This window comes from Mytilus edulis, chromosome 7, assembly GCF_963676685.1.
Source record: "Mytilus edulis chromosome 7, xbMytEdul2.2, whole genome shotgun sequence".
NCBI lineage: Eukaryota > Metazoa > Mollusca > Bivalvia > Mytilida > Mytilidae > Mytilus > Mytilus edulis.
The window spans coordinates 68,203,677-68,275,765 of record NC_092350.1 but is presented as its reverse complement, the minus strand read 5'-3'; the positions used below and the strand labels follow the sequence as shown (position 1 = coordinate 68,275,765).

Sequence of the window (72,089 nt, the reverse complement as noted above, 5' to 3'; positions counted from 1 at the left end):
ATATGTATATATGTATATGTAATGTTAGTTCGATTTATATCAATTTAGTTTATGGCTACTCGTATATGAAACGACATTAGGTGTACCGTGAACTGTAGTGCTGTGGTATAAAATCATGAAAATCTTGTTTAAAATTGTACACAAATATCAATAGATAATTGTATGAATATATTTTCAATTACTTGTCAAGCGTTTGTATATTATATGTCGTCAAATGTTCATGTCTGTACATTTTAATAACAAATTCTGAATATTCGTATTTTTACTTTCGTTTTTTTCTGTGATACTATGTTATTTGCCAAACAAAAAATAGATATCAAAGTTGAATATAACTTTAGAAGATACTATTGAATCATTTGACATAATGCATGTAATGTTGTTGTGCCCATGATCAATCATTATCATGTATGAAGATTACGTTAAACTTCAAGCCACCATGTTCTGCATCTTGTTTTTTGAATTAACAATGTAATTTGGATAATCGTTTGAAAAATGTTGTTTTCAGCTGTTCTAGGAAAACTTCTGTTTGCAAGTAGAGAATTAATAATGGAACTGGATGTTGATTCAAAAAATATTTCGGTACTTGCTAATTATGCAGGATGTTGTGCGAATTCTTTAGACTACGATTACAAACACAAATACATATATTTTACAAGAAATGATTATTCAATGACGATTATGCGGTAAGTCTACTTGTGTACAATGATTGAATACCTAACAAAGTAATCAATAACTTAATAATTTTAATTTCATTTTTCTCATGACGCCTTAAATTATCGAAATGTCAAAAAAGAAAATTAAAAGAAAAAAAAGAGACGCGCATGGGTGCTGTTTGAATATAAAAAAGAGCAACCATGCTCAAATTAACTCAAACGATCAATATGAAGGAAGGCTAAAGAAAAGTCCACTTTGCTCTTCTAAAATGAGACAATTTCAGTATTTCTGACATGAAAAATTAATATGATTATAACAAAAACATTATGATCTTTAAGATGACAATGAATGAATAATAGTATTGAACAATATTACATCATAATACAATCCAGTTAACTGCTTATCACAGTACTACATAATACAACATAACATAATAACGGTTAGTCATTATCGTCAATGATTTAAAAATGTGTTAAATTTGAGCACCACACTATTGTAAATGCAGACAAACCAACTAAAATTTGATTTACATATTGCCAGAGCATTATAAAGTTGCTGAATATTAAACAAAATGGCTCATTACAATTTAAGATACATTTTGCTCGAAAACTGTTGGTTATGTTTGAGTTAAAATTTCGCAGAGGGTTAATAGTTATTAAAGCTACCAGGCTTATATGTCGTGAATTTGTGATAAGACCTTAATCGTGAGGTATGATATTATTAAACACTTGAACTATAAAAATCAACATTGTAAATGCATAACAGTAAATTTCATCTTCTTTTCTAGATTTACATATCCCTCACAGAACATATCATTACAAACTTTTGTGAATTCGTCGTCCTTTCCAGGAGGTGTAGCCGTTGATTCCGCAAATTATCATGTCTACTGGGTCCATGATAATGGTGACACACTTTCAAGATGCAATTTAGACGGAACGAACGTAGTTGTATTAAATAGTTCAAGTCATACTTTCTCGATACGACTAGATGTTCAAAACAGGTATCAATTATGCATATAGTTTTAACATTGTCTCTTGTAAATATCTGTTATTGATGGTATCATATCAACGCTCACTGAATGCGAATTGCAAACATGACGGATGCAACCAAGTGGGAAAACATTGCTTTCCCTTTTTAACCGCAAAAAAAATCAATCCGTTCAATTGCTGGGTTGCATTTGTTTAATGTGTAGCTTTTAACGTATTATATTTTGCTTTCTCTGCAAATTGTACTTTGTGTTAACCTATTTACTTTGATTTGATTTCAGATTTTTTACCGAAATTTTAGAAAGGTTTTTGTTAAGGAGATACTAAAAAAATAGAATAGGGATACATCAATATGCATTGTATTATAAGAACTACATATTTCGTTTATTTGACACTTTTCAATCATTCGAAATTTGACTGTAAATTTGCACTGTGAGAAGTATGCAGTACTTTTTTTCATAAAAAACAACATGTATTTCGTATTCGATTTAAGGCTTATATATATCATATTACCAATTCCACAAGAAAAAATCACCACTCACCTATTAATGAATAATAATCAAAACATGCAATACTGTAATGGAAACTTTTAATCGTTTCATCTGTTTGCAAAACTATACACTAATTGTAAAATAAGTATCATAAATCAATATTATAACAGTTTCGATGTTGAAGGCCACAACTTGCATATCACGTTATTCAACACAATTCATATAACATGTTAATTATTTATCTACAATCACCTTCTTAATTATTTTTACGGAGGACCGTGTTTTGTCTACAGTTCATCTGTATACTTTAAACAATATTATTGTATTTTCAAATTTGAGTGCATCCTATGTTAGAATAATGTACATGTATTGTAATTAACAATTAATTAGGTCTTTCCACTTTTCTGTGGAAAGACCTATTGTTTTTCTTCTGATTATTTTTTTTTCTTCCGCCAAATTTTGTTCTTACGATAAACATTTGTTTCGCAATATGTCGCTTAGATATTTGGTATATGATATCGAACAGTTTATGCGCTTTTGAAATTTACACTGCGTAACCGAATACTTTTCTTTGTAGGAGTTATCTCCCCAAACACTGTTTTCCTTGTGTCCACAACTCCTTCGCAACCGTAAAAGATTACGACGAATTTATATCCTTCGCATTATTTGTCCAATTTCGACCGAAGCAATATGAACACTCCATATGAGAGTTATTTCCCTTTTTGTATTTGAAATTTTGAAATGTATTTTAAACTGGAACACCATAAGTGATAGAGACCTAGGATCTTTTGATATGAGGTCCTTGGTCCAAAAAAATGAAAATTAGGTCAAGGTCAAAGGTCAAGGTCATATTCTAATTTTTGAATTTGTCTTATTTTCACTCATTTTCATTAACCTTATAAGATATCGACAAATTATTTTGTATACATTGTTAGTTGCAACATGTGGTAACTAAATAATTTTAGTTGAAAGGGTGCGTAAACAGTGATTGGGAGTTTTAGCCCCTATCATATCTTAAAGTGATATAACTTATTATCCATACATATTAGAGACTAGGGTCTTTTGATTTGAAATCCTCAGTTTGTGATCTTGAAATTGAGGTCAAGGTCATATGTTAATTGACGTTCTAGATTTTGACCTTACTTTAAATTCATATCTATACATCATAAAGCCATATGAACTGACATTTTAGACTGATTTTTTTATATTTTAATATCAAAATAGATATTAACTGGTGGAAAGACCTTCAATTTTTTTTTCTTCCACCTAATTTTGTTGTGGCGATAAATATTTGTTTCCTAATATGTCGCTTAGATATTTGGAATATGATATCGAACAGTTTATGCGCTTTTGAAATTTACCCCGCATAACCGAATACTTTTCCTTGTAGGAGTTATCTCCCCAAACACTGTTTTTCTTGTGTCCACTACTTCTTCCCAACCGTAAAAAATTACGACAAATTTATTTTATAAAATTGCACATTATATCCTTCGCATGATTTGTCCAATTTTGACCGAAGCAATATGAACGCTCCATATGAGAGTTATTTCCCCTTTTGTATTTGAAATTTTGAAATGTATTTTAAACAGGAAAACCATAAGTGATAGAGACCTAGGGTCTTTTGATTTGAGGTCCTTGGTCCAAAAAAATGAAAATGAGGTCAAGGTCAAAGGTCAAGGTCATATTCTTATATTTGAATTTGGCTTATTTTCACTTATTCCTAAAGACTACAAGATATCGACAAATTATTTTTACTATATTGTAAGTTGCGACATGTCGTAACAAGTACATTTTGATTGCAAGGGTACGTTGAACTAAAAAGGGAGTTTTATCCCCTCTTGTATTTAAAAATATGCGTTTGGTGATATAACTCATTAACAAAATATAATTAAGACCTATGGTGTTTTGATTTGAGGTCGTTGGTTCATGACATTGAAATTGATCTCAAGGTCATAGCTTAATTTGACATTCTAGATTTTGACCTTTGCTTTGACCTCGTATGTATACATGATAAAGCCATGATACTTTTGCCAAAAGGTATCAAACCATTTAACCTTGAAAAAAAACCTTTTGTAAACCGGAAGTAGCTATTTATTGTACCCTATTAAAATAAAAGTATATAAACCTGATCTTTTTGGAATCAGTGTCAAGTAAATAATCAAATATTATCGGAAGTAAAATTTTTCAAACCGGAAGTAACAAATTATCTCCCTTATTTAAAAAATATGGTATAAAAATAGAAACCATATATATTTTGGAATCAGCGTACAATAAACTATCATTTGACGATTGAAATGACATTTTAAACTTAATTTTACAACTTTCGTAATAAAATACATTTTTTTTTGGTGGAAAGTCCTTCAATTGTTCTCTGAACAATTGGTTTTTAATTTTACTTATGTTTGTTAAATGAAATTGTAGAGCCTTATCAGATTTTTGTCTTTTGATTTTTAGTCACGGTAATGACATAAATGAGTTTATAAATAAGTTTTTGAACAGTACTCTGTTATAAGAAAACATAGGTTCGTTAACATAAAAAACCCGAACACCGAATGCACCAAATGATGGATTCTTTACTTCTGAACATGTTTTTCTAGCTAAGCTGATATATATTAAAACAAACATTCGCTAATCAAGTTAGTACAAACAGAGCACTACTATGGGTGGCTTTTGTTGATATTTATATGCCGCTGAAAACATACAGTGTAATCTGCCCAAAAACAAAAACTAACAAAAAATGATAGATTTCACGTATATTTATTGATGTTGAGTCACTCAGGAGTATGTTGGAAACAAAACAAGGTACTCTTACATACTAAATGGAACGCACTGGAAATAATCCGAAATAAACACTGTATGTATACAAGTTGCATGGTCACTCCCTGAATTGGTTCATAGAACACACATGTATATGTGTCTCGACTTGAAGTACTAGAACCATTAGAATAGTCGCCTGACCAATTATTTCTTGTCCATTTCTTAAAATTTTATCGAGTTTGGATTTGCTACGTGAAAACTGCATGCATATCAGGAGACATGTACCCTTTCGATACAATTAATTTTATAGATTTTAAACTTTTTTGTGGATTTTTTTCGATTTCTGACTGAAATCTGTTCTGTGTTTGTTTAATAAAATACAACACGAACATGTATTCGAATTGTGTTTGCATATACCTCGGATGTTCAAATAATATATCCGTTATAGTGTATTGTTTGAACATTTGTTAGGACATTGGTTGCAATGAATTACATTGATTACCCAGTGAAATAAAAAACGATAATTTAACATGTGAAGTAGACGTGGTTATTCAACTTATATGACGTCATACAACAATAAGCGTTGCTACTTTGGTTTCATAAAAAGCCAATTGTCAATGTAATAAAAAATATAACTAATACAAAAAAAAAATATATCGAAAAACATACAATTCGTGCGACCGAACAACTGATATTTATGCACTATACGCATTCGTGAATTGATGTGTTGTTTTGTAATACGTTGAATATTATACAATTACTGTCTTTTGATGCGGTAAATGTGTTGTTGTATTGAGTACTAGGACCAATGGCCGAAATGAAAATCAGTTTTTCAAAAGTCAATTAAACTACATATTAACCTAAACAAAAGACAGTAATTTGTGTATTCCATATTCCGAGAGAATAGTATGTAATGGAAAATATTTACTAAAACCAATTGCACATCAAAGATTTTTTTGTATCACAATGAAACACGCAAAAGCACGCGACGTTTTGCGCTGTGAATACACTTTTTCTGCAGGTGAATATGCTTATTTATTCAGAATCACATTCATATAGAATACCTACTAATGTTTTAGCAATATGGAATAATTATCTCTATTTGAATTATTCGATTAGTTTATCTATAAGTATTACAGTAATTCCTGAAATTTTGATATATAAGTAATTAAATACTACACACTTTGCAGAGATGATTTGGAGGAATACAATTAGCAAATTCACAAGTTCATCTTTCTTTCATATCGGAATGTGTATATTTTTTCTATAAGTACCAAATTACGCTACATATAATCAAACGTCTGCTCTATGATCAGGTTGTTGTCTCTTTGACATATTCCTCATTTCCATTCTCAATTTTATTATAACACTCACATCAATGGTAAACCATTTTATGGATCTCAAGTATCTTTTAGATGGATGTATATAGGTTACCAATATACAGGGATATCCAAGTCAAGATTCGATTTGACTGACATTAGTATGATCGTAAACTTCACATCTAACGCCGTAGCATTTGTAAGCTGTATGGATATAGGTATGTGTCATAAATAAGTGTCGTGTATACAAATTGGTGTTCAATTACAATATTATTTAAATATTGCCCTGTCTGTGTAACACCTTGAGTGTATCAATGAATGTAAGTGCATGTCTGTAGGTATTATTGTAAGATATAATATGATTAATAATTTTTTGTTGGTTGATGTTACCTCAGCTTGTTTTATCCAAAAAAGCTAAGCAATTTGCGATGTGTTATGAAGACACCATTCTTAAACTATTTTCACCTTTTTTAATCTCATACATCAAACCAACATTATTTCATTATTGATTATATTTAAAAAATAAAACCCCTGGTCAATAAAAAATCAAAAAAAAAAAAAATGTGTTTTTTTACCATACTTTTTTTTTATAATTTGTTTGTCTTTTTTCTGTTATCGTAACAATGTTATTTCAAACAGGAACGCTGTTGATTTATGAGCTTTCTAACAAAGATGTGATCCGCTCAATTTAGTGTGGATAGTTTACATCAAATAAGTCTTAAAATGTGTGTGGAAATTGATACTCAGCAAAATTCAAGCTAAACGGTATATGCATCTGACTTTCATCGATTTATTTCAAAACAAAAATTGCAAGGATTATTGCTTTTTTTTTCTGTTTCGTCAGTTTATTAAGCATTTGAGTCTCTACAACAATATGTAATGGATGTATTGTTGTTTACACTCCTGGCATGTTATGGTTATAGCTAGCCGTTTCATTGGCATCATTTTGAAGACACAGCCTTAATCTTTAATATCAGATGTATGTTAACATCAGTTTAATCCTCTATATTTAGCTGTTTATTGATTTCAACTGTATAATATACCCTTGGTTTCAATTGAAATATCAAACATACCGAATACCGAAAGATTAAACAAATGGCAAACTCACCATCATATCAAGCAAATGAAAAACAGCTGTCATATTCCTGACTTGGTACAATATATTCCTTGTTAGTAAAAACCTCTATTTATATATTAATGTTGTGTTTAACTTTGATTATGCGAAAATAGTAGCCAGGATGAAAGACAATAGTGCACGACCCGAAGGGAAGTACACTATTGTCTCAAACCCTGGCGACTGTTTTCCACAGCCAATGTTAAGAACCCAACATTTATATCATTATTATACTGACTGTGTACTATTTTGAATAGTGACAGTAGTGTATTTCAATGTAAAAAATGCCCTTTATGTTACTCTGCATATACATATACAAAATTAGATCAATGTCAGGAAAATATAAACGTTTTCGTATAAGGCTGAGAAAATTGGGAAGAGCGAGGTTCCACCGAACCCTAGCCCAGTTTTGCGCCGAGTACAAAAAAGGTTTACACACACAGATATTGACCTAATATTGTTTTTATACTGCAACTGAAATTAATAAAATAATAACTTTTTTAATCGTACTACAAATGTCAAACTTATTTTCATCCCTTAATGGACCTCTGCTTGTGGAGAAAGTGTTCCATGAAGAATTTGACATATACAAAATATAGCTATGTTATAATATTTAGGAAATAAACACACAACTACATTGTAGTTGCAAAATAAATACATTTATATCTATGTATTAACTTTTAGTTGCAGCATCAAAACAATATGAGGTCAATATAATAAAAATATAAACTTTTTTGTATTCGGCGAAAAACTGTGGAAGGGGCTCGGTATAACCTTGCCCTTCCCCAGTTTCTCACCCTCATATAAAAAAGGCTATATTTCTCTGACATTGACCTTATGTTGTATATGTATATATGCTGTCTTATAGAGACTTGATTTTGTCTTCTTGGCTACTAGAAAGGTTTAACAAAGGAATTCATTCAATAGTATGTTTTTGAGTCGAAATGATTGATTTTAACTATGTATCTGAATATAACTGTTTTGCAGACTACAGTTTAGTCATCAAGCGACGTTAATAAGTGGTTCGTGAAATCATCATTTCAAGCGCATATATGATGAGGCTCAACCCACTTGTCAGTCAAAGCATTTACGCACCGCCTTTGCACGTCAAATCAAACAATGATTGACGTGAAAATAATTAGTCTATAACAAAAGCAATGCATATTTTTCCCATAGTGCAGTTAACGCTATATAGTTCTTTTAAAAACTATGCAAAATAGAGCAATTTTACTATAGAAGAACTTTCTTACAGGAAGTATAATAAATAGGAAATCATGTTAGGATCTACAAACTTGTCAATTTAATTCAACTTATACATATCTACTCAAAATACGGTTGCGACTGGAATGATTCTACATACAAACAGAGAAATCGCTGTAAGAAACTTATGTCATCTCTTTTATCGCAATAAAAATTATTCTCATTGTTAATTTCTAATGGTAAATAAAAACATGTTATCGATACGTGTCTTTTCCTGTTTTTAAATAATATAATTGAAAACAGACAAATGTTGGAGCTAGCCATTTCAGTTATTACATATATCGAATGAAACATCAACGGTTGTCATGATTATACATTAAAAAAAGACAATCCTGTTTGTTCATATTTTCGAACTTAACGTCAAATCAGAGGTATAAGTATAAAAGTCAGACTGATGAAACCTTTCTTTACAGTTTTTAAGAATCCAAATATGGAAGGTTTTTAAATTGTCGTCGAATTTAAAAAATGATATGTATGTTTATACTAGCTGCTTTCTTCATAAATTTTCGTTTGTTAAGTTGATTTCTTGAAAGATGTTCAACTTTTCTCGCTATGTACAATTAAGCTTCATTCACAATAAAAATACATCTAATAATCAATTTATTATTCCGAATTTTTGCAAAATGTAACTATAGTGAATCTAATAGTAGATTATTGAATTGAAGACTATATACCTATATATATACACTTATGTGCAGCATAGGTGACTTTATGGTACAATGAAAGACTAAATCTAAATTGTATTCAGTCTTGCGTTATCATGTTTTGTAAATTTTAGAAATATGTAGAAAATAGTTACGGTTGGTACATATGTGATTATCTAACTTGAAATTCATGGAATTTTGCAATTGATAAGGGGGCGCTACTTCAAGCACATGTTTCATTATCCATACTCTTTTCCAAATAGCTGCCAAAGGAAGAACACACAGAAATTTGGTGATTCAATTTTTATAAAATATTTTAATTTTTAATATTACTCAGAAGTTGATAGAAGCCAGCTTGCCAGGACCGTTATCTTAAAATTTCCAATTTGCATTTAGTTATATGAGACAGTAAAATCACAAAAATATATTAGGAAATACAATTTATGTAAATTGTTTTTTTTTTTTTATCATATGTTGGTTTGCATTAAGGAGATACACTGTTCATGCTGTATCTGTCTGTAAATTGTGTCTTTTTATCAATTGTTGACATGTGTCAAGAAGATGCATTGATAGGACACAGTGTCTGTTAATCGTGTATTTTTGGTATATTTTTGTTTTGTATCGAGTAGATACGTTGAGAGGACACAATGTCTGTAAATTGTGTCTTTTTAGGATATTTAGTTTGTATCGAGTAGATACATTGATAGGACACAGTGTCTGTAAATTGTGTCTTTCTAGGATAATTAAGTTTATATCACGTAGATATGTTGTTAGGACACAGTGTCTGTAAATTGTGTCTTTTTAAGTATACGTTGTTAGGACACAGTGTCTGTAAGTTGTGTCTTTTTAGTATACGTTGATAGAACACAGTGTCTGTAAATTGTGTCTTTTTAGTGTAAGTTGATAGGACACAATGTCTGTAAATTGTGTCTTTTCAGTACACGTTGATAGGACACAGTGTCTGTAAATATTGTCTGTTTAGTATAAGTTGATAGGACACAATGTCTGAAAATTGTGTCTTTTTAGTACACGTTGATAGGACACAGTGTCTATAAATTGTGCTTTTTTAGTATATTTTGTTTTGTATCGAGTAGATACGTTGATAGGACACAATATCTGTAAATGGTGTCTTTTTAGGATAATTTAGTTTGTATCAAGTAGATACATTGATAGGACAGAGTGTCTGTAAATTGTGTCTTTTTAGGATAATTTAGTTTGTATCAAGTGATACATTGATTGAACAGAGTGTCTGTAAATTGTGTCTTTTTAGGATAATTTAGTTTGTATCAAGTGATACATTGATAAGACACAATGTCTGTAAATGGTGTCTTTTTAGGATAATTTAGTTTGTATCAAGTAGATACATTGATAATACAATGAGAGAAGCCAGCTTGCGAGGACCGTTATCTTAAAACTTCCAATTTGCATTTAGTTATATGAGACAGTATAATCACAAAAATATATTAGGAAATACAGTTATTTGTGAAGCAATTAATGTAAATTGGTTTTTTTTTATCATATGTTGGTTTGCATTAAGGAGATACACTGTTCATGCTGTATCTGTCTGTAAATTGTGTCTTTTTATCAATTTTTGACATGTGTCAAGAAGATGCATTGATAGGACACAGTGTCTGTTAATCGTGTATTTTTGGTATATTTTTGTTTTGTATCGTGTAGATACGTTGAGAGGACACAATGTCTGTAAATTGTGTCTTTTTAGGATATTAAGTTTGTATCGAGTAGATACATTGATAGGACACAGTGTCTGTAAATTGTGTCTTTTTAGGATAATTTAGTTTCTATCAAGTATATACATTGATAGGACACAATGTCTGTAAATGGTGTCTTTATAGGATAATTTAGTTTGTATCAAGTAGATACATTGATAGGACACAATGTCTGTAAATGGTGTCTTTTTAGGATAATTTCGTTTGTATCAAGTAGATATGTTAATAGGACACAGTTTCTGTAAATTGTGTCTTTTTAGTATACGTTGATAGGACACAGTGTCTGTAAATTGTGTCTTTTTAGTATGCGTTGATAGGACACAGTGTCTGTAAATTGTGTCTTTTAAGGATAATTTAGTTTGTATCGAGTAGATATGTTGATAGGACACAGTGTCTGTAAATTGTGTCTTTTTAGTATACTTTGATAGGACACAGTGTCTGTAAATTGTGTCTTTTTAGTATACGTTGTTAGGACACAGTGTCTGTAAATTGTGTCTTTTTAGTATATTTAGTCGTATCAAGTAGAAAAATTGATTGAACACAGTGGCTATAAATTGTGTCTTTTTAGTATACGTTGATAGGACAGTGTCTGTAAATTGTGTCTTTTTAGTATACGTTGATAGGACACAGTGTCTGTAAATTGTTTCTTTTTAGTATATTTTGATTCGTATTGAGTAGATACATCGATAGGACACAGTGTTTGTAAATTGTGTCTTTTTAGTATATTTAGTTTACATAAAGTAGATCGATAGGACACAATGTCTGTAAATTGTTCCTTTTTAGTATTTTTGATTTGTATCAAGTATATTTTTTAGGATAGGACTTTCGAGGGACTCAATGTCTGTATATAGATCGTACGTTTTATCATTTGCATAAGTAGGATGATAGATGATGCAGGTTTACTTTAGGGCAGCGTGTTCAGCTCCATAAGAGCTTCATACGTCATGGCGGTATCTGCTCCCAAAAGTTGAAATGTTACACTATTATTAACAAATTTATAGTCAAGGGGAGATAACTCTAAATTGATTGACTTTTCAAAAAATTCAATTTCAATAATTGATGACATTTGTCTTTTCATTTATTACATAATATGCTCATTGGTTCAGACTGTCATGACTGTAATGATGGTATTGTATATTTAAATTCATAATTTGTACTTATAATTGTAGTGTATGCAAATTTTATACATGTATGTTTTGATATGATTGATTTTGAAACATAAACTGTCACATCTATGGCCTGCATCATCATAATATGTGTTAGTTGTTATTTTGACTTTAGCGGACCATAAATATTGTTAATTTATGAATACATTATATTTTTACATGTTTTTACACATGTAACATGTTTATCAACTATTTAAATATTTTTAGACGTGACTGAACAAAGAGTGTATTGGATGAATTACTATGGTGATTTAAAATCAGTTAATGTGGATGGTTCTGATATTAAAACAATCGTTTCAACAAATTTTCCTTCTTATGACTACCGTGCTATAGGTGTATCGGGTGATTACATTTACTATGCTGATAATAACAAGCAGTTAATTATGATGAATAAATCTCAAGGATCCACACCGACTGTTCTATTTACGGCAGACCATAGGATTGATAGTATATATGTGTTTGAATCACCAGGTATTTAATGACCACACAATACGACTTACAATTGTAATCAATATCAGAAGTTGAAAAATGCATGCCTTTTTAATCAACACTAATTGATTGTGTCACATTTGTAAAATAAAACAACCATATCAACGAGAACAATAAATGACAATGCAAACAAAAACTTGTAGTCCAAGATAGACATGCAAAACTAAAAATTAACAAAAAGAAAAGAAAAAAAAGATAAATGTTCAAATAACAGTCTTACAAAATTAGGTGCATGTGTATAAACATAGAACTACAGTGTTGAAGTCTGTAGTAAAACATTCTAATATTTCAGTTCCGGAAAGTGTAATATTTTGGATAAATGGCAATAGCAGCCACAAAAAAAACAAAGAAATTTAAACAATTGCACCAATCGCAATTTTGTTTTTATTTATCAGTGTATAAATTAGTTAATATAGGATGATACACAATTATCAAACTTATGTATGTGTTTTGATTAAGATTTAATGTGCGTTGTACTAATAGCTTTATCTTTCCTATATTAATGTTTAACTTGAGGATTGCTTGCTGCTTTGTTATTATACTCCATATGTTCACAAGCTTTTAATTATTTTTACAGTATGGGATTTTGTATTTTACTTTACCTTCCTTAGCTATTGGAATGATGACGATTTCATATTTTGCAACATCTTACACCATTGAAATTATGTATTCGTATCAAAGCACTTACCTAATATCTTTTAATAGATATAGGAAGATGTGGTATGAGTGCCAATGAGACAACTCTCCATTCTAGTAACAATTTATAAAAGTTAAACCATTCAAACGGAAAACCCAACGGTCTTATTTATTTAAAACGGAGAAACGAAAAATACGTATGAACTACATAAACAGACGACAACTACTGTACATCAAATTCCTGAGGTAACTTTATGTTAATATATTTTTTCACAGTTTGACTTCCTTATATTAGATAAATTTAATATTAATTCGAAACAAATACAACAGTATTGTGGTCGTGTTTTGATATAAGGCACCACCTTTTTGATAACGATCAGGCATCATTAAAACAGTAGAGTAAGTTAAATTACAGGTGGTCTCAATGAAAGTCAACTACATAAGTGTTTACTTCTACATTCGGTAAGTATTTTTATATTTCTCTTTATATAAGTAATCTTAACTATCACTTTTTATGACTAAAATATTAATTCTGTTGTAAAATCAAATTTCAGTTAGTAAAATATGTTTATTTTGCTTTACATCTGCTTAACATATTTTATATATTGTTGTTTTTGATGTATTTTCTGTCAAAAATTCAAGGAAAAGATACATGTAGCGCTGCCTGAAACAAATAAAAATTCAATTAACATAAGTACGTAAATAATACAATCATATATCTTATTTCAATATATATCACCAATGTATTTATGGATAGACGTTAATACACTAAAGACTCATAACCAAAATGCATAGGATTGGTAGGAAGATGAAAACTGAAAATGAGCAAATTGCGACCTCTGATACGAACAAGAATGTGATGTTATATTCGATGTTAACAGCATCCAATCTACGTTAGAAAACACTACTTCATTATTTATATGATGATTTAATTGATACATTGATGTTTTCATATAGCGTATAGAATGAATTAGTCTCAAAAGATATATCTTTCGATATGACAAATGAAATGACGCATAAATAATTTATATATGGAATATTGAAATTGCGCATGTGAAACTTGAAACAACGGAAAATAATTACAAGATTTAATGAAGAGACATGAACAAATAGATGCATTTACCATGTCTATCATAGTAGAATTTTTCAGGAGCCGATAATTTAGTTGCAGTTATTCGAGTTTTCGACACATCCGAGTTTGGCACAACGAGGTTCAACTATGAATATTCGAACAAACAAGGCTCAATAAAAGCCATCACGTAATCATCGCGATTGAATTCCAGTAACCCGGAAGAGTTACAATGAAATGCGAGTCATCCGGAATAATTTCCATAAAATTCGAGTCATCCGGAATAGTTACAATGAAATTCGAGTGATCCGGAATAGGTACAATGAAATTCAAATGCGCTTCCCTTAAAAAAATATGTAATAATCAACAATATAACATACTCACATACTGTTCGTGATATTTATAAAGATAATAATATATTCAATCGTTTCGTATTCGATCAAGATAAGCCATCGCCCAATTTACAGTAACCAATAACAATATGTCCTTTTTGTATATTTCAATAAAATACACTACAGCTGTGAACATATCACAAAAGCCATTGGTAGTTATAATATATACTCTGATTGACAGCTTGTGACATGGTTTTGTCAGTTGGCAGGTTCAGTATAACTAGGTCAAGTACGTATCAATTCTTTTAGTTAACGATAACTTTATTTGGTCTGTGCTTTTGTGTTGTTATAGGGCGTTATCAAAGACTTGATGAGATTAAAAAAAGAGGGACGAAAGATACCAAAGGGACAGTCAAACTCATAAATCTAAAACAAACTGACAAAGCCATGGCTAAAAATGAAAAAGACAAACAGAAAAACAAGAGTACACATGACACAACATAGAAAACTAAAGAATAAACAACACGAACCCCACCAAAAACTAGGGGTGATCTCAGGTGCTCCGGAAGGGTTAGACTGTCTTTAAAAACTAATGTTAATATTATGTTTGTTAATGTTATGTTTAAGTATTCAAAATTAGAATTTAATGCATTTCGTCATTTCATAAAAAAATGATGCTCTTATTGACATTTACAATGATATCGTAGTTTAAATTTTCAACATAAAGTTATTTCGTTTAATATTTGATCGACAACATTTTACTTTTAATTATTTATTGGTATTCGATGTATTTGACTTTACAATTTAATAAGCTATAATATCACCATAGTAACATGTAAGGTCGAAATGAGCATCTGGACCGAAAATGTAGTCCATTTAACGTATTCTTCTGTTGCACTTTGTGTAAGTTTGAGATCACGTGGTACGGCATATTTGAATAATTATTGTTATAATTCGAACATTTACAGGCTACTGCACTCCCATAATTGCATTCAAAGAATTACATAAACAATATCTGTTTATAATAGAATAATGGCAATCTTTCATAAAAGGTTTGAAAATGGACGTTATGTTAACCGAGTTTGTATTTATTTTGACCAACATAATAAGTCTAACTAGCTGAGCTCAATCTTGAAACCTTTCCGGATCGCAAGAGATCCTCAAAATATGTTTGTAGTGTTTGTGATGACAGTATAAAAGTGGTCTTTCTTTAATTGCAATGTATGTACCAGCCTTTCATCGATCAACGAGTTTAAAAATGTCTATTTGATATCTTCCGCCTCGTTCTTTTACATATTCTTCAGTCCACGCATATCAAACCTAATGCTTGTAAATCTGATTAAACCGAACCTCTGTTAAAACCGAACAAAATCTTTACTCTAGTCAAGGATCTGTTTAAACAGGTTTCACTGTATTTGAAGAAGTTTGTACCACTCTATAAATATAAGATGAATAAGAAGAAGATAAGAAGGCATCGTCTTAGTAATCAGACGCTTGTGGTAGTATTTTTTTCTAAATAGCTTAATTTTTCATTTTCAGATACAAAAACCCTTGCAGTGAATAATGCAGCTAAGGTGATCCGTAGAGAATGCATGATGCATAACATCTTTGATTCGTAGATACAGAGACAAACCAACAAATAAATAAACCACTTGCCTTAAATTAGTAGCATAAACTCAGAAGTGGAGCAAACACTTAGATTACGAATTTCAGAGTGAAATAAAACAAACGCACGTCGTTTTTTTTTAAAGTAATGATAGACAGTTAACAAAAAAACAGATGTTAGAATCCCTAGAACTATGTTTTTTTATGCGACTTATAAACCATATTTAGCCTAATTTATAATAGTAATTTTCAATTGACATAAGTGTACTTCTTATTATTTAAGGACAGAGGAAATATTTTGAAAAATTGTGTTTTTTTTGGTTCAGATTAAGGGGATACTAACACATGCTGATTGAATTAAAGAATATAGATACAGATATTACATTTTTTTGTCAATCGTGAGATGTGATATGTGTATACAGCAATTGTAGATTAAGCTAAAATTAAACGTTATAATGCTGAACTAGGTCAATGCATAGAACAACAACTAATTCGTCGTTAAACATTACTAAGCTTGCAATCTCGATATATTCTTTTTTCGTATGTTTCTTTTCATACAATATACACAATTCAATGAAAATTAAACACATTCCAGGTAACAGTTACTCTATTCATCGTGTTTACCGATAATATATATAGAATAATACATGGCAAAATCCGTGGGCTAATATTGGCCGAGTGGTGATACAGCATGTATTATTCTGTTTATCATATATTTCAATAGAATCAGATTCGTGGAATCTTTATGTTTTTCAAATGTTCCAAAATTATAAGCAAGAAAAAAATATTTTGATTTTCCTGTATTTTCCCTGTATAGACTTCCATATCTGCATAATATCCACATTGTAATGTCCCCTATAACCTTATTACATTGAATTTCTTAATATACATTTAAGACCATGTAAAATGTATCCACTAACGATACTGTCCTCTCATTTCACCTTCAATCAATAAATGTTATTGTTTATTTGACGATGTTATTATTCATAATAATTTTATTTTTCTGACGAGATAACACCAAGAAAAATATTTCTTGAAAAAGTGTGGCTATCTTTTCTAACTAAATTGAAGTCGTAAACATTTGCATTTGTGTTAACCCCCAAGGGTGACTTAGGGACACGAAATATGGTAACTTGGTCTTCTCCCGATTGGCAGTAAAACGCTTGCTAAAGTGGGGCGTCCGTTTGGCTGTGCAGGGTGTATGAAGTTCGCAGTCAAGTCCGGTCAGAATGGGGACGTTAAATTCGATGCCTCGTCTAAAGAGAGTACCACGTTTTTGTACGTTAAAACCCCATGCAACAACTCTTTGGGGGATCCGTAGGTAGCATGCTGCAAGACAAAATGTCTTTCCCTTTCCAATATACCCTTATTTTTCAGTGGCAGTACAAATTTTCTCGACCATGATCCCGAATGGCCTCTATTATGACAAGACCTACCTATTATATTTATTGTTAATTTGTCCTCGTCCTGAACATGCATGAAATATTTACCATTGGACGTTAGGCAACCAACAATCAATCAATCAATCATTTGAGTTTAGCCCATCAGGTAATGAAAACAAACTTCACGTAATATTATGACCAAATACACGATAAATCTTCAGATACTTTTACATCTTAAAGTGTCTATTTTAAGAAAATCATTGGTAAAGTTTCTGGGTAATATTATTTTGAAAAATATCGTTTTTAGTTGAAATGATTGGACATTTATTTTCAGTGAGAACACATTTTTTCCCTTTGCCAGGAAATACAGAAACTGGACGTCATAGGTCATACGTTGACGTCATTCAAATTATGACGTCACGCTAGGTATGCGATACGGGTTTTGTCATGCGATACGGGGTATGCGATACTGGATTAGCTATGCGATACGGCGTATGCGTTACAGGGTAGGTGATACAGACTGGAAAAAAAGAACCTTTATTAGATATACAAAATTGCTATACTTGTACTAAATATATGATAATTACATTTATCTCCATTAATCTGGAACGTTTACCAAATATATCATATATCTGAATCGACATTAGTATTATTATTCTCCAAGCGCATACAAATAACATAAACAATATGAGTTACATGTATGTTGAATTTTGTATGTTGACCTTTATCTTGCTTGTAGTTTCGGTTTCTATCACATTGATGTAAAACTCACACATCATTTTGTAGTTATTAAATTGAATACAATAGTATTACAAACAGTAACATTCCGTAGTATATTAATCCAGTCTTCTGATACCTAGATTTCTTGATATATTAACAAGATAAGGACTCCGGTCGTATACACTTTATTAAAGAAACCCTTTAACAGTAAAATAATTGCATACAAGTATATTATATATGCAAGTATATACATATGAGAATTATTATCGAATCCTCTTACAGTAGACATTATTTTTTCAAATCATAGAAAGGGGTAATGGTGGTTAACAGCTTTTATTTGTTTCAAACAAAATTGCATGATATACATAATATAATTACTATATATTATCATTATTGTTTTTTCAAGTTTTAAATTGAAACTGTTTAGGTTAACCAATCTATGTTTCTTGGTATGAGAACATCATTAATCACGCGAAAAAATACAAAAATATTTCAAAAAATATAACAATAAAGATACCATTTTTCTATAACAACATCAGTGGGGTAAATAAAATTATTTGGCGGTCTTTTTTTTTTTAATGTAAAGTAATGTTAAATGGTCAATATTCAAATCAAGGTAAAAATCATTGCCTTCGTATCAAAATCCGAAACTAGTAGCTGATTAATACTTCTGTTATAATCAAGTGAAAAAGGACTGGAAAGATCACCCCTAGTTTGTAATATCTTTTTGTATTTATGTCCATCAGATGATATAACTATTACATTGTTTGATGAGTTCCCGACTACGTACACTTTACTATCTTTGTCTACTGATATACCACATGTAAACCTTAGGACGCTATTATTCTTAAATGTCCATTTCACTACTCCTTGTAGGTCAAAACATGTAACAGTGTTTAATTGGTTATTTGTATGGTATATTTTGTCACCAAATGTTGCCACGTAGCAGCACGCCGGTATTTCTTCGCAGACAATATCAAATATTGAGTTTTTGTGCGGATTTATCAGTTGAATTCCTTTTCCTGCTGTAGAACAAATTAATTTGTTGTCTGTCACTGCTATGCCGTAATAATACGAATCAACTGGTATTATTTTCTGGATTTGTTTGTATTGTATGTCGATGATTGCTATACATTTCGTACCTGAATCTCCCGATGTTACAGCAAGTGTGTTGTCGTGACTGATATACGCTATGTCGAATGCAAATGTTGGCATGTTCACTTCGAAGTCCTTGGTGCCGTTGAAGTTGAATACTCTTACAGCTTTAAAATACCTAAATCAGACGCAAATGTCATTTTGCCATCTGGTAACAAACAACAGCCTCTTATGTAAGATCCTATGGTACTAATATTTTGAAACAGCTCCAAACTGGGTATTGAGAATGACTCGGATAAGACGTGCGGCAGTATTATTTGGGCTTGTTTGTGTTTCAAACTTGTTAGAACTAAATCGCATTGTTTTTTCGTAATTTTTACTTCTCCAAAATTTGTGATATCAATTGGTAAATCTTGCAAAGCGGAATTGGCATTGTAATATAGTTCGCGTTCTTTAAAGTTTTCGCTGTTAATCACCGACTGGAGGAATTTGTCTTTGCTTGAGACTTTTTATTCTACCTCCTTCATGAAGATAAATGTCTGAAGATCTGTAGCGAATTGCTTGATATTTTTCAATGGTTGTTCGTTATTCATTTATTTTTCGTTCATTTTCCTCCAATAAATACAGTAGTTCCCTAATTCTTTTACTTTCAATTACTTCGGTTGCATTTAACTTTTTTATAAAGTCCTCTTGTATGATGTATAAATGATTGTTTATTGTAATCCTGGTTTGTTTGATATCCTGTTCGATTTGCAGAGATTCGAGGAGATTATAGTTTCGGGCAACTTAACGTATACTTCAAAGACAAATTCCTCCAGTCGGTGATTAACATCGAAAACTTTAAAGAACGCGAACTATATTACAATGCCAATGCCGCTTTGCAAGATTTACCAATTGATTTCACAAATTTTGGAGAAGTAAACATTACGACAAAACAATGCGATTTAGTTCTAACAAGTTGGAAAGACAAACAAGCCCAAATAATACTGCCGCACGTATTATCTGTTTTATCTATAAAATTAATACCTACATCAGTGTTCATGACTAGATAATACTACTAATTATCTTGTTGCTAACACATTTCTATGGTATTTAAATTGCAATTGTTGTATTATATATTAAATGCCATAATTACAAACCTGATTTTGAACTAAATCAATATTTTTCGAAAATTAACGTGACGACACTTTTAAATGTGACGTCAATTTGAAGCGAAGCCATACTCTGTAGGTGACAATGCAAGGTTTTTTACACTGTTTTATGTGCCATCGTTTTTTGTTTTACGTGTTTTTTTTTTATTATGTAATAAGTCACTACTTCCGTGTTGACATGAACATCAGTTACATGTATATGGTCATTTTTTATAATTTTATGGTTTGCAAAAGTTAGAACTATTCTAAACACTAAGGATTAACTCATCCCAGGCACAGATAACCTAAGGTGCCACTAGAAATTTGGGTCACCAAAAATTTGTACTTGTTTGGCTTTTTTTTTTCTCTATTGATCTGAGCTTCACTGGTGATTCTTATGTAGACGAAACGCACGTATGGTGTATTAATTTATGAGCCTGGTTCCTCTGATAACTATTAGCATGTCGAAATATCGTACTGTAATGTTTTTTTCTGGGTTTTTTTCTGTATTTCTTTGTCCCGAATGTTCTTGCATTTATTTGTACTGTTGTCCTGTCATGTAATGTTGTCAATTTAATAATATATTTAACATCGCAATAAAAGCGAGATATTTGGCTAGCCGAAAAACCAAGTTCAACCCATTATTTTTTTCTTAGAATGTCCTGTACCTAATCAGGAAAATGACCAGTGTTATATTGTAGTTCATTTCTGTGTTTGTGTGACATTTAAGAATAGTGTTTCAGGTGTGACGTAGTTCTCCTCTTATATTGATTTGTTTCCCGCAAGTTTAGTTTGTAACCCGGATTTTTGTGTATGCTCATTTTTAGGCGTGATAATTTCTCTGTGACTCCGTTCGTCCGTCCGTACGTCTTTTCGTCCGTTCGTTCGTTCATCTATTTGTTCGTTCGTCCGTTCGTCTGTCTGACCCAATTCAGGTAAAAATCTTGGTCGAGGTAGTTTTTGATGACGTTGAAGTCCAATAAACTTGAAACTTATGAAATATGTTTTCTATGATATGATCTCTCTAATTTTATTTCCGAATTAGAAATTTTACCCTATTTTCACTGTCAACTGAGCATAGAAAATGATAGTGCGAATGGGACATCTGTGTACTTGTGATACATTCTTGTTTCTCAATCGATTAATGAATTTCGCACAGCGGTATACTACTGTTGCCTATATTTTTAGAGTATTAATCTTGCAATAGTTGATTTGATGCTGTATGGTTTTAAAATATTTTTTTGTCTATTTTTAACATTGTTGTTGTTTGCATGTGGAAACTTGTGTATATGTGTGTCAACATGTAAAGCGCTTAGAGTAATTGTAGTGTTATGCAATGCACTATAAAATGCCTTTTATTAAAACATAATAATAATATTGTAGATCTTTTCTTGTATTATTTTGTTGTTTCTTGGATGTACACGATATTTCAACATAATGCAGTTTTCTTCGTTTTAATCACTTAAAAAATACAAGTAAACAAAATCCGCACTTACGTGCAAATTAAAAAAAAGGAAGTTTATAAAATAAAATTGAGATTGGAAATGGGGAATGTGCCAAAGAGACAACAACCCGACCATAGAAAAAAAAAACAACAGCACAAGGTCACCAACAGGTCTTCAATGTAGCGAGAAATTCCCGCACCCGGAGGCGTCCTTCAACTGGCCCTAAACAAAGATATACTAGTTCAGTGATAATGAACTCCATACTAATTTCCAAATACATGAAAAATGGACAAATATAAAGCCATCAAATCACGAAATTAGTTAAAGACAACTGCCATGTTCGTGACTTTATAATTCATGACATTATTTATGTCAAAATATGGTGCGAACAACTGATATAGTTAACAAAACTATATTTTTTTCGGCCAAAACCGCGATGTAATCGCCTCAATCCTCATAATTTCATAAATGTTGATATTGGTTATTCAATTAAAATCTACTGTGTATTGAAGTTGCAGCAAATGCGTACTAAAAAAAACATATCATAAGATGTGATTTTGACTGCACAATATATCAATAAACCGTAAGTACAAATTAGTTTCTCTTGTAAAGTATCTTCATATACATTTATATTAAATAAAACTCCTTCTTAATATCATTCAAACAAAAACAAAAACACAACAGTTGTTTGTTGTCTATATTCGTAAAACTCCGTGTTACTCTCAAGATACGGGATTATAATCAGTCGGAACTGATACATAACTACAATATTTTCATTTTGATATTCAAATGAAGTAAAACGTATTTTGCTTTTTCAACAATTAAATAGCAAATTATCATAACTGAATGATATTAAAAACCTACATATTGGTAAACTTATGTTTTTTTACAATCATTTCGAATACTTTTGCCCAGTCCTTTTTTGGAAGAATTACTTTTCTACAAACTGAGGTATCTTGGAAAAAAATATATGTGAATGCTATGCGAGAAATCAAAACTATATCTAGAAATAACGCCACGTCATATCTAAAGATAAACGACAAAAAGAAAATACGAATAACCCTCGTTATTATACGAAGGATTGAAATCCTTTTTACGAACAATTTGTTTAACCAAGTTTATTCCACCATTTTCGACATACGAAGGAAGTTACCAAGTCAGGAAGCTATCATTTTTTATCCATTGATGTGTTTAAACTTTTGATTTTTTCATTTGATTATACGACGTTCAATTTTGAATTTTCCTCTGAGTTTGGGGTTTTTGTATTTCTACTTTTTTGTACGTTTAGAATTAGAAAATGCTACAAAAATAGTTACAGTTCCTTCACCATGAAATAAAGGGTATTTATGAGGTTCTTTTAATAACAAACAGCAAAAGAAACGAATAAAATGTCACGCTTGAATCAATTATTTCTATACCGATAAACATTTTTGTGACTAAGACGATATTAAAGCTCTTTCAACATAATGTTCTGTTTACAAATAATAAAAGGAAAAAAATGAGTATAACAGTTTAAAATTATAAAAAAAAATGTGTGCTGGGGTGCAGTTAAACGGAAATATTTGTTCGTGTCATTTCCAAGTATTTAATATTATGTCCTTGTGTTATTTGCACAGTGGATTTTACGAAACATAATTTTAATAATGCATCATCGGTTGAAAATCAAACAAATGTGAAGTGCAAACTTTATACAACTTAGACTATAATCATAATTTATCATGACATTTTATTTATTGTCGTTAAAACGTTCAATTGACTTGTAAAATAGAACAAATAACACGAAATCTAAATAGACTAATAAATATGTCATTTACTGATATTACTCTTAATCGAAAAAACCCAAAGTAGCATAAAGTGTTTCCTTATAAATACTAAAAAATATCAAACAATCAAAAAACGTATATTTGAAAATACCAGCAAGGAAACATTTGTGTTATTAATTGTCACACTCGAAAATACGTTTCAAATTTGATTTCCTCCTAAACCACCTCAAAAATCAAAGATTAAATATATTCCTCTTAACAATGTGTCATATAGTAACCTAGCATAGACAGAATTTTTGAAATTGATACGTATACAACTGATGCACTTGTTTAAGTAAAAATTTAAATGCAGTGTACAATCTTTTCATTGTAATTCATCACTTCTGGAAAAATATATACTGTTTGAATTATTTACTCTTGTTTTTTGTCGGACATTGTATAGCTTGCCAAATCATTTTGGTTATATTATTAGTTGTTAGGAAGTACTTCATGTTGAAGACCATTATTTTACCTATAATGGTTTACTTTTAAAAATTGTATTGACTTTGGATAGAGAGTGTCTCATTAACATTCATACCACATCTTTTCATATTTATTTTGAATAGTAAAACAATGTCACTGATGATAATCATCGTAATGAAGTAAAATAGATGAAGTTTAACGAACAATAAAATTTTATGATTCAGCGTTTTTATTTTGTTTACAATGGTTGATCAATTTATTTATTTCACTCCAGCTTAATTTTATAATGCATTATGGGGTATATTGAGATTGCATGACTCTTTGCTATTCTAACATCGAATAGCATGTAAAGTAGTCCTCCTTCCTTTTTCTTGTTGAACATACTTAAAATTATCGTAAATCATAACAAGCCATCGTCGTCTATAAACAATAAATCGCTACACATATTTATTGTACCATAAAACATTTAAAATCATGCTATAAACCAACGAAAAAAAGTAAACTGTAGTAATTTTTAAATGATTGTTATCTGTAAGTTGTTAAGTTTTCTTTGAAAACAAACTCATCTTCTTCAGTCAGTTGCGGCATATAGTGAACCATGGACGTTAGACTGTGGTTCAGCATATGTTGTATACCTTATCATATGACAGATGCGGCATGTAAGTTATTTATTGTATATTAAAGATACTAAAGATTGTGTTATTCTATAATATTTAATAAAAACAAGCCATGATAATTTCAAACTTTATTCTTTAAATTTAGAAAATTAATTCTGCTAATGTCTTTGCACACACTATCTTCCTCGAGATAACATTTGCATGCATTTGAACTAATTAACAAATTGCATGGAGTCAAAGTCAAATATGACAGGCAAACCAGATATTTTGTAAATAACGTTATCTTAATTTTGTTGTAATATAAGTTTGGATATTTCTTTAAATATTTGTTTTAGCTGTACCTGGAAAAGTTCTGTTTGCAAATTACACTTCAATAAATGAAATTGATGTTAAGACACGAATAATGACTGTACTTGTCAACCATGGAGAAAATGCAGTGTTTTCGTTGGACTACGATTACCAAAACAAATACGTTTATTTTCCAAGATATAATTTAAATGAAATTATGCGGTAAGTTTACTTTTGTACATTGATTCAATACATAGCAAAGTATTGTGGGTTTCTAAAGGAGTAGTAAATACAGTTCAATGAGCAAAAAGTAAAAACAACGCAAAAACGTCCTATGGTTCTATTTTGATTTTTTTTAACCATGCATTAGTGGGAAGTTATTCAATATCCGATTTGAAGGTCTATATCATAGTGCATACATATAACATAAACCAATGACATGTCAGCATTCAATTTGTCTTAGTACCATTATGACAAAACCAAAGGATCCCGACGGGTCTTTAAAATTAACACACACAAAAAAGAAGAGTTGTCAGATCTTCTTAGCAAAGCTTAGACAAATGACATGTAACTTAATCAGATTGTACAAGATATGATAAAAACATGTTTTCAAGTAGTTTTGATTAACAGTACCTTTATGCGTAGATGTCAATTATCAAGTCGATTAAAATAGTGCAAGCTTTATAAAGGTAAATTGACTTGAATGTTATATACGAAGCGAAAATATTGCAATTCACTTTTAAAAAAGAAATTATTAAATACAGTATTTGTATATCTGCAAATAAACTTCGTTTGTTATAGGTGTTTTTCAAATTGAGTATCATATACGTATGTGAAAGATGTTTCCACCATATGTTTAATCCATCTCACGAATAGTTGTAAATTAGAATATGGTAACACTTATGCGATTCAATGTTTGATTAAATTCAGACATGATGATAACATGGATAAGTGCAGTAACTTCATAGTTTTTATTTTCAATAAATAAAATGATAACTTAAAAAATAACCATGCTTTTTAAATTTTCGTGAAAACAATTGAAAATTTTGTCTTTAATTATTGATTATTATGATAAGGGACTGTTCGTTTTGAATTTTCCTCAGAGTTAAGAATTTTGTAATTTTATTTTGTATTTTGAAAATTTGAAATCAAAAGAACAAAAACTTATTTAAACAAATTTTGATTGGTAAATAAGATCACTGATAATTATACTATAATAATTTAACAAAGAACAACAACAATCACATACAAAACACCATAGCTTTAAGAAAAAATAGTTAATACCATGCTCAGAAAGAGCAGCTACGAAAAAACAAATAACAATCAACAAAATATAGTCATGCTTCTAACACTGGAACAGTGTCTAGGTGATTTAGAATGATAAGGTACATTTTTTGACTCATGACAACAAAGATTTTGGTGACATATCGCATCTGATGATGTGTACTTGGGCGAAATAGGACGGCATTGTGAATCCAATAATGACAAATAATTTGTTGTCTTTATTGTTATGTCATCAATCATACACAATGGTCTATATAGATAAGTATGCCTCTTAAAGAATTTTCAATGTGCACATTTAAAATTTTTTTTTTCTCTTTTCGATAATTATATTTTAAGACCATCCTTAAAAAAAATACGTATTATACTCGTTTATTCTACAAGTCTCCTGTTCCCACCTCCTCATTTATCTAGGCCGCAGACAAATGATCCCTGTTTACAGGTCAATCCGTGCCAAAGAAGCAGGAGACTAAACAAGCTTAAGCTGTGTATCACAGGGAAAGTTGATATGATAATGATTACATATTATACTTTATGACAATCAGTCCCAGCAAACAATATTACGTCATAATTACGTCGTGACAATGTAATTGTTTCGTCGCATTAACTTCAGGTTATTACGTTGTGTTTACGTAAAAGGGTATGGTTACTTTACGTTGTCACAACGGCATACATCAACGTTGTGGTGACGTAAAATAACGTTTCTACAACGTAATTCCTGACATTATAACACCGTTAATATCACGTAACAGGGCCGTATCTTGGATCAAGAAATAACAAACTCTGTTTTAAGGGTTCGGATGATTTAATAACCGGCATAAAAATAAACTCTGAAATAACAATTATATCACAATTTTAAATAACAGTTCTATTTCATAAAAAACAAGTATCTTAAATTATACTTTATCACACATGGTATTAGTAAAATTCAATGCTCTTTATAACCATGATTACTGTGAACTATACTTCTAATTCAAAGAAAATTACAATCAGTGAATTGCTGTCATGTGAACCTTTATTTCTCATTATGTTACACTACACAATAATGTAACCTTAGTTTACAAATAGTGTATTATATAATGTTTGCTGGTTTATAATGTGTACGGTCCAAAACTAAAGTTAAAACTGTAAATGTAACATTAAACTAATCGGAACATAAGATATTATCTGTTCTTTAAATGCAATTACATTACAACAACTATTAAGATGTAAATAATAATATTTTTATAAAGACTAATAAAGCCAATATTTAAATATGCTTAAAACCGTATATTTAAAGGGAAATAATGCAAAACGTTCTGTTTACAATATTACATAATTAAAACAGATTGACTCTTTCCCCTTTCTCTTTAATCAATAGTAATACTCTGTATATAACTACATCAATGGCGTCCTTAAAACAAAATGTAATCATAAACATTACGTTAATTTGAGTACAACAAAAGAGAAAAAAAGTAAAAGAAGAACTTTTGCCATTGCAAATTTTAGGAATGTCGATAAATACATCGCAACAACGTTTTAACATGTTTAATTACGTGATTTATTTGATCGGATACAGTAAAATTTCAGTTCTTTATTTCTGATTTTTTTATTATTGCAATGTATTATTGATGACAAAAACATACTTCCTCTTTAATAACAGCGTAAAAATCAACTTAATATTTTATCGACCAAACATATGACGAAATTGCTATAACGTTACAGATACGTGACACATTCGTCTCAAAATGACATTGCAACAACGTAAATTGGACGTTATTAAAAACAATATCAACGTTGTCCTGACTTCTCTTCTACGTCGTATCTGGTTGTGACGTAAAATTACATTCTCACAACGTTGCAACAATGTCGTACTAACGTAACGTCCGTCATGGCCTTCCAGCGACCAATACATAACTTCGCAAGGACGCCATGTGTTTCATGTGATGAAATGAAAAACAGCTATATAGAAAGTAATATTGAATCATATAATTCTAGTGCACCACTAAGCAAAGGATGACATAAAACAATATAACAAACATTGTATATGACTGTTCTATCTGTTATGGTTAGTAAAAATCATAAATGAGCAATCAAACTGTGTATTGTTACTTTGTCGTTTGTAATATTAGATATATATTTCAGATTTCAGATTGTTCATCATGTGTGTGTCCAAAGATGAAATGAATAAAATAAAATAAAATATTTATGCTAGTGTGGATTATTTTCTAATCTAGTTTTCTTCAAAAATACATACAGATGGATGCTGTCCGAACCTGTACAGCAAGTTAACTTAACAACCAGTCATTTGGACTGGTCAAAGTTAACCTTTGACAGGATAAAGGACTGCTCTGACCAGTCAAATGACCACAATCTAGTTTAATTGAAAAGCGGATTCGGTCCTAGGACTGTCTGCCGAAAAGTTAACTTGGAAACAGGTCTCCTACTGATAAAACTGACATAAGTTAACTTCGAAACCAGTCCTGTCAAAAGTACATATGAATTAACTTTGATTTTGACAACTCCGAATGAACCAGACCTGTTCACAAGTTACTAGTAACTCTTAATTTTTGCTATAAGTATTCAAATCCCGGAGGGTATGATGTTATGAACTACTACACGTAAAAACCCATCGTCAATAAATTTCGTGACTTTTAATTTTTATTCTAGATTCCCATATCCCTCACAGAACATAATATTGCAACATGTTGTGAGCACATCGTCCAACCCATCAGATGTAGCTGTTGATTCCGCCAATGATCATGTCTACTGGGTTAATCATTATGGTAACACTGTTTCAAGATGCAAATTAGATGGAACAAATGTAGTTGTTGTGTCCAACAGTCTTTCAAGTAGCACTTTTATGATACGACTAGATGTTATAAACAGGTATGATATATTAATATATTTGTAACATTGTCTTATGTAAATATCTGTAAGAGGTTTAATATCATAAGTAACTGAATTTGTCTTATTATTTGCATGCATGATGTTAGCAACTTATTGACATACTTGCTTTACCCTCTTGATCACCTGAAATCAACCCAACTGGGTTAATAATAATAATCGTTCTATTATTTCAAGATGCAAATTAGACGGAACAAATGTAGATTTTGTTTCCAACAGTTTATTTTACGTCTTTATGATACAACTAGATGTTACAAACAGGTATAATATATTATTATATTTGTAACGTTGTCTTATGTAAATATATATTAGAAGCTTTATGTCAAAAGTCACTGAATGTGACTTGTCATTTGCATACATGATGTTAATAACTAATTGAGAAATAATTGCTTACTAATCTATATCACTCGAGTTTACCCCATTTTTCATGTGACGCATTCGCTAAGTTTATAGCTTTTATTTGTGTTTCATGGTCCGTTGTCTGTAATTTACTTTTGTACTTGGTGCTTGCTTGTTTTCTTTGATTTGTCCGTTGTTTGAATGAACCATTGATATTTTTTTCTTCAATGAACGATATAAATAAAGAATTATGATACATATTATTCTTTTTGAATTAACACAACTAGCCAATGCCATTTAAAACCTTTTTTTTATTTATAATCACCGGAAATGTCACTCAAAATTTGAGAAGAATGCCACATTAACGTGGTTTTCACCGATACATGTTGTTCGTATTGAATTCAAATCTCAAATGTTTTCTATAACATTGTTTAACAAGTTATTCAGCTTGAAAAACCACCGACATAACTTTTCGATGAAAGCATAGCAAGATACAAACCATTGCATTTGGGAACTTTGTCGTTTCGAGAATCCCCAGTTTGACTGTCTCTCTGGTATCGTTTGCCCCTTTTTTCCGATACTACTACTAATGAAAGTATAATTAATAATCTGTAAAGTAACTTATACGAATTATCAATAAACTGTTAAAGAACACCTTTTTCTTTATATCAAAAAACAAATATTCAAAGAAACAATATCTTTTTTATCTATTTCATTCATGGTCTTATCTAGACTACTTTAACCTTCAACACTATGTACTTCATACATGGTCTTATCAAAATGTAGACTACTTTCACCTTCAACAATATATACTTCATACATGGTCATATCTAGACTACTGTAACCTTCAACAAGATCTAAAGATCTATTTTATCCATGGTCATATCTTACTTATCTTACATATGTTAGTCATCACTAACCTCACCTTACCTGGAACAATATCTATTTAATCGATGGTCTTTTCTAGACTACCTAAACCATCAACAATATCTACTTCATCCATGGTCTTACCTAGACTTCTTTAACCTGTAACACTATCTACTTCATCCATGGTCTTATCTGAATGTAGACTACTATAACCTTCAACAATATCTACTTCATCCATGGTCTTATCTAGACTATTTCATTGTTTTATCTTCAACATTTTTTACTTCATCTATGGTCTTATCTATACTAATTTAACCTTCAACACTATCAACTTCGTTCATGCTCTTATCTAGACTACTGTAACCATCAACAATATCTACTTCATCCATGCTCTTATCTATACTTCTTTAACATTCACCAATATCTACTTCATCCATTGTCTTATCTAGATGACTATAACCTTCAACAATATATACTTTATCCATGGTCTTATCTAGACTAATTTAACCTGAAACTTTATCTTACTTATCCATGGTCTTATCTAGACCACTGTATCTTCAACAATATCTACTTCATCCATGATCTTATCTAGACTACTGTAACATTCAACACTATCTACTTCATACATGGTCTTATTCAGATGACTATAACCTTCAACAATATCTATTTTATACATGGTCTTATCTAGACTAATTTAACCTGAAACTATATTTTCTTTATCCATGGTCTTATCTATACCACTGTATCTTCAACAATATCTACTTCATCCATGATCGTATCTAGACTACTTTAACCTTTAAAATATCTAATTCGTCCATGGTCTTATCTAGACTACTTTAACCTTTAAGAATATCTACTTCATCCATGGTCTTATCTAGACTTGTGCTTTATTGTTAAATATGTGTTTGTTTTGTGATTGTGACACAGTGATAACGGCTGTATCCATATTTTGACTATTTACCTGTTATGTCTGTTTTGTTCACGCATCGTTGTAAATATACTTGAAGTTGATGCGACTGTCACACATGTGAGAGGTTTAGCGCTATACAACCAGGTTCAATCCACCATTTTCTACATTTGAAAATGCCTGTACAATTGTATAAGTATGATTTTCTAACTTGGAAAAAAATACTACACAGATGTTCTTATTTCTGCGATTTATTATTATATTATCGCATTATCACTGATGATATTTTATGTGTAACTAAATATCAGTTTTTACAACCTCTAGATCTATATTCTGTATCAAACCTTGGATCATGTACTCGATTTATCTAATGGTCAAAGCCAAGCACCTAGGGATATGTCCTCATTCTTAAAAGCTTTTAAAAGTTTAGAATTTGAAGACACATAATGTACAAGATCACTTGATAAAACATATTCATCACCCAGAGCATATGCAAGTATCTGCCACAAAGAATCCAGTCCTTCTCTTTCCACTTTCCTTTCTGTTTGATTAGAGCTCACCCATCGGAAAATCCTTAATAAAACAGTCTGTCTGTTTTTAGTTTTAATTTTCTCATTAAGGCATCTGTTCTGTCCTCGTCGACTTTTAAAAGAAACTTTAAATCAACATTGTTATCTACCCATTGGAATGTTTCTTTTACTTTCAAGGTTAGAGCATTTACACTTTCATTGAATTTAAGCAAGTGTAAAACTTTAAGCAGCATGTGTTCCCTACTAACCAAATCTTTCTCCTCTCTTTTCAATTTCCGAATACCAACAAAATATTTTGGTAAATTGTTTTCCGATTTTCTCTAATATCATCTCTTCCATGTGTGTTTATTGGCGATGACAATACACTTATGAATATTAACAAGACAGGAATTTTCGTGGTGACAAGTTCCAGTATCCCTGATCCATAAATTCCTGATACATTGCCGCATATGTTTAGTCTTCACAAGGCATTTGCCAAAATAACAAGAAAAAAAGAATGCTGAAATAAAAAAAAAATCATCAAATGTTTAAAGTTGTTGCATGTTTATAAAGCTTTCTCTCCAAACTAGAGGAACTTCTCATCCTGAATACCCATTTATAGGATGTTGCATCCCTCATGAGTATACGACTATTTGAGGTTATACAAGACTTTAGATAGATGCCTATTTTACTTTTATATTTTATCAGAAATGCAAATGCAAATTATAAGTAGATTTAGTATATATTAAAAAAAAAGTAAAATAAAAATCATTTCAAAGATTACAGTTGATAATTCGAAGATTACAATTGCCAATCGTCAGAATAAAGTTGACAGTTCTCAGATTAAAGTTGACAATTATCAGATTAAAGTTGACTATTCTCAGAATAAAGTTGATAATTCTCAGATTAAAGTTGATAATTCTCAGATTAAAGTTGATAATTTCAAGATTTGATAGGATACATGCTTTTGTACTCTAGCCGATATAGAACAAATAAACACACATCAATACGCAAAACACGTAAATTCCAAATTCGAAATGACCTACACATTATCAATTGACCAATAATATCATATTTTTAAAGTGATTTCGTCACAACTTTTTATCCATAAAATAATTACGATTAACCAACTCGCCCTTGGAAAACCTGCATCTATCCATCAACGGAAACTATATGTTTTTTTTTCAATTTGCAGCAATTACAAACAATAGACATTACAGCTAGATGATGCTTTGTTTTATTTGTTTTATTTATTTGGTATCTATGTTATATGTCAGATGGTTGTATATTGGTTACCGCAATAAAGGAATATTCAAGTCTAGATTCGATTTAACTGACATGAGTATGATTGCAAATTTCACATCTGCCACTTACTGTATGGATATAGGTATGTTTCATTTTTCACATGTGTCCTATTTATGTAACGATTCAGGTTTAAAGGTGTCATTCTTTCTCTACTCGTCCTTACTTCTATTTGTATTCATTTACACCAGATTACATGTGTGTCGAGTATTATAATTGGATAACAACACAGAGATGTCAGTATATTTGCCGGGAGCTACCGGGATATATACGAAGTTTGTTTCCATAGTTTGAACCTTAGAAACATTTTCACAACACCTGTTACTATGTGTCGTAGTCAAAATGTACACAGAACACGAAGGAATGACAGAGGTTATTAGAAGAAAAATAATGATTTAAATCCGTTTAACTAAAAAACGCAATTTAAATACTAAAATATAATTTTGTGATGTCTTATTATGAATTATTACATTTACGATGAAATTATTTTCACAACAAATTACAAAAACCATCACGTATATGCTTAATATAAGGTTGTGTTATTAAATATATGTGTCCTGTAAAAACCAAGTCTATCACACACTGAACACGAAACATTAATATGAAAAAAGTAATAGAAAACAGACACTATTGTCAAGATAAAAAAAAGTTGCTTTGTAATAATAAGTTAATTAAAATATTAAGAAATCATTAACATGTAGTGATTTTACATGCTGCATTGTGAATTGTTAACACATGTATCCACTGGGGAAAAACACATTAAAAAGGGAGAATTCGTAATATATATGTGTAACTGAGACTGGGAATTTACCGTGACAATTTCTTGTTAGGGCTTATACACTCTACGGTGGAAGTGTCACAGTATATACCAACGTCTGAGGTCTGAATAATATATACAATCTTTTTTTTCATTTGTGTTTTTTTTTTTAAAATCAAACCATCTTTAACAAATTAGTGATTTAGACTAAGGGTAGTCTGCCATTTATAAATGCATACATGTGGAAACGCATAATAATATAAAAATATGATGAACAGTAGGTGTTTGTGAATTACACAATGCAAATAGTTACTAAAAAGCTGAAATAATACATGTACTATCCATTACCATAAAAGGAATGTCAAATGTAGGTAAATTCTACAAAAAATAATAAAAATATGAAGACCAATTACACACAATATATAACAAATGTATAACTTTTGAGCATTTGTTGATTTACCTCCACCAGGAATGCTCAAAGTAACATTTTTGAAAGACAATGATGTATTAGTACCGCTATAAGTAAAGGGTTTTTTGATGTAAAAGAACAGTCTTAATCTATATATATTAAGTATTTTTTGCCTGATACATATGTTCCTTGATAAGTTCCAAATTTCAAACGGACAAATTCCAATGTTAAGGGTGAACTAATGATAGGGGTCACCGTGACGATAACACAATAATTGCTAGCGTCGATTGTTCAATAGGAGACTTTAATATTTATACTGTTTAAGTTGTTAGTAAGCCATGTTATTATATTACGGACTTAAATTGTAAATACTTTGCAAAAATCTATCCAAATTTTTGTCGGTGTGTGGTTAAAGTAATATACTAGTAGGCCATTGCAGAAAAAGTTTTGTAAGATATAATATGATTGCTTAACATTTTCGTCACAATTTTAACATAATAACATTACTTTTGTTAATATATTCCTTGATCGTATGCTCTATAGAACCAGGTTTAATCCACCATTTTCTACATTTGAAAATGCCTGTACCAAGTCAGGAATATGACAGTTCTTGTCCATTCGTTTTTGATACGTTTTATTTTTTTATTTTGCCATGTGATTATGGACTTTCCGAATTGATTTTTCTCTAAGTTCAGTATTTTTGTGATTTTACTTTTTATGCTCTGCATGTTCCATATGTTGATATGCTTTTAGTATATATGAATTTTGTAGACGTGAACATTGAAAGAGCACTTTTTTATAAACATATACGATCTTACAAAATGTTAAGCAACTCGATTTATTTTTTTTTAAATTGCGTTTTCAAAGACATCCTCTTTTGTGAACTCAAAAATTCTACAGTTATGTTTGTCAAATTAAAGACATTGCATATTTTTAGGGAAGGGTTAAAATTGAAGGTAACAATTTCATTAGATGTTTGTTTATGGTTTAAACAAACTAATGCACAAAAACACATAATGGATGACGTGGTGCATCTGATGGCATAATTGATTGCATATCAATACTAGTAATTGTAAATACCTACTTACTCTCCAAAAAATGGCTTCCCTCGTTCAATGTTTTGTAATGTTTTTAATCAAACATCATTTTTTACGTTTGAAAATGCCTGTACCAAGTCAGGAATATGACAGTTGTTTGATGTGTTTTATCATTTGATTTTGCCATTTGATTATGGACTTTCCGTTATGAGTTGTCCTCGGAGTTACTTTTGGAAAGGAATAAAGTTAGTATCATCATAGGCTAGTGCTGTAAAAATAAGAATAGAATGTAAACAAAATTGTAAAAAAATCAGGTTAAGCATTTTCTACAAAGGTATATCCCCTCAATGTTTGACTCGCAGTAATCTCGATGGAATTATTTCAAAACTTCTATAAGTATGTTTTAAAGATGTTGTACATTTGTATCTAGTTATTGTATAACCCGCATGACGATTTTTCTGCTTCCATGAGTTTATATCAAATTAAAGAATAGCCAATGAGATTTCATTGGATGTATACATTTGTAGTTGTTTACTTATCCCATTGTTCATATTTATTATTGAAAGAATAATTTGTAACTCTTACATTGAGATTTTCGTTGTTAGCTAGTCGTCGCATTTGTATAACTTGTACACCGTGACCTTATTGTATGTAATATCAGATTTCATTAAACTTTATTTATTTTAATATTTGCTTGGTACTTGTTTTTTCTTTAACATTTGTTCTTATTTAAGCCTATTTTTTTATAAAAAATAATGTATCAGTTTAACATAGCGCAAACAAGAACTTCATTCGCTCAACGATAATATAAACCCTACGATACTCTTAATGATAATAGCTGCTATCTTTAATCAATTTAAAACAAACACTTGTACACGTCATGTTGGTATAAACAAATAATGTTAGTCTGGTGTCTGTCTTAAGTTCGCCTCAAATAAAAAATGCACATGTACCAGATAAATAAATAAATAAATAAAAAAAAATTCAATAAATAAATGAATAAATGAATAAATAAACAAATCCAAATCTGACAGAATGTAATAAGTTTGAATTATACTATACATTACTGAACGTTTGAACATATCCTTTCTTAATGTCTTTAGCAGCTGTTTTAATGTATTACAGACCTGATTGAGCAAAGACTGTATTGGATGAATAACGATGGTGATATAAAATCGGTTAATGTGGATGGTTCTGATGTTAAAACAATCATGTCAACAAATTATAGAACAATCTACTACGCTTTAGGTGTATTCGGTAGTTATATTTACTATGCTGATAGTAACAATCAGTTAGTCATGAGGCATACATCACAAGAATCAACACCGTCTGTTTTATATACAGACACCGACACCATTGGTAGCATATATGTATTGAATTCAACAGGTATGTACATAACCTTGACATAGTACTGACAAAAATGAGCATTTCCTGAAGTTGACGAATGCATGCCTTAGAGTGATCTCTTATTAATTATACTATATTTGACAAAGTAAAACTAACATATCAAAAAGGAAAGTAGATGCCATAGACGATTTCAAAAGAAATACATGAAAAACAACAAAAAACAAAAGTATAAACAACATTAAAAAAATCCTCGAACACAACGAGCCACATACAGAGAACAAGGGAGAACTTATGAACTATTTTTTAATGTTTTTGAATTAATTTAAAGTAAACAAAAGGAGTTTGTTACATTATCTTAGACAAACAATTCTTACTGACGAAAACTATTCGATCGTATGAAATAAAACACTCGTCCAGTCATAATATCCGTTATAGATATTATGGAACAAACGAATATGACAGCCACAAAACAAAACAAAATGCACGATAAAACTAAGTGAAAATAAATTTACCAATCGAAAAATTGTTGTTAGGCTTCATTTTGTTCTTATATCACATTATACAGTGAAATACTATAAGTTAAATAGTTACGGTATAAAATTATGAAATTTTAGTATTCATATTTTTTTGATACATTTTGATGCATGTTGTATTTGCTACTTTAGCTTTGCTAAATTTGAGTGTAAATTGTGCATTGCGAATTGCTTGCTGCTTTCCTCAATATTATGAAACGCATTTGCTTATTTACTATCTGTTTGACCTTTTATCTATTGATATAACGGTTGGGATTCCTATTTTTTTTCTCGCATTAATCACTAATTATAACTAATGTATGTATCTGCAATAATTTAGCACATGTTTGATTTAAGTTATTTTATATGAAGTAATGTTATTTTAAACTTTGACCTCCACATATAATGTAGTTTAAAAAGTTTGTATTTTTAATTTATAAAACGCTTGGTAATTAGTTATCAAAGGTACCAGGCTTATAATTTAGTACGCCAGACCCGCGTTTCGTCTACATTAGACTCATCAGTGATGCTCATATCACAATATTTATAAAGCCAAACAAGTACAAAGTTGAAGAGCATTGGTAGGAAACATGTATTTCTTTTATTTCTTGTCATTACACTATTTTCATGATTATGTAATCATTTGTCTCACTACTTTTGTTCTAGAAAACAATAATAATTACGCTTCAAGATAAACTTCGTATCACTATATGTGTTTTCCATATATACTTAAACGTCATTGATTTATTGTTTTACATTTTGTAGGAGTATTTTTTTGTCAAAGTTATCTTTTTCGTGAGTCACTGCAAAACAAATAAAACGTTAAAAATATATATGATTAACATATCTAAACGATGCATGAATGGATCAATTTTATCACAGGAACGACTAAAGAAAAAAAAGATGCATCGATTTTGATGTGAACAAGATGCGCGTCAATCAATAATTCTTAACTATTTCAACTGCATTCTACCTGTAATTGCAAACAATTATTATTTAATACATGTACTTTTATCCACACAGTAAGTATAATTGACCATTCAGAAACGAAAATCGTATGAAATAACAAATGTTAAATATGAATACATAATGACGCATGTAGAAGTTGACACACGAAGATAATTCCACAAATGATAAGAGATATGTTCACGCAAATATATAGTTGAAGAAAGAAAGATTTGTTAGAGACATCACATATGTTTTAGTTATCATAAAAAGTCCTCAAGAAATAATAATTATGACAAAAAAGCCCTACCTACACCGTAGATCATTTCAGAAATGCAACATTAACTGATAACATGACAGAAAGTATTATTTAAAAAAAAAAGATCGATATTAGTTCGTTCAATTAATTTTCAAAGAACGCGTTTCGAAGACCTACAATTTAAAATAAGGAGACGTGGTATAATTAGATATGAGACAACTCCCCACCAAGGGCCAAATGCAAGTTCTTTGAGGATTTTTAATATTTATTGCTATATATACAGTTAATTAGTTCATACCATTATTCAACAATTGCGTCTGATATCCTTCAATTTATAAGTACTCCATAATTCACATTTAAACAAACTTTATTTCCTATTTATGTTTCTGCATTGCCGTGACGATTAGGTCAGGGTAATACAGTAGAATTATGTCACTTGTTTTTTTTATGATCATGACTTTGCTTCCAACATAGTACTTTGGGACTTTGGGATTGAATATACTCGGGGTAAGTACTTTTTTAAGAGTAGTTTGTTTCAATTACAATCGATTTATTTAGTCTGTCATTTGGATTTATTACATATTGTAGCATAGGCATGACTGTCCTTTTTAACGTTTTTCAACACTTAGAAAAACCCATAACACATCAAACGCACTAGATGCATTCACTCCCCTGGAATCTAGTTGTACACACAATATTGTAATTATATTGGTATGAGTAACACTACCAGTATAATTCGTTTGAAAGTACACTATACCAATATACCTAGAATAAAAGCCACGACAAATAGTTATCAAAGGTACCAGGATTATAATTTTGTACGCCAGACGCGCGTTTCGTCTACATAAGACTCATCAGTGACGCTCATATCAAAATATTTATAAAGCCAAACACGTACAAAGTTGAAGAGCATTGAGGATCCAAAATTCCAAAACTACGCATAAACAACGGACACTAATGTATAAGCCTGATAGACAACAGCAGAATATAATTAGCCTTCACATTCAATATTCATGGTTTGGGATGAATAAACGATAACAGATAAGCGACAGTAAAATGAGTAAAGAAGAGTTACATTCATTGTTATTTTTGTTAAAATAATGATGACGTCGACAATTCCAATTTTGGTTTTATGAAATGGAGATTCTGATAAACTACAAAATTGTTGTTCAAATTTGAATAATTTAAAACCTTTTATTTTCACACAGTGCCTTCCCTTGATATGATGTCAAAACTGGTAGGAAGAAAGATGATTATGATTTTCAAACTGAGTTTCCATTATATTATGAGCAAATAAAAGTAAGTAAACGATTTGATAACTACGACAATATACCACGAAACAATAATAATTATTGCATTAAATTGGGATTTTAACATCAATGCATAATTATTTGGATAATATCATACTTTGCTTGAAAAAATCAATGAAAAAGTTAAGATAATTCTCTTGCAGGTATATTAAATACGTTCAACGTTATGTTCAGCAGAAATGATAAAAGCATAATAAATTGTCCATTATTCGGCTGACGGAGCGACATAGTTGATATACTGTGACTGCGTTTTGTACGACATGATGTAGACCTGGATGTACGTTTAAACGTTGGTTGCAAAAATGAACGTAGGCTATGTTTTTTTTTATTAAGTAATTTTCATTTTGTCTTTTTTGATAATCAGTAAAAGCAATGAACGATATTTTGTTTTAGTACCAACTTTTTATGGTAAAATATCAGGTTTGTTCTTCGGGCTCACCAAATTATTTACCGATAGCATATATTCATTATCCATATATAACAGATGCCAATAAAAGTATCATTCATAAAGAGACTTTCTCATTCTCCATATCATCGTATTTGTATCTACCATAAGCAACATGATACGTTAACTGATATCTTCCATTGTTTTAAGTAGGGAAAGCCATGTTCAGTCTTTAGTATTCTAACTCGGATTGTATGAAATGGTCGTCTACTGATAATTCACAATAATTTTCTTCGTGGGTTTTGAATATAACGTTGGTACCTTTGCCGCTTTGTTTTTTACAAAATATAAGAATAGATTATAATGACAATTTGTCTTCACTTCTTAGATGTAGACTAATGTAAATGTACCTGCCGTCTCCTTTTTAGCGGTTCACCGACAACTAACTATAGAGGGAGTGTGAGACAGGTTACATCATTATGTTAGAAAACAAGCCCATACCATCTATTCGACAATCAAATGTAAGTACAGAAAATCAGAAATAATGGCGTTTGTTAAATTTTAGGAAACAAGGTTTAACTTAATTGTAGGAGCTAATTTTACGATAACTTTGTTAAAATAAAAACAAAAAATACCCAACTGCAACGTTATACTGTTTTTTTTTTGTTGTATACATTTTTTCTATAGAAAATACATCTTTCAAAGCATAAATTGAACTGTAAAAGTTATAAATGCATTATCATGGATTAGTGGCCTTCAGCTGTTGTCTGTTCTACGGTCGGGTTGTTGTCTCTTTGACACATTCCCATCTTTCATTCATCGTAATTAGTAATACAAAGTCAAAATTGTTATTGATGTCTAGCAATGTGAAAACAAAATGCATTACACCAAATTCATAATAACCTTCAGAAGCCAGTGTCACTGATATCCGTATGTATAGTGTAATTGACTATCCTTTATTTTTCTTGTTTTTTTGTTTTATTTAAGACTTGAATGTTTATGCGAATTGAATTGAGTTCTTAAAGCTTCGATTGCAGCGCATTATAAATGAAGCGCCTAATAGCAACACTATGCGTACATTCAAACATTTTGCAACCGTTTACTTTTTCAAAAAGAATAATAGTTTTACTTCATTAACATTATGTTGTCATTTGTTTGGGATACTTGTACCCAAGATTGACATTATGAACTGATAGATTCAGCAAATAAAGTATAAATCGATTGGCATGCATAACACAATATAGAACCGTATGTTCTAAGATGTTTTTTAAATTCTCACGAAATTACAGAAATTAAAGTATGAATATTTAAGATAGCTAAAGAGTATCGTAGAGGCTATCGTTATAAACATAATATACCAGTGTCAAAGTTTTCTTTATAGGTTTATTTACATTTTCAGATGTAGAAACTGTCACATTAGACATGTTAGATGGCATAATGATGATTATCAAACTATATAAACTGGAGGATATTGAAACATTCTTTGTCTTTTTTTTTAATTTTGTGAGTAAAAAGACAAACAAACAAAGTTTCGCAAAGAAATTAAACTGTCCAGTCTGAATATAGTAGCCAAGGCATGGAAGTAAACTACCCTACATGAAGACAGGTTGAAGTTTAAAAATAAACAATGATGCGTCGTTTATAAAAGTAAAGAAGAATAGTTGAAGCTTAAGTAAAGATGACTAGATGTTTCAAACTATGTATGTTGACGCTTTATCTAAATTGATGTTAGTTTATATATAATGATTTAATATACTCGTTACTTATACATGTTATATTGACAACGAAAACTCTCAAAAATGAGTAAGGCAGAGATATAGAGAAAATTGAATATAAATGCAGTTTAATATGATCATGTAAAATACATAAGTTATTTTGAAGATGTGTGTTAGTTCGTTGAAATTACAATGGATTCGTGTATTTTGTTTTTTATCGATTTTCGTGGTTTGTGGAAAACTTGCATATTCGTGGAAAATAAATTTCGTGATTTTAGCAAATTCTGCCTAAAATTTGTAAGGTGTTTTAACTCGTGGTTCCCCTGTGCTCACGAAAATTGGAATCCAACTAATATTATTGAATCTACATTACTCCTTGTTTTTCTACGCAGATGTAAAGCAACATACATAAGTTCCGACAAATGTTTTTCACAATAAGATTGTTTTTTTTAACATAATAGATTACAGTCAAACCTGATTAAACCGGACCCTGAATAAACCGGTTTCCTGTCCAATCCGGCCGAAAATGAAAGTCCCATATTTTTCCATTCAAAGTCTTTGTTAAAATACCCTTTGTAAACCGGACCCTGTGTATTCCGAATTCCGGTCTAATTATGGAGTCCCAATACTCTTAATTACATTAATTATTACCTGTCAAAACCGGTTTGTTTAATTAATTTCAATGATCGATATGCAATCAAAACATATTTGTTTATACAATATGGCTTTTCGTGATAATCAATTATTCAGATGTCAAACTGTGAACCTACAATCGTACAGTAGTGAGCTGTATTATTTATTAAAACATTATAAACGTGTCAATTAAACGAAAAGACACACCGAATATATCTCGGATTGAACTTACGTTTTAACTTGGATAAACAAATAAAAATCGCGGAGTAAGAAATTCACATCGTGATTTCGAAATCCTGGGTTTTCTGTTGTGAACCCCTTAACAAATGACCTTGATAATGAAAAACACCCGGATGACAACAATCAATGGATATTGTACACTGTACGACAACGTGTCGAAAGTGATGAAATTACGTTTGATAATATTCTAGCTTTTAAATCGGCCATTCCAACATTTCAAATTATTGATCATGGAAGTAAATCGAAACTCTCGTCTTACAATCACAACAACTCGAGCATTATTATGCAAATGCAAACAATAAAAAACGAAGTGAAATTATTTTAATATTATCAGATACAATTTACAATCAGAGAGAACTAATGACGGACGTCACATGTCATTAACTTCCGGTCAAAACGGAAACCTGAATAAACCGGCTCACTGTCCAAACCGGCCCTTTTTCATAGTCCCGTAGCTGACCGGTTTATACAGGTTTTACTGTATAATGCGAAATTTAAAAAGCCATCAGTGTTTAACAACAAACTCAACTACATGTTCAGTACATATATATACTGCTGTCATTGATTTCAGCTGATTGTATCGATTCATTGTCAGGTTATTCTCTAACCAAGGAAAATCAAAACACAATATAAGCTATACTCGTCCGCCTTTTTATTAAAAAAACACTAGCATCCGACGAATATTATAGCAAAACAGAGGAAGACCAACAACCTATTGATATAAGATAAACTCATATTATATAAACACTATATTCATTTGGAAAAAAAACACAATGTATTGGTATAATAAATTTGAGTAACAACTTTCAATGTATTGTGTTTATTTACTTGCTGACCAGCTGACAAGAGCCTGTTAGTTGATTATTCATGCTGCATATTTTAAATGGATTTGTCCATTGCATCTATTATAAACCTTTGCCTGTCTAACCGTTGTAGTTGTGATCTCCGTGATCTTTGGGAGTTGACGCAATAATCTCTGTTATGTTTTTTTGGATGAATCGGAGTATTTATTTTGAAAACATTTAAATTTTTCATTTTTGTTGTTAATGGTAGTCCAACGTGTTATTCCACTGTTGATGAAAGTTCATAAACCCTTTAATGGGCGACCTTTACTTTATTGTTGTTTTTGTGGTAGTATTCAAGTAAAAGGTGTTCCAACTTTACATATCATACACTAAATAGAACTTTAGATAAGTGTATCTTTTAGTTCTGCCCAATATCGTGTCTTACACCCAGTTTTTGTGGAGTTCGTGTTGTTTCTTAAGTATTATTTTGTGAGTCTTTGTTTACTCTTTGGTTTTGATTGTTATTGTCTTCTGTACATTGGTTTTAAAGGCTAGTTGACAGCTATATAGTTACGGTAATCTGAATAAATAATTGATGTCATTTTAACGTTCAAGACTTTTAAAGTTGGTAAAAAAAGACCAATGTGATCATATTTATAAACCCTTGTTAACCCGGAGGTACTTTGTGGAAGTTTGAATCAATGCTATACAAAAGTATACGTGTACAGGCAAATATAAATATTCATTTACAAAATCACGATTCAATTTGCATTTCAAAACAGTGTAAGTATAAGACTAAACTTAAATGCAGGTTTAGTATTTATGAAAGTCTCACATTACTATAAGCAATGTAGTGAAATGACAAATGTATATATAAAGATATATATGTAAGTACATTTTTTATGATTTGTAACCATCCGCCAGAGGCCAAATGATATGGATGTGAACAATATACGTGTAGTTCACTGTACAGCCTTCATGAAAGAGGAAAGTCAATAAAAATTTATCGTTTGGAATTAAAGTAAGATGTTTTCAGAGACACCTAACATAGTTAGTTTTGTACTTTGAGAAAATTGTGTGGGTAACTATGACATAAAGGTTATAAACTTCAGAAAGGTCATAAACTTCAGAAAGGTCATAAATGTTATAAAGTTTATACATGTCGGAAAGGTTATACATGTTAAGGACAATTGTACATTTCATTGACATATATATTTTGGAAATACTTTCTTTATGTGTGATTGGCTTAAAGGACGTTGGACACATAGTATGAATGTATGCCAATACTTTAAAATCCCGCGCAAACTTTCGTTATCTTGTTTTAGATGTAATATGTTGAAAATTTATACCTCCTTCCGGAAAATCTTATAAAAAAAATTAGTACACAACAAATAAAATAAAGATATGATCGGTTTACTTTTAGTTATCTTACGCAATTTCTATGAATTTAGATATAAAAAAAATACTCAGATAATATATTTAAATTTATATTTATATATATACGTAGTTCATTAAGCATTATTGCAAACACTCTACGAAAAGTTCTATTCAACGAATTTGCATGTTCGTTCCCGTAACTTACTAAATGTTGCAATTACCTCAGGCAAATTTCACCTAAAATGAACGCAGCTTTTCTTTTTACGTTCATTTGAACAAACATCGCCTAATATTTCTACTTATACTACATCCCTGTCATTCAAACGTTTGAGTTTAAGCGTTTTTGATCAAGGCAAGCAAGAAAGAAGCTTCAGAACCATGGAATGTGTAGTGTTATTCTAATTTACCAATAATAAAAAAGGAATACGAACGATTACTTACACAATAATAGGTTTATAAATCCAGAACAAAAAGGTCCACCGAACAGACTCATGAATCTTACAAAAAAATAATGACAAATAACTGTAACTTAAAACCCCAAACATTCAAAACAAACATAATATACTGACCGACTTTTGAACGCAACAATAGATTATTCTTTATAATTTCCATTTTCAAATGTGCAATTTTTTGTAAACAAATTGATGACGAGAATGTTCTTTCATTACTTCAATGTTTATAAAAAACATAATGGTCGAAAGTTAAAATGACTACGTCATTTGCAATGTTCACATATGGTGGTATACACTGAAACCCTGGTTTTACCCTTACCAATAAACATGTCAACGTCAAAAGCAATGAATGCCTTAACAAACGCCAAAATGATTGTGAGAAAGATCAACCAAGACTGTTCGGCAGGTTTTGATTTCTGGTTTGCACCTTCTGAAGTTGCCGTCGTTCCATCAACCACAGGTAAGTCATGTGTTGATTGTTTGGTAAGAGAAAAAAGTATGATGAGCTTGACTAGTAGTTGTACGAGGATCAAACATGATTTGGTAAAACAAATCTATTAAATGAGTGTTGCGTTTATAAAGTCAGTCAGTATAGATGATTTGAATAAGAATAATGAAAAATAAATGTATATTTGTATGACTAGAAGAAAATATGCAGTGATCAAACAAGTATCTATAATCGTAGATTCAATATTAAGAAATAGGACAAATATATTTCATCGAAACCTCCGAAACTAACTGCAAACACTTACATACATACTTGAAAATACAAGAGATGTTTTCAGTTTCTGTCGTCGATAGGAAATTTCTCTTTGAGACAGGTGTACATTTTACCAAATGAGACATATAGATATTTACAGAATATGTCACGGTGTCGTTCAAGAGCAAATTGAATGTTAGTTCATAAATAGAATCGTTTTGAACTATATATTTTCCATTAAACTGTTATATTAATTCAGATGTAAAATGTATAACTTCTCTTCCTATATAACACAACACATTGATGGCTCAATTAATTAATAAAAAAGATATGTCAGCTATCGGATATTAATAGTTAATAGGAAAGTCAAGTTTAACTTTCTAGCGGCAAAGGAAATACTAAAGATGGTTCCGTTCCATGTTCACGTTCTTTAAGCAATGTGATTGGTTGTTGAGATAGGTATCTGTATATATAAGTGACTATAGGTGTCTGGATTACTGTGTGCCAACTACCAATTACCACAGCTCCATCTCTGTAAGTTGACTATAGAATAACTAATCCACAAATTCAAGTAGAGATCAATATTCAACGAGTGACCGCCGAAGAACACATTAATTCATAAGTAATTATCAGTGCTGTTCGGTCACGGTCATGAATATTTTCAATATTTGAATTGTATGATTAGTTGAAAAATGTAAGAAACTATATATTTTTTCTCCGCATTAACAATTTGTTTTGGTCCGACGTCATTGACGTATTGCCAACGACTGTTGTTGTACGACGTCAGAAGAGTGAAATAAACGTAGTGAAATTGTCGGTTTTAATTTCACTAGGAAATCGATGTTAAACATTGCAACAAATTTAATAATTACTGTTACTTATACATTTTGAGCTCGGAAAACAAATAGCTAGTTTTAGACTATCATTTAAAATATGACCCAGCTGTCATAAACCAATTTTAGTCAAAATTTCGAGTTCTAACATTAGTCATATAATAATACCTTATTTGTATTAAGTTTCAAAATTTATTTATTAAAAGATTACAGTAGCCGATGTATTGTAAAAAAAAAAGAGATAACGCATTTACTTCAAAAAAGTTTGAACTATATAAAGTTCTCATCAAGAGAACTCGAAACTCAAACATTGCAGGATTTTATATTAATAATAAAACAAGTTTTTGTAGTAAAACAAAAAGATGTGACGTTTTATATAATATATAATTAATCTTCCTATATAACACAACATAGTAATGATAGTGATGTCTAAATTAATTAAAAAAAGATATATCAGCTATTGGATATCATCCGTTAATATGAAAGACCAGAACAAGTCTCTAGCGGCTAAGGAAATACTAAAAATGGTTCCTTTCCATGTTCACGTATTTTAAGTTATTTGATTGATTGTTAAGATAGATATCCGTATATATATGAGTGACGATGGGTATATGGATTACTGTGTCCCAACTACCATTTAGCACAGTTTCATCTCTCTAACTTATAGAACAATTAATCGCAGTTCAAATACAGAAAAATATTCAACGAGTGACCGCCGAACAACACATTAATTAATGAATGCGGGAAGCGTATGAGTTCACTATCAGTTTTGTTCGAGTTGAATATTTTTCGATATTTGAATTATTTGATTAGTTATTCTTTTTATTACATTGAAAAATAAACTTTTTTGATGGAATTTATGTTGAACAAATTAAAATTAAATATGTTTTCTACGCGTTCACAATTTGTTTTGATCCGACGATATAGACGTATTGACAACGCCCATTGTTGTATGACGCCAGAGGAGTGAAATAACCACGTTTATTTCACAATTGAAATTATCGATTTTTATTGCACTGGGAAATCAATGTAAAACATTGCAACCAATGTCATAATTATTGTTTCTATCATTTGTTGAGCTCGAAAAACAAATACCTAGTTTAGGTTATTTACAGTTTGACAACGCGGACATAAAACAAACTTTATTTTGTAATTGAAGTCAAAATGTCGAGTTCTTACTTTATTCATATGACAATACCTGATTTGTATTGAGTTTTAAATTTTTCTCTTACACGATTACAGTTGCCGATGTTATGTCAAAATAACAATATTCCTTATGGCTAACATTCTATGTGAATACATTTGTAAGTAGATAACATGGAAAACCATTGTTGTCCAGTAGGAAATATTTGAGTATTTTTTTTTGATGTATTGTATCCTAGAATTAATCGAGTTATCTTTCTTTGTACTGATTATTTGTATTTGTATTCCAGGGTCATTTCTTATATTACACAATAAAACAAATCCATTGATCATGAGGTGTTTATTTTAATATACGACCAAAACAATCCGGTTGCAAACAGGATTTCAAAGTATCCTTTGATATCTTAATAAGACAACAAGTTTTTGTCATAGAAAATTAGGATTTCAAGTTTGACTATGTTTGTTTTTGTTTTCTACTAAAATTTTGTTACAAGATTCGAGACATAAAAAAAATATTTATCGAAAAAACATGGTATTATATGCAGTCAAAATCGCTGTTCAGATTTATACTCGATGGAAACATAAAAATTAAAAATCTCGCTGTTAAAGTACAAACTGTTCACGTTCACAAGCTTAAAAATTTATCTCTGAACTAGTTCCGAGTAGTAATGACATGGCAATGACAAATCGTCACTTTAAGTTTTTAATTATCATGAAATTAAAAAATAAATGTTTTACTTACCAATCATTTCAATCTCATATTTAGTAAATGTTATTCAAGATTTAACATCACTGGAGAGACATTGATTGTCGAAATGCACATCTAGTGAGGAAACATCGGTTCTGTTTATGTTATTAATCGCTGAAAAAGAAAATGAAAATAAGACATTTCTCACACATTTTCTTTAAACCTGTTCATATTAATTAGTAATTCAATCTACTTCATTTTGTAGATATAAAACGACAATGACAATAGAGATTCGATTGTGTGTATGTGTTGCCCTGGCGGCAGTATGCATTGTCGGCGTTAGATCAGCAGGTAGTTATGGAGGAAGAAGTTATGGCGGAGGAAGTTATGGCGGAGGAGGTTATGGAAGAGGTGTGTATGGACGTACTGCATCATACGGCGGAGGTGGATACGGCAGTTACGGTAAAGGCGGTGGTTATCGTCCTACTAGTCGTGGGGGCGGTTCCTTGTATTACCCTTATTACTACCCGGTACCCTACTTTGTAGGTGGAGGACGACGAAGGGGAGGAAATGTGAGAGTTACTCCTGCCATAATTGCAAGAACAGGAGGAAGACGTAGAGGAGGAGGAGGTGGTGGAGGTCTTTTCGGAGGTGGCGGTGGTGGATTCGGAGGAATTTTTAATTTGATCAGTAAGTTTCATTACACGTATATATTTAATATTTATCCTATCAGGAGTTCAATATATGGTTTACAGAAAAGAGAAATGGTGGAAAATAAAGTAATTAAACAATTAAAGGAATGAAGGAACTGCGCCAATTATTCAGACCCTCGGACATTCAGGATTAAATAGACATTATATGTTTACAGGAAAAGCTGTATGTGTGTACTAGACGGGTTCCCGTTAACGCTTACCCTTACGGAGCACCTCATATCACACATATGTTTTTTTGGGGTTAATATTGCCATGTCATTGTTAATTTGTTTATTTATGAGTTTGAATATCCCTTTGGTACCTTTATTCATTATATTCAGTTAACAACTGAAGTACACGACTCCTTGGTTGAAGTGTCATTATTAGCGAATGTTTCAATAAAGCTAAATATGCAATTATCGTATGAATATCAGCAAGTCGAACTCTTTGAATGAGTGAAAATAGGTAAATATTTTAAAATAGTTACTTTAGAGAATAATGTTAGGAAAAAATGGGACGGGGTCTACTCTCAAAGTGCCGTTGGTTCTTACGTGACGATTTGTGGTCACTGTATTCACATATATCTAACCAACAAATATTGTAGAAGTACAACCACATAGGGAAAATCATAACTTTACATTGTATTTTTTTTTCTTTTTTCAGTCATGCTTTTCTTCCTTCAATTTGTTCTTGGTCTCATAGGATAGATTGCAGAAATCAGGTATGTATCATTTAAATATATTCTAAAATGTATTGACGCTTTTAGTACTACTTATATATAGAAACAAACAAATTTGGAATAATATTAAAGATGATCAAGACATTCGTTCATTTTTCCCGCTCATTTATGTTATATTCTCAATGTGATAATCGGTTGTTAAATGACATCATTTACTTTTAGACTTATTTATATCTTGTATGAATGAGTCTAGAGGTCAATCGGAGTATAAGTAAGGCAATTTAATCTTTTTTTTAGATTTAAAAGACACCGAACGAAATTAACAAATTATAGCCGGGAAAAAAGCAAGATTAAAAAAAAACACTGGAAGTCAAAACAGGCTAATATAAATATATGTTTATTAAAATACTTAAGTATTAAATAGTAAGATTTGTGTATTAAGTATTACACAAATTTCATATTGAATTCATAATTGTGAAGTATTGCAATCTAATTTGGATAAGCGGGCAGTTGATGACTTGATAAAATATTGTTATGTCTGAGCTTTTCATATTTAACAATGAACCAAATATATGCAGTTATATATGTTTCTTTTATGTTTCTATTCACAGCCGGAAATAAATCTAAGGGAAGTAATCATGGTAATGCTATATATGGAGCATTCAAATTACAGTCGTTGGGTACACACCACGTACATGAAAAAAGGATGAATATATATGTTTTGTACATGAACAATTCATTTGGAAATGGCAATTATCATGACATGGACACGAACTGATACGTTTTAGTAGTTACCAATGAATCGGTTATACATTTTTTTAAGGGTTAATATGAAAATAATCAATTAGAGTTGTCTTTCGTTGATTATTAATCTATTCATCAATATTACCATATGTAAGCAAAATGACCCCACCCTATTCATCTGCATATGTTGATGTACAGTTTGTATAGTTTAATGTATCTGGTGATTTAATCTATTAATTATTTATAATGTTGTTAATGTCCTGTTGTCTTATATACAATAGCTTATAAAATATATTTGTTTCATTAAATGACAATTTTGTATTTCAACATCGAACTTCCTGTAACATAGTCGGTCATTCGTCTATTTTAACATTACATATCATTTACATGTGTGTTTTTAAGCTTACTATTTATATTGAAAACAGTGTTTGATTGCTACACATGCAAGGGGTATTTAAATCAAATTGTTCCCAAGGTATCTTACAAATTCCTTTGTCAGTAGTCATTAAGGTCGGGATCACTTCATTACCTGACGTCAGTACATGTTAACATAGTAATTTCATGAATAGAAGAGAAATATTAACTTGAAAAACGGACAATAATGCAATGTTAGCTTCCTATGGTGTACTTCCACTAAAAATAGAAAACAAAACACGTTTATATAATGTCTTCGACTCTTGTTATAAATATTCTTGAATGAAATTTCATAAAATGCTCCTTAAAATTGTATACTCAGATTGAAAACAAAACACTCTTTTTCAACATTTATATGTTGTAAAAAGTAGTGAACAGTTGGGTTATGCATTGTATCTGTCCATGCTTTTTAACGAACAAAGAAAATGTCTTATCAAGTGGCCGCTGTGCAATTGAAACATTGGTTTAGCATTACCCTTAGAAACACATTAAAATTCGAAATTGATCAAATAAACACGTCTTTTATCCGTTGTTGTCGCATCGATGCTCAATCGGTTTTATCTTTCATATTTGAGGAATATAATCATAACATAAGATAAAATAAATCTGGTGTGGGTAACAATATATCTTTCGGAAAAGTAACTAGGAATTAAGATACGCATTACTGATAACTTTAACTCCTTACTTAACGGAATCAAATGAACGAAGCAACCGAGACAGTTTTTTGAATTCAAATAAAAAACGAACTTGTTTCGAGCAGAATTAATTATCATTATTAAAACATAATAATTGTACTAAATAAATAGAGACTGGTAAATTACATAGCAAACTAAATATCTAGATCTAGGTACATTACATTCTAGATTTCTGTGGAATGAATTTCACTAGAACGGACAATGGTAAGCAATACATTTTCTTAGAAAACAACGAAACAGACTGCGGAGAAAACCATCTGTCAGAGAGTTTTTGTAAATTGGTAGTATTGAGTTTTTAAAAAGCTTTTCAACTCCAAACAAGAAGCTGTCACAACGACAGCAAACCGGATTTATTAACATTTATTTGTGTCCTGGCAATATCACAAGAACCATAACTGATGAACGGTAAAAGTCAACATCGTCAATATCAAATCTGACCTCCATTTTATCATCAGTATCAACATATTAAAATTTGAAAGAGCTTAGGTTGAATGGTTCATGAGTAAATGCAACAACATTCTTGAACTTGACCTACATTTTGTCATCAGTAACAACATATCAAAATTTGAAAAGCTTTCGTTGAACACTTCATGAGTAAATGCACGGACACGTCTGGAAACGCCATTTTTCAATCTTTCAAGAACCATAACTCCTGAACGGTAAAAGTCAAAATCGTCATTCTTGAACTTGACCTACATTTTGTCATCAGTAACAACATATTAAAATTTGGGAAGCTTTGGTTGAACAGTTCATGAGTAAATGCACGGACACGACTGGAAACGCCATTTTTCAATCTTTCAAGAACCATAACTCCTGAACGGTATAAGTCAACATCGTCATTCTTGTACTTGACCTTCATTTTGGTGTCAGTAACATCATATTAAAATTTTAAAAGCTTTGGATGAACGGTTCATGAGTAAATGCACGGACAACATTTGATTTCCGCCCGCCCGCCCGACCGCCCGCCCGACCGCCCGACAGCCCACCGTACATCCCCAAATCAATAACCGACATTTTTGTCACAAAAATCCGGTTAAAAACGGTGCAGATGTATTTGTTGTACATATAAAGATTTGTGTCAACATAATTAGTAACTGTTTGTTGTATTTTTGTTACCAGCACTTTTCAATTTCAAAAGGTTTCTTTTTTATTTATATTTTTATGATACCAATTTGCATTTCACTTCAAACATGAAAAGTTAAACATTACAGAACAGGTTCATATTGAAATATTAAAACTTATTAACGATAACAGCCTTTTGATTTTTGACACCTGTGTGTCTGCGTTAGACTCAACAATTGCTCTTGCATCAAAACAGTTAGATATTTACCTAGTATGACATTAACATCTTCTATTTTGTATGTTTTGTATACTAAGCATGTGCAACACCACGTGAGCCGCCTACGGAGAAGAATATGGATACAAATGACACACAGAATCCCAAAACTGTGGTTATTTCATGAAAAATACCAGAACACATTTTAAATCATTTTAATCAATCGAGCAAACATAAATTCTTCCGAGCGTGTGAGACACTCACGAGTAGTCAACGTCGTTAACATCTTACTTGATGATAGACAAAAACGCAATGTGCACAATAAAGGAGCTAAAACATAAAATATATGTACGAGCCTTTATATAGAGTATCTACTGAGGAGAGATAACGTTTCTTATAAAAACTTATAACGACGTATAAAACTTAATTCAAGTCATTTTAGAGTTGAGGGTAGAAAGACCCAATCGTATTTATCAAGTATTCCATATAATAAAAGTAAATCCGAATAGCATAATAAATGAATGATTAAATTAACATATAATTGAGTGCGTTCAGGATGAAAACAAAATTGAATATTAACGCTGCGTAAACTGTGAAAGCTCAGTCATGAATTCAGATGTAACAAGCTTCGCCTTAATATAAATAATATACAAAAAAGATGTTGTATGATTGCCAATTTGACAACTGTCCACAAGAGACCAAAATCACACAGACATGAACAGCTATAAGTCACCGTAAAGCCTTCAACAAAGAACAAAGCCCATACCGCATAGTCAGCTATAAAAAGCCCCGATAAGACAACGTAAAACAATTCAAACGAGAAAACTAACGGCCTTTTTCATATAAAAAAAATTTAACGAAAAACAAATATGTAACAAATAAACACACGACAACCTCTAAATTACAGGCTCCTGACTTGGGACAGGCACGTATGTCTTGTTTTTAAATGTCTATGAAACTATGTGTATTTCTAGTTTTGATAACAGTCAATTTATGTAATGTACGAAATGTGTTGATATTTCGTAATTTGTGTGTATATTGTTGTATTGGTCGATTTCAATAGACAATGTAGCTTGTGTTATATTTGAGTTTTAAACTGTCAAAGCAATGGTTTAAATCTTCTTTTTTTATAATATAACGTAATATGTTGAGCGAGGCTCAGTTCATCAATGAGAAATGAATTAAACTACATGTATGTTGTGGGTATAGTGTTGGGTGCACCCTGTAAAAAACCCTAACGGTTGGTCCTCGATGATCTGATGTCGTTTTTTTTTATTTGTATCTAAAGAATCAAAACTCCAATGACGCAAATAACCTAATAGATCATCGGTTGCCATGTCATGCTATTTGGAACGTAAAAACCTCATTCAATTAGAAGTTTTTTTAAATATATATATGCATTGTAGATCTGCTTATACTTCGACGAGTATGCGAGTACATTTTGTAACCACATATCTGAACTTCAATCCATCTGAAAGTTGTTTACAGCTAGTTATTCGTGTTCTGCTATTTATAATTATGAAATATTTTATTTTCGATTAAATATAACAAAATAAAGTTTTAACACCAGACATGATATGTTAAAAAAATAAAGTATAACACGTATTTTCTGAACCATTAAGTTTCATTTAAATGCATGTTATTTAAAACTTCCGTGTTTGACCTCTTCATAATAGGAATTGACTTTAGATTAGTGCCATGCTCTGTTAAACTTTACTTTGTCACCACTTACTGTCTATTTAAAAAAAAAAGATCCACAAAAAGTATCAATTTCTTATATTTTATATGATTATGTATCACATAAGGCAGAGACTCATGGACGTTCTAGTATGCTTCAGCATATGTTTTATATACTGTCATCTGCCAGCTGCGGAATGTAAGTTAATTAATATTCAGCTTTATAAACAAATATAATCTACACGTAAAACAAACTTTCCGACTAAGCTTTTGTCGATAATATTGATGCCAAAACAATAACAGTTATCGTTCACACCAGTGTATCGATATACAATCTCAATATGGTCACTCATAACCAATTATATATGATCCTGTTTTTTTTAAACTTCACTGTGTTAACTGTTCATAAGTTTATGTTATTATGTGGTTTGCTCCTGTTTTTTTTCTTCACTATTTGACAGTTTGTGTGGATACTTAAATAATTATATATCGTATTGTGGGTGAGCTATTCACACATACAGGAAATGATAATCAATAAATACAAAATATGATGCATGATATTTTGTTCATTCGAATTCATAAGGTCCCGATACTTGTGATATTGTCCCCGAAATTAGATTTTCCCTTGGGTTTTATACATTCAACATAAGATCCTGTTCTCCATTCTTTTTACTTTTTAACTTTTGTTTCGAACTGAACTGCCTCGACACATGTGAGCTTCTTCGAATACAACAACGAAGGTAAACTGCTTAAATTTTAATTTAAGTATATGTTATATTGGTCTTCAAATCAGAGAGAGAACTGTTAAACAGGTTTGTGGAAACTGAGCCATGTCATAACCTCGGACAGTGGAGTAACAGTACAAAATGAGACAAACAATAAAAATCGTTTGAATGAGGCTGAACTCATCAGTCAATAATAACTATTGAAAAAGATATGTATCTGAGACAAGAATATCAATAATTTCACAACCAAAATACGTATGAATTAGTTTCATTAGCAGTCAGATAAAAACCATGACCTTGTGTAATGCCAAACGGTCAGAATCGAAAGATTGTAGTAACGTGAATGTACATATGTGTTATATTTTGTATTGTTTTATTTTACTCATAACAAAATCATTTTATATATCAAGAAAAACAATATTAAAAACATCAATTACAGTGTTTACAAAATGACCTTTTAGAGTACGTTTATTTAAAGTAGTGATATAAGTTGCGCAGCTTTTTGAGTTGGACATTTCTACTTTTTCAGCACACAACTATTGTTCAAACCCCAGCATATTAATTTGATTAGATAATAACCTACATGATATACACTTACTAGGATTTATGATGGTTGACCTCTGTATGCAGGCATAATTTGAGTTCATGACTGTAGATTGATATTTGGCCTATAAACGACGATAGACACCAGTGGAAAGCAAATTATGATTTTCTTTTAAATCATTGGTGTGTGTTATAAACAAAGACGATTCTTATGGATCAATATACATTTTCTGAATGGTTACAAACATGAAATCACTATACCGTGGGGCCAGACGGATATGGTAATAATAGTTTTGAATTTATACCAGATTGCATTTTTCACAGTGTTAATTGTTGCGGTTCTACTTTTTCTTTAATAATGAGATATTATATATGATTTTGGGTTAAATGAAAATATTAAATTATAAAATCGAATTTAGCTTGAAGTTAGTTTTTGTATATTTTTTTACTTCACCACATTTTATAAGACTATAATGATTCTCGTATCGTTACTCTGTAACACTAGATATTGTGCATGCCATTACGTATATGTGTTTTTTTTTCTTTTTTCTTTTTCTGTAAACGTTTTTCATGCAATCATTTGTGTCACAAAATATATGTTATATCAAGATAAGTTTTATAAGCACCAACAAATAGTATGACTTATTCCAGGTAATATAGTTGTGTCCATACCCAATAATTGTTATTTTTTAATAACAAATATATCGTCAAGTTGCAATTAATCAGTCATCTTTTTTTTCTTGAAATCAAAGAATTCATTTCTAAAATTATAAACATTTATTTATTTGTCATCAGGTCTGTACATTATCTGGCATTTGGAATTTTTAAAGATCGAAAGTTCACTACTGCAATATATTGGAGAATTGTACAACCAACAGTATCTTGTTTATTTATTTAAATAGTAGTTTGGCTATTTTTTTTACCAAATTTGATTTTAGCTGAACATAGAAATCTTCTCTTTGCTATATTGAAGTGACACACCCTTCAATAAAATGCAAAGACAGTCAAAATAAAAATGCTCTTACTAGAAGGATACTGTTGCACCGTATTGTCAATTTTTGTTTACTCAAGAGTATCTCATTCTTAACTTTTTCAATGGGAAAATATAAAGGAAGCAAAACTATTGTCTTGGCTAAATAACTCTTAACTGACACAATTTTAATTGTCCAACCCATTAACAGACTTTATTACCATAACTTTCACTTAAACGTGGCATTATTCACGTTATATTACAATTATGAAACATTTACTAATGTCAATTTATTATTTAGAATCAAAGTACTATTTTGTGTCCTTTAAATGATATCTAAAATTGTTTGTTTCGCCTTTTATTAAAAAAATTGTTACGCGTATAAGCATAAAAACTACATACCTGCGCGACGCCTTTTAGTTTTGCCGAAAACTGCGCAGATAATGAAATGTTTTTACAGGTGGAAAATGTTCTATGATAGATATCATTTTGTCAGACACTTTTCTTTTTTTGATTTGGTTCTTATAATATGACAAAAATCTGTATATTCAACAGAGTTTGACATTAAATTGTGCGTTTTAATCTTAACAGACGTATAACCAACCCGATTAACAGACCAACCGCCCATAAAGCCGCATACTCAATATATATTAACCGATCAATCTCGTGGTAAGCCGAGTGTCGGTCGTGAAATCACTGAAGCAAAAAAACTCGATGTATCTATCCTTTATTTGTTTCAAACTTTATCGATTTTAGATATATATCTCTAAGAAAGGTAACATGCTCCACATTTAAAACAAATGAATGAACAATACATATAAGTAAATTTAAAAAAAAAGATATTGATGCACGATTTAAAAAATGCAAAAAATTGTGAATCTGTTGAAAAAAAAATATATAGATATATAATATAATTTTAATTTACCCAAGTGAAGTAGCTCTTTATCTCACATATTTGTTTCAAAGATTGCTAACTTATATGAAAACTCTTGGCATGTCAATAACGTATGGTCTCTTACAAGTACTCGCGAAATATTAAAAAGGGGGTATTTGGTATTTAAACATTGAATTACATGCAAATGGAGGTCGTACATTTTCTTTCCTTTTGTTCCTAATCAGATATTATTTGTAATAACACTAGTGAAATATCTGTTCTCAGCAAATGATTAGTCGAAATTTGATTATGACGTCAAAATGTTTTGTTTTCTTGTGAATTTTCCTATTGTGACGTCATGAAAAAAGGCGACATTGCCTGAGGACGGCGCATATAAAGAACACAAGTTTCTGAAAATCTTTGAAAAAGAAGGATAAAATCATCAGAGAAACAGATTCCGACACTTTAACTCGTGTCTTACGATATCTCCGCTCTCGACAGTTACATTTTAATTATTTAAAAAGCTCGGCAAGCCTCGCGCTTTAAAGAATAAAATTTAACTGTCCCGAGTGGAGAAATATCGTTATTCACTTGTTGTAGTGTAGGAATCTATATTTCTATTATTATTATTATATCTATTATTTTATAGTTAAGTTTATTTTAACATTTCCGGATAGCCTGTGCAGTAAAAGATGTTGCATTTATTAGGACTTTAAAAAAATATTTTTTGAATGCCTTAGTCAATAAAAATAACGGAACCATATGAGATGTATTTGTAATTCAATAATTTAACTATAAAGTAACATTGCAACATATATGTCCTATTTGTAAATGGCGCCAGTGCAATTTAAGAATGTTTGCGGAGACAACAAAGTTCAATTTACTAGTGTTTTCTTTGTCGGAATGTATGGTATTGTTTTGCTGTTTTTTTTCAAGTATCTTTAGTTGATAGTCATTTGTAATATGTTTTACAGTGTCTTCAGAGTATTAAATATAACATGTATAAGGTGCGTCCATGTCTTTGTATATTATTTGTTTTGTGTTTTATTAATCTGAATTTGAGTTTACGCTTCATGAATTCATGACTTAACAAATATACAGATAGCAGCCAATTGTATTACCCGTCAAAATATACTAGAAACGAGTTGCGTCGTCTGGTGTTAAATGTGATGCGTTATTTACTGTTTTGACTGCGCATTGTAAATAAATTATACATTGTATTTGTGGTTGCCAGTTCATATCAAAATATTATGGAAGCCGTTATATATTCTCAATTTGTTGAATGGCCGGTATTTCTGTTTCACTCGATATTAAATTAGATTTGTTCGTTTAATTTCTTCGACGAATGCTTATAAATATGTCACCAGGACTACATTTCCTGATGATTAAACTTTTCCATGTATGGATCGGAAGTTCATTGTGTTAAGCTTTTGGAACTTTCACAACACAAAGTATTCTGTTATTTTTATTTGAAATATATGTTTCGGTAATGGTTTGAACATTTTTTTTCAGGTATCAGTGGAAAACTTCTATTTGCAAGTTCCCAATCAATTATTGAAGTTGATATCTATACACACAGTGTGTCTGTACTTTTTGGGCATGGCATTGGTCGTGTGTATTCCTTGGACTACGATGATGAAAACAAATACGTTTATTTTCCAAGAATTGATTTTGGGGATATAATGCGGTATGTTTATTATTGTAAATTGATGTAAAGAACAAAAACAACAATCCTTGTTTACATTGCAGGTTTCACATAATGTCATAAAAAATGAAATATCTAAAACTAGAATTGTATATACAAACGAGCTAGTAGTCTTATTTTTGAATATTTCACCAACACTGTAGCTGAGTGAATAGATTAGAATAACTTTACAATATAAATTGCGTACGTGCGAAGGGCTTCTCTTGATTTATTTTCAGCAGAAATCCTCAAATTAAAACACAAACAAACAGTAATATAACACTCCAAATGAAAGATTCAAAAATACATTCGAAATTCGGACAGTGTTCGAGAATAATAAATAATGTATGTTATGTGAAAACAATCATAGAATAGGTTAGGCTATTGATAGAAAAGAAATGATATTGAGTATCAATCTATGACACAACATTAGTACATGCACAGCACAACCACACAAAGCGAAGGGACAGCGCTTGTATTAGTGTTAGTCAGCTCAAAGTCACAGTGAGGTCTACAACAAAGACTAACAACAGTCACCTCACCGCCCCTTGCCCTGGTTTTTAACGAAATTCTTTGCAGACTGACGATCACATCAACCCACGTGCAATAGATAGATAGATAGATAGATAGATAGATAGATAGATAGATAGATAGATAGATAGATAGATAGATAGATAGATAGATAGATAGATAGATAGATAGATAGATAGATAGATAGATAGATAGATAGATAGATAGATAGATAGATAGATAGATAGATAGATAGATAGATAGATAGATAGATAGATAGATAGATAGATAGATAGATAGATAGATAGATAGATAGATAGATAGATAGATAGATAGATAGATAGATAGATAGATAGATAGATAGATAGATAGATAGATAGATAGATAGATAGATAGAGAGAGAGAGAGAGAGAGAGAGAGAGAGAGAGAGAGAGAGAGAGAGAGAGAGAGAGAGAGAGAGAGAGAGAGAGAGAGAGAGAGAGAGAGAGAGAGAAATAGATAGAAAGATAGATAGATAGATAGATAGATAGATAGATAGATAGATAGATAGATAGATAGATAGATAGATAGATAGATAGATAGATAGATAGATAGATAGATAGATAGATAGATAGATAGATAGATAGATAGATAGATAGTTTATTTTTCAAACAACCATGCAAGTACAAAGGTTGCCGAAAAGTAAAAGTTAAAATTGTAAAGAGAAATAGTTTTTGTGTATAAATATGATAAATTATTGTTGTTGAGAAGGAGATTAGAATTAATATCTACTAAAAGATTGCAGAGGTTTCTTTTTTTCTTCTTTTTTTATTAATCTTTTTGGTGTTAATACAGTGCATGCATACATTTTTACAATACATAAGTGAATGACATGATATGTATTGCATTTTATACTATTGCTATTCAACGAATAAGACATAGTAAACATTTACAAGTAAATGATGATAATACTCAGTATATTTTTCCACTTTTCGTCAATTATTTCTATATTAAAACTTTCTTCCCGCCTTTGTTGTGAAATAGGAGAAACACTTCCTCTTTCGATAAAAAGTGATTATACATCTTTAGCGAATAATTTACTGATATACGTTTTTTTATATTATTATGCTTTAAAAAGAATCCAAATGAGTTGCTGTTAGGTGACATGTGTTGTTGTAATAAAAAATCTTTTCAGTCACGTGGTAAAGCAAGTTTAATAGATGGAATGTCTACAAAAGTAACATTCAGTTTATATTTTTTGTGAATAGCGTCATGAGACAAAACATTGCCTTTATCATCTACAATATCATTGACTGTATGCCTTTCATGAACCAAGATCGTAAAACATACTCGTTCTGTCAACTTTGATAAACGGATTGAACCTAATACATTCTTTTCTAACATAAAATGCGTTTAACGAGATAAAAAATACTCATGAAACGTTTCTAGGCACATAACACTTCTATATAAAAAAAGAGGTGCTTTTAAAGTTAAAAACTCAAATTCACATCTGCTCAAAAATAAATCCTTTAAATCAAAAAGGGAGAAGAATTCTTTGGAAACATGTTTATATTTGGAGTCATGTTCTGAGAAAAAAATATGTTTTCCCACATAATACGAAAGGATAACAGCTGTACTTCAAAATTTGGGGCTTTCAGTTCCCCTCGCTAGGAGACTTTTAATAACTTCCGATTTAACATTCGGGGTACAACCATTCCATAAAAAATATTAATGTCATGTTGTATTTTAATTAAATAAGATCTTGGTACATGTGTAGATGAAATAACACAAATAAGCTTCGATATTGTAAGTGATTTTAAAATTACGATTTTACCGATCAAGGAAAGGTTTCTGATCCTCCACATTTTAATTATTGATTTCCTTTTTTCTATGCATGTATCTAAATTAGAACAACCATTTCTTCAAAAGCGTTAACTTTTAAACTTTAGGTTTTAAAACCATCTGTCCATTTAATAGAAAGGGAACCTTTTATTGTTTAATTTATTTCTTCCAACCAATGTTGCTTCGGTTTTAAAAAAATGACTTTTACCCTGAACACTTCTCTAAATCATTAAAGGAATCTAATAAAATTTGAGCGGAAAATACATCTTTCCAAAAACAAGTGGTATCATCAGCCAACTGAGAATTTTTATTTCAGTATCCGCAATTTTTATACCAGATATCTGATTGTTCTAATGAATACTTATTGGCAGAAGTTCAACGGCTAAATATATATAAAAAAGAAGACAAAGGACAACCTTGTCGAACACCTCTCACAGTTTTGAATGGACTACAACTAAATCCTTTGTTTACGACAAGACTAGATATATTTGTGTATAATCTTAAGACTCATTTCCGGAACTTGCTACAAAAAATAAAACAAACCAATGATTTATTAATAAATTTCCATTCTAACGTATCGAACGCACTTTCGAAATCGACTAGCAATATAAGCACTGGATAATTTTTGAAAGCAGTAATCAATATAATATCAGCAAAGAGTCGTAAATTTTCACCAATGTATCCACCACCCACATATCCCGTCTGGTACGGATCTATAAGTTTCGGACGAAATAATTGCATTCTTTCCGCATTAACTTTGGCTAATAATTCGTTATCAAAATGAAAGAGAGAAAGAGGACGCCAGTTCGTCAAGAGTGTTTTATCTTTATCTTTCTTTGGAATAAGAGTCAGAATACCCCGGCTTCTGTCTACTGAGAGGGTTCCGGTCTCAAAGGAATATTCATAGCTTTCTAAAAGTATTTTTTTTATATCAATCCAGAAAAAAATTGTAAAACTCAGCAGTAAGTCTGTTCCAGGGCTTTTATTATTTTTAAATGTTTTAAAACTTTAACGAACTCAGATTCTGAAAAATCTGCATCCCATATATCCTTTATTTCGGATCTGTAAGCTTAGGAGTAAAATTTAAATAAAAAAAAGTTTTTTTTTTATGGGTACAGATTTTCGTAGAAATTTCTCTCTTCGTTTAGAATTTGTTCTTGTGACAAAATTTCAATGTCGTTTACAACTAATTTGTTAATACTTTTATTTATATAATTGCGTCTTTCTAATGATAAGAAATATTTTGAATTTCTTGCATTGCCTTCGCAGTGCTCGGCGTGCTATTTGCTCTAAATCTTATTTAACAGTGTGCAGATGTTTCTTAGTGTCTTTGTTTTTTTTAAATTAAATAGAGTGTTTTTGATAATGTTATGTCTTGATATTGGTTCATTTGGAACAAACTATGTTAGATAACTTTGCACACAGTAACGTATATATAGAGCAAATACTCATGTCTACTGCAAGATGCAACACCACCAACTCTTTGGAGTATGCTTTGGTTGTATTTGCAACTGTTATGATGGATTGATTTGATTGTTCATCATGATTGCCGACATACTTTTTATATTAAATGTGGTAATCAAATTATATATTGTCTTTTTATTTATGTAACTTTTAGACGCTTTCGTAGTCATAATCCATTCACTTCATTTATGTTCAAAATTGTCTTGATGTAAACGGAGCGCAAATATTCAATTTTAAAGGAAAGAGAACAATTCTTATTTCCGATTGAAATAAAAGTTGTTTTCAATATCTTAAAACATATATACAAATTAACAATTGCCTTTCTGAAAACATAATATTATTCTGCATATTTTTTTTCTTGATTAAGAAGCATATCTCAATGATTTTACCACACATTTTTCCTTCTCATTTAAAAAATCATGTAAATGGTAAAATAATGAAAATTGTTAGCATTGCCTCTATTTTTAGCTCTCCTGGTCCGTTGTCGTCCGTCAACTTTTGAAAAAAACTTCTCCTCTGAAACTACATGGCCAAATTAAACCAAACTTGACCACAATTAACATGTTGCATCATCTTTAAAGATGTGTGTCCAATAAACCAGCCTGAAAACCAACAAGGCCAACACGGCTAAAATAAGAAAAAAATGGGTAGATTTTAAGTTTTGTCTATTATCTCGAAAACTGTTATGATTATAGGAAATGGATAAAACGTTGAGCTCTATCAATTGTCTAATTATGTCAAAATGTCAGACGACTCCTTATAGAAGTTATTGTCTTTAAATGTCAAATTTTACCTTTTTTTTTCTTCATTTTTGTCTATTATCTCGAAATCTATAAAGGATAGGGAGGAACTTTAAATAACAGAAATGATCAACAAGACAAGGTCTACAAAAAAGTCAAATGGCTGAACACGTCAGCTGACTCCTATAGAGTCATTGCCCTTTAATATATTTTTTTGTTTTGTTTTTTGTTTGATATCTTATTCAGGTGTTTTATTTTAAAACTACTGGGTTAAACTTGAGTAAACTTGGCCACACTCATTTAAGAGGTCTCTAGTTAACATAAATACGTCCAATGACCCCACTTGCAAAACAAAATGGCCGACACGCCGAAAAATAGAACAAAAGGGTAACATACAAGTTTTATCTTGAAAACTGCTACGAAGAGAGAAAATCAGACTGAATGCAGAAATGATAAGAATCCTGAGATCCACCTGTTGACACTTTACTGTTAGTAGTTTTCTTAAAGGTGTAATTTCCCTTGAATGTCAAAATTAACCCTTTTTTTTATGTTTGCTGTTTATTTTAAAAACTATTATCGATAGATAGAAATTTTAATAAGAAAAGTCAAAATCTACAATGGCTGAAAGTGTCATTTAACTCGTTGTAGAGTTATTGTCACTTAATGGTAATTTTCGACTAAAAGTTGCCATTGTTGAAGATGTAGGTGAGCAATGCAGGCTCTTTAGGGTCTCTAGTTGCTGAAGAATGAAATGAAAAAACGCTCACATAAAATCATCACGATTTTGTTGACCTTTATTATGGGGTTCGTGTTGCTTATTCTTTAGTTTTCTATGTTGTGTCATGTGTTCTATTGTTTGTCTGTTTGTCTTCTTTTAGTTTTAGCCAGGCGTTGTCAATTTATTTTCGATTGATGAGTTTGACTGTCCCTCTGGTATCTTTCGTTCCTCTTTGATGGTATATCAGTTTCACATATATCGACGGATACGTTCAAATTGCCGTAACTATCATCCCGTCCCCTTTTCCTCGAATGTACCATACCGAAAAAGACTTGAAGTTAATGTGAATTGTACTTACATGAACAAAACGAAATTACGAATGGTTCCACATGTGGAACAGGATCTTCTTTCCTTTAAGAGCACCTGAATTCATCCCCATTGTTTCGTTGGGTTCGAAGCGCTCAGTTATCAGTGTTCTTTGTTATGTTTCGGGTAATGTTGTTTGTGTTAGACTTTTTTTTTTAGCCATGGCATCGTCAGTTCATTTTCGATTTATTGTATCTTTCGCTTCTCTTTCACATGTGGATCATGGTTTATTTTGAATTTACAAATAAAGTTGACAAATAAGCATTGCTTTACATAAGCGCATTGTCATTAATTTTCGTAAAAGGAAATAAAAAATATCTAAACGTTCCCTTTAACATGTTGAAAATATAACTTTGTAAATTTTAACCATACTAAACATTATTGTTACGTAAATATGCCTTTTCACGTTATTAGAGTGTGTCGATACCTGAATTTTGGCAAATCCCAAGATCATGTTTTTCGCTGACTGTTAATTACTTCTTAATACTAAAACCATATGATGTTGGATGTGTATTGATTGGTATTGTAGTCTTAGATGGTCTTTTTATTACTTGGCTTTGAACTAGCAGTCAGTAACTTCGAGTATTTTCAGATCTGTACTTTGTGTCTTTTCTGTGGTTTTTGATATATTAATACCCTGCAACGTCTGTTCTGTGACAAAATCTTTCAAAATTGTTGGTTCAGAATGCTTCTCAGCTTCGTACTATATTTTTTTTTCTATATAACTTTTTTATTCGAGTGTCACTGGCGTAACTTTTGTAGACGAAAAGATCGTCTGGCGTACATAATTTGATCCTGGTATCTATGATGAGTTTTGGCCTGGAACTAGTAAGTGACTGCGAGAACTCCCATATATGTACTTCTTTTTTTTTTTTAGATGTATATATGTTACAGACGTTACATGCGTTTGCTTAATTAAGGACTTTTATAAAATGACTGGATTTTCAGGAAGTTTCAAACAATATATAACTACAAAGACGAAAAACAAGTTATTGCTTCACTTGTTTCAATCTGTGTAGAATTGCAAACAGGATGCTACTGATAATTCGTATTCGATGATATGGAATAAATACACTTCAATTGTTGCTACGACAATTGGAACATATCGTTCCAATTCTACATATATATTATTGATTTTTCCATAACGCTCAACTTAATTGTGTTTCATTCCGTAAAATTTTCAAATTGATGACTACGAACAATAAAGTGATAGTAAGAACCCCAAATCATATAGTTGATGTTAATTAACCTCTCACATAAGTCTACACAGACAATTATACATATATATATATAGTCTTCAAAGCATATGCTAAATGTACTATCTTTAATCATGTGTTGTTGCTTTTTTTTTTGGCAATTAAGACGAGCAAGTTGAACATTTCAATCATATTTATTTCGAATATTCAAGAATTTGAAAATCTTTTACAGCAAAACTTGTTTTTTTTTTAAACAAGAGAAATTAAAAAAAAATATGCATAATAATTGATATTTTTTCCAATTTAACCGAATAAACACTAAAACAAATATTGAGCTATAAAGCATTTTCATTTTTAATTTGTAACGACGGTACGTATAAAATATTTAGAGTACGTTATTTCAATTATTATTTTTGTATAGTGGGAAAGCTTTCGTTTATAAAAAGATGCAAATATATATTTTGATAATTTATTTTGTATTGCAAAAAAGCGAAAACAGAGCTCCTTTTTATTCCTAAATTATAAAAAAATAATGTGTTCAAAATACATCATTCATTTCTGTCAAAGTAATTAAAAACGAAAAATAACACACTCATATTCGTGCATACTTATTTCAGAGCATTTAACCATTTGTATTAAGGAAAAAGGTGGACAAAAATTTATAGTAATTTAATTTGTTATAGCTTAAAGCTATTCTCGAACACAATGGGTCATAAATATCTTTTCATATCCTATTCAGATTTTCGTACCCCTCAGCGAAAAGCACATTGCAGCATGTTGTACACACATCGGGATCTCCAGTAGGTGTCGCTGTTGATGCAACCAATGATCATATTTACTGGGTTGATAATTTTGGTGACACACTTTCCAGATGCCAATCAGACGGAACCAACTTAGTTGTTTACAAAAGTTTAATTAACACTTTTATGATACGACTAGATGTTAAAAACAGGTAATATATATATACCAATAGATTTGTAACACTTTCTTTCGTTAATATCTATCAGAAATCTTAGTACTAAGGCCATTAAATGCAACCCGCATTTGCTAGCACGACTGATGCAACACATTTAGACTAAATTGCTTACTGTTCAAAATCACCTTAGTTCAGCGAGTATTATTTTTATTGGATGCATTGTTATAACGTGAATAACACAAAGTAGTATATATGTTGTCATATGAACAAAAATAAATTGTAGTACAAAGAGAACGTGATTTTATAAATTAGAACATATACCATCTGTTTCTTGTCTTCAGACTAAAGAAATACACAATTGTCTTGCTTATAAATATATTACAACGATTTCCTTTTTATTTTATCGTTGGTTTTTTTGTCTGTAATTGTACGTTATCGATTTGTTCAAAAAAGCAAATATCTTGCTTGTATTCGTTTAATCTAAGATTACTTGATTGTCGTGGCTTTTGGAAAAATATATCATCGATTATATGTTTTGAATTGTTGTCTAATATCTCGGGGGGGGGGGGGGGGGGGGTACTTCAATACTTAATTGACAGGGCGTGTCGCTGGGGTTCTGTTATCCCACCCTTTTCATACACTTTAGATTTTAAAAATGTATGCCTTTTCATATTTCCCATACTGTTTGGATTTTATGTAATGCAAAAGTGGAATACATGTATCAACGTGCCAAAAGAGAGAAAATTGTTTGATAAAGACACAGCCGGGATGACCAAGAAAGATAACAGACGAAAAAGTTATGGGAACGCTATTGACCTTACCATATATTTTTGATAGTTTTCCCGACCTATTCACATATGTTCAAGCTTGTCTTTTTTCACCTAAGCAATTCAAATATGTAATAAAACATATACCTTCATGTGCTACTTTAAGAGATCAAAGGAGTCGAAGTTATAAATATGAAGTTGAAATCATCCCTTCGTAAATTTTACGGACGCCATCACGAGTTGGTTGACCGTTATGGAATAACCGTTTCACAAATGATATCGGATATGTTCTTTACGTCGTAACTACAATCCCCTTCCCTTTCATGAATGTGATCTACCGAATTAGACTATTTACCGGATTTGTAATCACATAAGCAACACAACGGGTGCCACATGTGGAGCAGGATCTGCTTACCCTTCTTGAGCACCTGAGATCACCCCTAGTTTTTGGTGGGGTTCGTGTTGTTTATTCTTTAGTTTTCTATGTTGTGTCATGTGTACTATTGTTTTTCCGTTTGTCTTTTTTCATTTTTAGCCATGGCGTTGTCAGTTTGTTTTAGATTTATGAGTTTGACTGTCCCTTTGGTATCTTTCGTCCATCTTTTATAGACATTTACTCACAATTTCGTTTTTTTACATTCGTTTCCTTTGGATAGACACACCTTATTTATTTATTTCAAAACATACAATGTAAACACAGGCGGATTTTTGTAGAAATATTATGAAAATTTTATTTACATAAATATGCTCTTCATATGTACAACAGTTCTTTGGAAAAAAATATTTTTAAAGTTTCAAGATTATAGGCAAACACAAATTTTTGCAGTATATTTATCAAATTTAAAAAAAAAAATCAATGTTGACTTGTTCTTTAAAATTGGTACACATAATCTTCATACGTAATCAAACATAATGCCATTGTATAAACATGATAAAAGAGGGGTTCATATACTCGTTAAAATCAGTTTAAATCATAAAAACAGTTGAAAAATGCATCTTTTCCCAATATGTCACAGTTTGACATCGCGAAAATAACATCTAACGTTAGGAACGTCATGACCTCCCTTATAACTGTCTCGTATGCCCCTAATTTTTTTTCTGTATTATTAATACATCGTTGAATAGGTTGCTTAAATGACTATGGGAGAAATTTCACCCTCTGAGTAATAACATTCTTTTCAAATATTCTTGGTATAGTCGCCTTTTTAAAAATGCAAGTAGTAAGTAGGTGATTAAGACACACCCAAAAAGGCTGGAACATTGAATAACATTTCCATTCTTTTTCAGATGGCTATATATAGGATACCACACTTCTGGAATATCTAAGTCAAGATTCGATTTAACTGAATTTAGTTTTATTGCAAACTTTAAATCAAACAACCTAGTATGGGTAGTCTGCATGGATATAGGTAAGTGTCACAAATATTCTCTTGTATGTAAACTCAAGTAAAATTAAAATTCCCTGTCCGTTTATCTGTCTGGTCTGTATTTCTATCCATCAATTATATCTTATCGGTCTATTAAATATCTTCCTATTATCACTTATTTTTAATAAAAATATTAAGTCTAAGTAGTCTGACATAGTTAAATCTGAGTTGTGTGTGCGTCAAATCTTGATATTCCTCTCATTATAGACACAAGAAAAACAATGATTTCAAAGAAAAAAACGGGAACGCAGGTAAGGACACATTTTAGAACCTTCGGACGTTTTCACAACATTTTGCCTAAATGTTTCATTAGATACTTTTAACCATGTTTCGTGTGTGTAATCAATTCGAGATTTTTTGCAATGTCTCTGGTTAGTGTATGCAACGAAAGATCAATTCCAAAGACACATTTTAACATGGTGCTATGAATTCATTTTCAGTGATGTTAATTAAACACAACTTTTTTTCCATTTCATAAAAAGATCTTGTCACAACTGTATGTCCTTACTCACAAACATTGACAAACACTTCAATCCGGAACTTGACCGTGACTGTTAACATAAATTTTAAATATATAATTGATTCTCTTTTGCCGCAAAGCGATACCTCTCTCTCTCTCTTTCTCTCTCTCTCTCTCTATATATATATATATATATATATATATATATATATATATATATATATATATATATATCTTTGTTTTTGTTTTGAAAAAGAACATTAAACAGAGCAATATTGAGACAGGCCTTTCTACATGTTCTACATGCAATTATGCAATTATAATATTTGTCTATATAGAAGCGCCTGTAATTTTCAAAACATAACATAAACATATAGTTGTATATGGATTTATCATTATAAGATTAACCAAAAAAACAGAAGTAATTAGTTATCAAAAGTACCAGGATTATAATTGCATACGCCAGACGCGCGTTTCGTCTACATAAGACTCATCAAGTAACATTTTTAATTGCCGAACGCTGTATTCAATAAAAATAAGTAAATATTCAGAAAAGTATTCATTATGTGATTACAAATAAACCACAATATTTTTGAAAACGTTATCAATATGTAAATCTATCAACATAGCTAGATATTCTTAAAGATACACACCACGGTCACAATATAAACCAAAAGCTGGAAACGACTGCAGAAAAAAAAACGAAACAGTCGACTTTTTTTCTGTCACAGACATTCATTTCATACAAAATGCCAAACATGCATGGACTTTTATCCAATTGTCATCGAAATTAATAGAAAATCATCAAGTATATGATTTTTACGGATGTGTTATTAAGCATGGAAATCAATTTAGTCAATCCTCCGTGTTGGTGTCGGTTCAAATCCCCTTTTCAATAGATTCAAGACATATTTTGTCGTGTCAAACACTGCTTATTACACGTGCTGGAACATTCACTGCCGTTTTTTAATATGTATGTATACGGCGGAAACGAATGAGAATATATGCACTGATCTTGACTCACCATTGGAATCCTGATAAGAAAAATGTGATTGCTTTTAAAATCATAATTTAAAAGAGAAAATAGTTGATACGATTATTGAATTGCTTGATCATGATAATAAGGATTATAACACTACAAACCATTAAAAGTCTGAAATGGACTATATCTGTACTCGACTGTACTGATTTTTACTCGACCAGTCTGAATTCGTCTGAGATTTACTTGATAATACTCGACTGTAGTCTGAACCATACTTAACAGTCTGAATGTGTACTTGACCAGTACTTAACCATTTTATACTAGTCTGAACCGTATCGACCTAGTCTGAACCGTACTGGACCTAGTCTGAACCATACTCGACCTAGTCTGAATCATACTCGACCATGTCTTAACCATACTCGACCTAGTCTGAACGATACTCGACCAAGTCTAAACCAACCTAGACCTATTCTTTGTATCTATCAACTGAATTTTATCAATTTAGGATTTTTTTTAAATAAAAATTAAATTTGAACAACAAATTGAAATTAAAAATGTATTCAATACAGTATTGAAATTAAAATTTCACAATAATCAATCATAATATAACGTCAACACAATATTATTCAACACTTACGTAAACATATATATCAACTTTTAAAATATAAATAAAACAAGCTGATCACATAATCTAAAAAAATGAATTGTGACTAACAAATAACTAATATTTTCAATATTTATTCAAAATTTTATGAATACTTCGGAAGTATATTATGGTAACTGGACTGTTTTCACCATTAACTTAAACCTAGTAAAGATTTAGTTGAGTTGAATTAATAATGCAGTGAATGTTTTTTTTTATTAATATATATATAAAATAGTATATAAAACAACTGAATAAATTTTAAAAAAATGAGAGCTTAATTGGTTTGTTTTATTAAACCAAGAAATAAATGTAATCATGATAATAGAATTTCCAT

General features: G+C 30.6%; 3 protein-coding genes across 5 annotated transcripts in view; all 3 read left to right on the top strand.

Moving 5' to 3' along the window:
* The window catches only part of LOC139482061 (pro-epidermal growth factor-like), a 17,781-nt gene extending 1,243 nt beyond the window's left edge, over positions 1–16,538 (top strand). Inside the window, exons 2-6 of one of the 2 annotated variants that reach the window (XR_011654760.1) lie at positions 506–683; positions 1,442–1,654; positions 6,304–6,425; positions 12,326–14,933; positions 16,184–16,538. Coding sequence is in view for 1 of the 2 variants with exons in the window: in XM_071265707.1 (XP_071121808.1) it covers positions 506–683; positions 1,442–1,654; positions 6,304–6,425; positions 12,326–12,597 (785 nt within the window). In the remaining variant the exon portion in view is untranslated. Of the gene's footprint in view, positions 1–505; positions 684–1,441; positions 1,655–6,303; positions 6,426–12,325; positions 16,154–16,183 lie in introns of those variants that run through there. The other variant, XM_071265707.1, reaches the window with a different exon arrangement.
* An 8,243-nt stretch (positions 16,539–24,781) lies between these two features.
* Positions 24,782–42,123, top strand: LOC139482058 (pro-epidermal growth factor-like). Of its 2 annotated transcripts, XR_011654759.1 has the most exons (8): positions 24,782–24,905; positions 25,199–25,373; positions 29,082–29,300; positions 33,218–33,327; positions 36,571–39,015; positions 39,717–39,807; positions 40,632–40,724; positions 41,603–42,123. XR_011654759.1 is itself a non-coding variant. In XM_071265704.1 (5 exons), exons 1-5 carry the CDS (start codon positions 24,845–24,847, stop codon positions 36,852–36,854), a joined length of 849 nt encoding a protein of 282 aa, XP_071121805.1. In that variant the 5' UTR covers positions 24,782–24,844; the 3' UTR covers positions 36,855–39,540. The 2 variants fall into 2 exon arrangements, 1 of the variants encoding a protein (XP_071121805.1); XM_071265704.1 differs by lacking the exons at positions 39,717–39,807; positions 40,632–40,724; positions 41,603–42,123 and having other exon boundaries at positions 36,571–39,540.
* Positions 42,124–48,973: 6,850 nt separating this feature from the next.
* On the top strand, positions 48,974–51,551 carry LOC139482060 (uncharacterized). The gene is made up of 3 exons (XM_071265706.1): positions 48,974–49,459; positions 50,125–50,182; positions 50,752–51,551. The coding sequence occupies exons 1-2, from the start codon at positions 49,048–49,050 to the stop codon at positions 50,166–50,168; spliced, it is 456 nt and encodes a 151-aa protein (XP_071121807.1). The 5' UTR covers positions 48,974–49,047; the 3' UTR covers positions 50,169–50,182; positions 50,752–51,551.
* Positions 51,552–72,089: the final 20,538 nt, after the last annotated feature.

Coding starts and splice junctions, on each gene's coding strand:
- LOC139482058 (XM_071265704.1), top strand. CDS start 24,845: ATGGACGTTAGACTGTGGTTCAGCATATGTTGTATACCTTATCATATG. Junction 25,374..29,081: donor AATTTAAATGAAATTATGCG/GTAAGTTTACTT, acceptor TTTTTATTCTAG/ATTCCCATATCCCTCACAGA. Junction 33,328..36,570: donor CACTTACTGTATGGATATAG/GTATGTTTCATT, acceptor AATGTATTACAG/ACCTGATTGAGCAAAGACTG.
- LOC139482060 (XM_071265706.1), top strand. CDS start 49,048: ATGACAATAGAGATTCGATTGTGTGTATGTGTTGCCCTGGCGGCAGTA. Junction 49,460..50,124: donor AGGAATTTTTAATTTGATCA/GTAAGTTTCATT, acceptor TTCTTTTTTCAG/TCATGCTTTTCTTCCTTCAA.